Consider the following 64669-nt stretch of genomic DNA (forward strand, 5'->3'; position numbering starts at 1 on the left):
ACCAATGGCCTCCTTGCCTACACATCCTACTTCAAGGCAGCTCCATCGTCTACTATCTACTGCCAATGTTTAGTTCATTCTTTATCCATTCTTCAATAACTCATCAACGCTGAACGATCATCACTATGTATCATTATGCGGCAGACGTCGAACTTCTGACATTCGACTCTCATCGCCCGATCAGCCCTCCTCAGGCGCAATATGGACAACCACCTCCTTCGCCCCCGACTGGAACCCACAAACACTCCACGACTGGGGCCCACAAGCATTCCCAATCACCAAGGAATCCTCCAACCCCTCCTGAGTCTATGATTCAATGGAAAGCCTACCGGGTCCCCAAACCCAAGCTGTCAGGGTCCGAAGAGAGTGTCTTGTCCCAAGACCAAGTCTGTTCCCTAACATTTTCGGGCACTGAGAGCAAGACTGATCTCAGCTCTTCGTCTCTCTCGCAAAGGGACTACGACTGCCAGCTGGGCGCAAGCCCATTAGTTACTCACTCCTGTCAACAAACTCAGTTGCCTAGACCATACCCGGTCTTCTCTAAGAATAGGCCTTCGAGCCATCCGATTGACGACACTCAGCTTCTCATGAGATTGGAAACCCTTGTGCTCGATCAGAAAGCTCAACCTAGTCAATCGCAGCCATGCGACGGAAGTGATGAGGCAGAAGATCTTGAAATGGTCTCACCCGATGGCTTTAGTTGGGAAGCCAGTGACTCTTTCAAAGATTTTCAAGAAGACCCCGCCCACAATTTCTGGAGGTGGGACGAGGCCATACAACAGTGGGCTCATCAGGATGAAGACACCAAATCAGTGATATATTGTCCAGTAGAGCTGGATTAGAATCGCCAGGGGCATGCTTACTTGGGAATATCAACTTAGAGATACGCATAAGAACTAGCGTTTGTTTCGCGACATTTGTACTTAAAACCGGGCGTTCTCTTGATTAGACACACCTCGGGGAATAACTGGGACCTAACCCGAACAGAGGCACAACGGGGGCGTAATGTTCATGGTGACTTCTTTCGGCTTACAATCTTTTTAATTAGATACATGCTTCTTCGCTCGAGACTCACTCCATGATAGAATGCTTGATTTTGCCTGCTCTTTCAACGCTCTCATTTTCTCTCGAGAGCCATTCATCTTATGCAATGATGTATTCCATCGTAATTTGCCTCCATTGACGTCGCTATTGCCTCGATGGCTGACCTTAACCACACCACGATTTCATGACATCGCGACGCGTTGGCAATGAGTTCTCATCCATCCAAATGCCCCTATGTTACAACGCATGAACGTCTTATGGCCGGGCTGTCTGACGAAGCCACAAAAGTGCTGAGGAGATCTTGTAGATCACCGGCTGTAGTATCTGACTACCTCGTGCACGATGCCCCAATAGACTCCCAATCATGATACAGGGGTAACATCGACAGTCACGTTTGCGAAAGCTCCTTAATCAGGAGACATTTGAGAGATGACTAGTCTTTCAATCTGTGGAGCTGAAATCTGTGGCAGTGGTTCCCCTGGTACTCCATGACTAGTCTCTGAAACCAAAAAGAGGAACAGGAACCGAGACACAGTATTGTCTTCATCGCTAGGACATGAGGACTCAAATCTCCATCAAAGAAACGACATGAAATGAGCCAACACTAGTCCAATTCGCGTGGTGCCCACAGCACCGATCCTGTGTGTTTGTCGACATGGTACCAATTCTCACTCTCGACAGACCAGCTCCAGAAGGCATGACCAGGGTCCATCTCGAAGTCTTCCTGGCTAGGACTGATCATGGTTTCGGCCTTGTCGGTTCCAGTTGCCGGTCTGCTTTGCTGTTCTACTGGATCCCCGGCGCCGAGTGTTGTTGGAGACGATGGCCATGTTGGCAATGATACCTTTTTGGAAGGCTGTGAACGTGCAGCTACAGGAACCAGGGATTCGACACTTCCCAAAATTGTCGGTTCTGTCCCAGGAAACGATACTGGAGAAGAGCACTCATTGCGTTGGGAAGATGTTCTGGACGTCCCAGACGTTCCAGACTGCCAAGTGCCATTCCGTGGTAGGTGGCTATCGGACTTAGACGCCCTTGACTGTGTGTCGTTGACTGACTGAGGTCCAAGCCTATGGTCCATTAGTCTGAGTGCCGATGGACTTGATGGCGAAAATTCGAGGTGATCCGTCTACATCACACGCTTACTTAACAAGCTGTTGACTGGATGTGATCGGATCTTGATACTTACAGTTTGGTGGCGGATGCGAAGTAAGACGTTCAGTGAGCAAGGGCTGTGGGTAGATATTCAATTGATCTCTAGATGGCTTGAATGATAGAAACAAGGAGCTTCTCCAGTTCTCACGGATATCTCGACGCTCTAGTAGTTGACTTTGGGGAGATAATGGGCCTCAGAGGTAAACAACACAAGCCGAGGATTGAGTTCATTATCAATATCATGCATCTTTTGCACATAACACCGTTCGCATTCACATCATGGCACAGAGATGGCCCCCAAGTTTTTTCAGGGCTGTAGCCATCATCCGACATGTACTCCGTAACCCATCAGGGTCATTACAGCCGAGCACCGGATATCATCCGGCCTCCGCGACAACTTATGACCCATTAAAGCCTTCTCGAGCCGAAGCATGTAGTGATTCGGAACGACGTCTGAGGCGTCACAAAGACGAGGGTAGGATATTCTTACCCCCGTAGGTGCGGTACTTCTATCAAACGGGGCACGCATTTCGGCGTGCATGTTGAGGGGTAAGGCTCAGAGCGCGCGAATCAAGGCACGGGATTTGGATGACATCAATTGCGCCCGTCAATCCGCCTTGTGTTGCTACGTGAATGGATCGATTCTGTAGTCCTCTTCAAGATGTGCGTTGTCGTGGGCAACACCAACCATGGCTCCGTGTGTCGTCACACCAAAATTGCACTTCATCCTGCGGGCTCCGGCTTGAATCGGTGTGAACCCTGTCTTTCACCGAGACCTTGCATAGAGCGGTGTCGAAATTACAATCGCTCATGCACAGCCCGAGGAAATTCCATTCCAGCCGGTGCATTGCATTCAGAGCTGCGGTTCATTCGTGTGAACGAACCGGTGTCTGGTCATTAAGATACCCTGACCCTTGAAGACATCACCCCTCATTTGCCTGTGTGTATTGGCAGCCATCTGTGACAGCCTCACATCACTAGCCATCGTGACGACTGCCTGGAACCTATCCTTGCGGTCGCCTTCCTAGCGGCTCGCCTTGCTGGTGGTTCGCCATCCTCATGGTTCGCATCATGTTCAACGGAATTGCTTCGAGCTTATAGCTCTCTCAATATCTATCGGAGGCTGCCGATATCAAGAGTGTACCACCTAAGTAGTTCGACTTTCCTAAGAGCTTGGTCTTATTGCTGGTCCATACCTGATAATCTTCGCTTCGATTCGCTCCTTTGAGACACCATTTGTGTACAACCTCATTTCAACAAGACAATTTTATTAATAATATCAAACACATACTTTTAGGTACGTAGGATATCACCAGCGTGAAAGCATCTTGATCTCTGACTTTCACCCAGCTTGGACTCCCAAATCTCGCGACTCCAAGACGCGCCTGACCGAAATCCCGGGCAAAGACACGAACCTCGAGCAACAACCGAACACTCATTGAATCGTGTGTGGAAACAAGACTTGGATAACAACATTGCCATTATGAGTTACAACGAGCAGCTGAACGAGGGTCATCATGGCCCGCCATCAACCCCGGCAGGCCAACCACCACCTAACCGAAATGGAAGCATCCCCGCAAGGTCTGGGTCTATTAGCATGCGAGGGTCGCACTTGCTCCAAATGCTGGACCTGGAGTCCTTGACTCCCCAGCAGACCATCAATATGGAAGCAAAGAATGAACAAGGCGTGTTTGAGACGGTCCTTGCGGCTAGTACTGGTCTCGACTACTCTTATGCTAGTACCAGCACCGTAGCTACCCTTGGACTCCGCAAGCTGCCTCTGTCCCCTACCCATAACAGGCGCCTCTTCCACACACCCTTCGGTATCATGATGCTCAAAGACTTCGCCTCCTTCACAGTTCGAGTATCCGAGGCTAACGTGCCGGAAGTCGACGTCAATGTTGCCGTGCTTGGCCCGGAATACGGCTGGCAGGAGGTTGAGATCTTCCTCGGCAAGAATCTTTCGAGGAAGATGGCTGAAGCTAGGGCGCATTCGGCCTCTAACGACATTGTTCCCGAGAGGGAGCAGCTCGAAACAAACGGAGACGTGCCTGCGCTTCCGCCTGAGATAGGTGAGGTGCCTCTGTCAGCATCGACACGAATCATTGGTATCGATACCATCGCCGCGGTCCACAGTGCAATCAGTGACGGACGTACCGGCCGTCGGGTGGGTCGACCAGTCGCCGATGCGGACCTTACTATCCGGACCACCGCCGGCCACTCCCGATCCACTAGCGGACTAGGAGCTACACCCGTTTTCACAACCGGCGGCACCACTGGGTCATCCCCCCCTTCAACGTATGCACTGGATCGGTCTAGGAACTCGTACCACTCCTCGCAATGTGAACACCCGGCCCCTATCGGCGACTCCCTTGGTGTCCTCGAGCCAGGTACCTCACCTGGCAGAGAGGATGACGAATGAACATGGTGAGTCATCAGAATGCCGCTTGCGGTCATTGTAATCACTAACAGCAAGGCAGCTTTTGATACCTGGAATGGCATCGTCTATGCGCGCAAATCAGATTGAAGAAGCGATCTCAAAAATGACACATTGCTGGAAAGGTTCCGGGCTTATGTAGTGCTACGACAAGCCATATATGTATCGATTGCAGACCATATACCGCGTAGGCTTTCGGATCATCTTCTCAGACGTAATGCTTTAGTTTGAGGAGTCGTATCCTATTAGTAGCATCGGGCAAATTGGACCACTGGGCGCTTGTTTAGTTACATGTTTAAGATAAGGTATCCGCAACTGTCAAAGCTAACGGACACTGTCAATATAAAGCGCGTCTTCCCGAGAACAGTACCCCTGGACGAGGACACAAGCAGGGCAGGATTGAAACCACTTGGTCAAGTGACCTTCGGAAGGTATGTTTCCTAGGCCAACAGATTTTACTAATGACCCAACGCGGCAGACTGTGCCTCAGTTATCACCAGGCTGCTACACACTTCAAGAGGAGATTGGGCACAATTCCGTCTACAGCCAATCCTATTATCGTCTTGAGGTGAAGTTGCACTCCTGGACGTTTCCTGACTCAGCAAAAACCAGCTCCAGAAACAACGTTTCAACCCGCATCGACAAGCTTTCCCCAGATCGTCCCAAGGACCACTGAAACAAGTTGCCCCTGCTTCGTACCCGTCGGCAAGCGGCAAGCGTCGATCTTTCCTGACATCATGGCTCTGATACCCACCTGTTGATCTGTGTTGTTTTGATACATTTGGAAAAGGGGGGGATCAGCCTCGGCTCATTTCACAGCACCATGACGGGGAAGGTTCTCCCAAGGGCACCGAATCTTGAGGCACAACCAAAGCCGGTCCGGGCCGCATGTGGCCTGTGCCATAGACCCCGTCTGTGCCACTGCTTCATCACCTAAACGATTTCTCACGCGGGGATACAAATGGTGCGATGAAGTATGTCATAAGACGAGATGTTCTTTTCGTTTTCCTGAAGCCTATGGCCTATGATGGACGTTTATGCTGTGAGGTAACTAAACAAGAAGAAATATCTTTCCGCGCCTCCTTGATCCAAACGCCAGGACTTGTTAAAACGAGGTTTGGTCGTTATCATTAAGGACGTCGTTGGAAAGCAGGATGGGGAAGGACCATCCGGAGTATCATGAATAAGCAGTAGGATCTTTGTGGTGACGTTTGTTCTCCTCCACTATCCCCTGTGTACCTGCATCAGGTATGCATTTTGGTTCGATCATGCTTTGAATGGAAAGCATTTGGGTATTCGGGTTTGCACAAGGTTCGCGTTCGAGCCGTCGATTCAGCTTACTCACGCATCTTCACGTAGTTGCTGGGGAAGATGCCGTGTCTCGTTCCAATCATGCCGGTCCTGTCGTGAATGTCAGCTTACACCCGTAAAACAAAGAATGCCCTTTCACATACCACCAGTCGGTCTCGCTCTCGGTCTTCTTCAGCACCGTGATAACGTCGCCCTTCTTAAATCCCAGATCACCAGGCTGGTCGGCATCGAATGTGAAAAGCGCAACAGCCTCGTTCTTCTTGAGCATGGCCGCCTTGCCAGTGAAGTTCGGCTTGGGAGCAGCCGGTCTACCAGGAGGACCCGTCTTCTGGTCGTTGAGGCCGTAGCTGGGCGATGGGTTGTCTCTGTAGACGTAGTCGTCATTGCCTCTTGAGGCAAATGTGTTGGAGCGTGAGACTCCAGTGTTCGAACGCGAAACTCCACCAAAACCACCTCCAGCAGGCCTATCATAGACGTCGTCCTGCCATGTGCTGGATCTCTTGGGTCCTCCAAACTCGCTGGCGCCACTATCTCCACCACCGAAAACGCTGCTGCGGTTGTTGTTTCCAAACTCTCGGCTGTTGTTGCCGTTCCAATCATCCTGACCCTGGCCCTGGTCGTAAACGGGAATGTCGTTGTACATGGAATCGTTGGCCTGACCAGTGCGGCCGGCATTGAAGGCGCGGGAGTTGAGGATGTTCATCAGGGGCGCGGCCTGGGGTGGGGAGCGAACGCTGCCGGTCAAGATCTGGGCGGCGGTGTAGCGGGTGCCGTACAGCTTCTCGTTGGCGTCGCGGCGCTCGATAATAACGGAACCCTCCAGCGAAACACCAGCGAAAAGACCCTTGGTCTTGGAGTAGGAGAAGATGCCGGCAACACTCTTCAGGGAAGCGGCGCCGGCGGCCTCGGCGTTGCGGCCCACAGGACCAGCGGCGATGGAAACGTTTCCACCAAGCGTAAGCGAACCAGCCTGCGCGAAGGTCTTGACGGCGCTCGCATCGTTGAGAATAAAGACGAAGTCGGTCAACTCAAAACCAATCTGTCCACCAAATCCCGCACCTGCCGTACCGATAGCGCTTGGCGCACTCCATGATCCGTCAGGAAGTCGCGAGACGACGAGACCGCTACCGAAGCGACCGGAACCGAGGAAACCGGCCTTGAGGACGGTGAGAATCGCAAGACCCTAATTACACGAATTGTCTGTTAATATCGTATCGGGTGTTGTCGTGGGCGGTGGGAGGCCTCTGGGCACCGAATGCGCCAAGGCAGGCGGGGGATGGCAGATCGCGGGGTGGGAAATATGGCTCACCTTCGCGTTGGCGAGGACGGAGGGAGGAATAATCTTGTCGGGGCTGAAGGCTTGACGAGGGTCGATAAACGACGTCAGGATCTTGCCGCACTTTTTGCATTCCGCTGTTATGGTCTGGTCAGCTCATCTGTTGCGACTGAACAGGATGACGGGTGCGATGGTGCAGCGGGATCACCGGCACCAGCCAGAAAATAATGGGTGGACTTACACGCCATAGACGACGGGAGCGGGTTGTGGAGGCCCATGCTGACGGTGTACCGAGGGGTCGAGAGAGAGGAATTACGATTGAGTCGGATGTTGTTCCCTCAAGATTCGGTCGAAGAGGAAGAAGGAGTGGAAAAGGTGTCGAGGAATGGAGGTGAAGAGAGGGAAAGAAAGAGAGACACGAAAAGGTGAAAGCGTGTGCCTGGGATTGCGATTAGGTATCCGTAGGTCAGGTAGGTATTACGGATACGGTTTCTTGGGGATCCTTCCTCGTCCACGGTAGCTGCGTGCACCCACACCTCCACGTAATTAACGATTTAGTGGGGTCGTGCCGCGATAGGTGAGGATGAGAGCCGCCGAGAGGCCTGCGCCTCTTCTAAAGTTCTTATCCTCGTCGGTTGCTATGTGCCGTGAGCTTTGCTTTGCTTTTCTCCTAGTCACACTAGGCACGTCTTGTTAATCTTATTAATCCCGTTGGGCTTGGCGGATGGAAAGTGTTCCGGGAGGAAGGAGAATGGGCATCAATTGTTGTTTTCTTTCCTGCTTCTTGCTTCTTTTTAAGCTTTCATGGCTTTTCAGCCGAACTCTCGTATCGGACGACGCAGGTTCATCAAACAAACGAAGCGCAATAACTCGTCAATATCCACTCGAGCGCGTCATCTCAGCTGGCGGGAGCTTTCAAATCATGAATACCTCTTCTCGAGTGCCAGGTGACATGCCCCTTCATTATCTCCGGGCTGGGATAGCCGGAGCAAAAATTCGAGAAATCACGGACCATGAACCGGGGGGGAGCTTGGTGTAAGCTGGGCTCTGGCTGCTCTGATGAGGCGGCGCAAAGGAGGCGTGACCTGGACGGAGTGAGGTAATTCGCGGGGTACTTCTGAAGTTCTGTTCGGGTTCGGTGCCAGTGTGGCGCAGGCCACCGACGCGCAACCCCCACCGGCAAGGATGGCGTTCCGAGCAGCGCGCGCCCACACCAGCGGGCAGCAGCAATGGGCGCCTCGGCCGCGCAGTGACCACCTGCTGCTGACGGGACTGGTAGGTAGTGGCCCACCCGGCTCCAGTTCCATCCGCGCAGTTCCAGCCTCGCCTTTGTGAGGAAAGACGCACCGGCCCCCGAAACCTCCGCCGTCATTGGTTTCGCCGCCAGAATCGACCATTTTTGCAACTTCATCATTAAACCTCACGAACCACGAACTACCAACCACAAACCACCGCGCACCACATCCAACTCCTCTCCTCCTCTAACGAAGAAGTCATCGCTTACGAGGACGCCCATCGCATCCACGAGAAAAGCGCGGCGTTCGATCGTGGCACTGTCGTCTTTGAACGACTGCAACCACACACCACCTACAGGGACCGACGATCTCGCACGCGCGGCAACTCGCCATAAGCCTCAGCGGCGAGAAACGACACCCAGAAAACAGCCCGCACTTTCTAGATCCTGAGATTTACTTCGCCACCGGCAGTTCTCTTCAGTCCTGATCGAGAAAACTCGTCACCCCTATTCCCCTGAAGAAACAGAAAACCCTGCCAAAATGTCAGAAGCCTACGAGCGCGAACGCCAAAATAACGCCCGTCTCGATGAGCTCTCAGCAAAGGTCTCCGCCCTCAGAGGCGTGACCGTCGACATCTACGACAACGCGCGCGCCCACGAGGTCATTGACAGCACGGTATGTTCCCTCGTCGCCTTCTCTTTTCGCTCCGCTTTCCTTTCCTGAACCCCCTTTTTCAACATTTCATTGGCAAGAAACCCCTGGTATTACATGATGAGGAACATTGGTCCGTGTTTCGGAGGCAGCCTCAAGACCTGCTGTTTGACGACAGAACCAGCACTTTGTGCAACTCTGACCCATACCATCCTGCCCATATTTTGCCCATCAAGTCATCGGTCTTTTCTTGAGATAGGTCACTGACATCATGGCTATATCTAGTCCGAGACCTTCTCATCCATGTCGACCCAGCTCAAGGGCTCCGCCGGTCGGTTAACCCGCATGGCCGCCTCTGGAAACAAGGTCGCCATCCTCAAGCTGTCAGGCATCATCATTGGCATCTTTATCGTCCTTTACTACATCGCCAAGCTGTTCTTCTAAGGAGGCAGGCGAAACAAACTATATTTTACGACAAGCAGGCAGAGAACTGCGTAGCATGGGGGAAAAGAGCAGAGCATATCGGCCGCCCAGGGAGAACTGGGTTTTTCTCGTATTTAAGCAACGGAGTAAAGGGGGAGGTCAACCCGACTCGGGGCCTCGGCATCAAACATGATGGGAAACAAACATAACGGGAGTATTCAGATATATGACGGGCGTGGATGTTCAAATACCCTGCGCATGGATTCGGAGTTTGGGGGGTAGCACGGCGGCGACTGATTGTATCAACACTAGCAGCAAACTGATTGAGCAAGGCGTGCACTTTGATTTTGCGTTTATGAAATTTGGAGGGTTTCCATCTTTTGCTTCAAAGTTTCTGGTAAATTCTTCATCTATGACGCTTTTGCAATCGAATTACAGATGCCATGAGACTCTCGTTCTCTCTCTTTCGCCCTGCCTCCTAAGCATGTCGTCACGTTTTTCATCGAGTGTCTATGTGCCAAAACGCAAATGATAGGCCCTGCGGTAGGTTGCAAAACCGCTCGTCCTATCTACCCCAGAGACCTATACCGCCCATCATGTGCTCGCAATATACTGCATTTACTGCCAAACGTTGGAGAAGAGGTCCTCACTGCCGCCTCCGATAGGCTTTGATGAACCGGAGCCAGCGGCGGGCTCGGTGCTGCTCGTCCACCCACCAAACTCCTCGTCCGCCGCGACCTTGGGTGCGGCGCTGAAGCCGCCAGAGGCTCCGGGGACAATGGGGGTGTTGGCGAATGAGTTGGAGGAGAGACCTCCAGAGGAGCCCCATCCGCCAAAGTCGCCTCCGAGGGAGGGCTTGGGCGCTTCCGCGGCCTTGGGGGCGGCGGGTGCAGCGGCAGCCGTGGTCGTGTCGGGGGTGCTCCAGGCGTTGGAGCCCCAGACGTCGGATCCAGACCAGTTTCCTGAGCTGATTGTGCTAGTTGCGGCCGGGGTGGGAGCGGGAGAAGGTGCCTTGGGTTGGGAGAGGTTGAATACGGAGCTGGATGCGGGAGCGGGGGAGGGTTTGCTCGGGGCGGCGGCGGGTTGGGAGGGAGCGGAGAGGTCGAACAGGTCTCCCATGGAAGACGTCGGCTGAGCGGGCTTAGGCTGGGCCGCAGCCGGGGCAGGGGAGCTGGACCAGCCAAATCCGCCGAAGCCGCTGTTGGACGGCTGCTTCTGGTGCGCAGCGGGCGCGGGTGCCGTCGCGGGCTTGGAGTCGAAGAAGCTTCCGCCGCTGAGACCTCCAAAGGCGCTTGATGACGATGCAGGCGGTGGTGATCTCGTGCTGCTCACCGGGCTTGACAGGCTCGCGAATGGGTCTGCCGCGGCAGGCTTGGGGCTGGTGGTGTTGTTGGAGAAGCTGAGGCTGCTGAAAGCGTCGTTCATGCCTCCAAAGGACTGCTGCTGCTGGTGACCAAAGGTGGGCGAGGGCATGCCGCCGAATGCGCCGCCTTGAGCCTGGGGCGCTTGTTGCTGCTGCTGAGGTTGCGGTCGCGGGGCAGAGGCGTACAGGGAGAGGATGGATTGCTTGAGATCTGGCCTGGAGGGTCCTCCCATTCCTCCGGTGTTGCTGGTGCTGGCTGGCCGAGGGGGGGCGGCGGGCTCGCCAAAGAAGTCCAAGCCCAAGAGAGAATCCTTGGTGCTCGTGGCCTTGGGAGGAGCGGGATCGGATTTCGGGGGTACCTTGCCGGGCTGCGGGCCGGCAGTGCTCGCTCTGGGGATGGGATCATCGCCGCCGATAAGGTCGATTTGCGGCTGCGGGGCAGCGACGTTTCTGGGGGGCGCGGCGGACTTGCCGACCGAACTCTTGCGAACCGATTCTCTGCGCTCGACATTCTGCTTCTCCTTCACCAGGCTCAAGGGCACATCGTCGTCGCCGTCTACGTCGAGGCTGGCGGGGTCGGGAATGGGGCCGTCCATTGTCCATCTCTTGAGCTCGTACTTGGTGCGGATAAAGTTCTCAATCTTGGATTCCGAGGGAACGTGGCCGGGCGCCAGCTTGGCCTCCCAATATTTGTTCGCGCGCGCATTACCCCAGCTGAGGATGCTTCGGAGCTGCTCGTCGGTCCAGGAATCGAGATCGACAGACTTGACTCTGCTAATGTGCGTACCCATGCCACGGTGAATGCCTGAACACCGGATGCAGATAAAGACACCGAGGTTCCAGCTGGCCCATCGCGGGTCTGCAATCGTGACACAGTCAGCGGGAGTCCAGGATGGAATTAGGAATCGAATTGCCTGGGACTTACGCTTGTTCTTTTTGCAATCGGAGCATACTTTGTTGCACTCCAATTTCAAGAGGCTCTTGATGGTCTGCTGGTTTTGGGCCGCTCTTTCGGCAGCGGGATTGGGCGGTCTTCTAGACATGGTGGCCTTTGATCGTTTTGTGAGAGGTGACGGTGGGAGGTACTGGAGGGAAATTGAAGCGATGGTTCGACGGGCGGCTCTTATTTCGTCGTGGCGGCAGGTGTAGTCGGAGAAAGGGGGATGCAGCGCAGGATCGCAAAGTTGACAACCTGGACCTTGAATGTCGTGGGCCTGTGATTAATATTATGAATTGCCTACAGACTCCACGCGGCGCTGATACCGGCCAGGTAAGGGGCAACTGGGGTCGAGACCGTAGAATTCGTCCCTGCCTAAGGCAGTGATGACGGTAGTGGAGGTGGGGTCCTCAGACTGTGGTGACATGCTTTGGCAGGTGCCTGCGGTTCAATGGCAGGTGCCCACACATTGCAAGTCGGTTGCGTCTAAGTCATGTATTCCTGGGTTCTCGTAGCTAACTAGGTAAGTCTTCATTCAATGCATCCTCTCATGAGATGTTCAATTTCTTCCAGTTATACAGAATCTCACTGCTGCATATCTTCACTGTAGTACAGGATCTAGCTACCTGAGTACGTCGCGAAGCCTTGGCCTGCAGCATTCTTGCGCTAGGTCCATGTGAAGAGAGTCTGGAAGAGAGAACGTGATGCGTGGAAGAAGTAAAAGATAAGATAAAGATTTGACGTTTGACTCGGTTCAATCATCCAGAACTGGCAAGTCCTTGATGCCACTCTGTTGCAATTCGATGGGTTAGCACTCTCATCACCTCCAATATGTCGGAATCATGTAGGTCTTAGGGTAGGCAGCCGAGGACTTGCTGCTTCCGCCGTCGAGCTCTAGTAGCTGCCTAAATGCAGGATGACGAAAAGTGCAATTGAAATGGTTGCTGAAGCCATCTGGCCATTGCTGGCTTACATGCAAACTACTATATGGACACATACTCCTCTACATACTCAAATGGTGTGGTCAATGGGAAGACGAGCACATGGGACTTGAGCGTGGTAGAGCCGACTGAAGACCGCTTCAACTAGCAGAAGCCTTGCCCACACACACTGTCTCTCCCACATACATGAATGATGGCGTGCGGAATATCATGTAAGTTTCTAGTCAGTCATCCGTCAATAATAGCAGTTTGACATGTAGTGAATGTCTGTAGGGTTAGAGGCCGCCCTTACGACCGGCATCGAAATCTGGCAGAATGAATAGATGTTCCGGAATGAACAGGTTTTTTCCAGACCATCCAGGTTTCCCTGGTTCTTTTGCGAGAATATGATGGCTTCACCACTACCTTGATGGACCATCCAACGGCAAGGGCGCCAGCAGATCTCGTCTCGGACCTGCAACAGCACCCACGATCACCGCCCTGTGCCACGTCGTGTGGGTTGCAGTCCGCCTAGAAGCTCAGCGCTCCTCCAATCGAGGATACGTCGGCAGCGCTTGCTCCAAGCAGCATGGATGGCTGCAAACATGTCGCAGAGCGAAAAAGGCCGGAGCATGTAAACCGCCCAGTAAAGTTGCGGGGGCGGGACGCCGGTGCATTAGCTGAACGTGGGGGAAGTGAGGGGTCGCTCGTCCGCGACTTGGACTCGCACCTTAATCCGTCGCATCTTGAGGCCTCTCGAACAGATCCTCTCTTTGCCATAGGCAGGATGTCTCTCGCGTCCGCGTCTGTTTGACCTGCGGCGTCACATCCCGCATCGGACATCCAGCTTAGCACATGCCATTAGCTGAGTCAATTTGTCTTGAGGGTGGAGGGGCGCGATATCGCTTTCCGTCTATCTCGGAGTGTCGTTCCTGGAGAGCCGGCCCAAACGTGCAACCTTCTACCCGTCGTGGCGACTTCGACATCGGACGTAGCTAACAATGCAATGCGGGGGATACTTGGTTGGTATATAACCTTTGTCGGCCGTCGCGTTTGTGTACTTGTTCGTTATGTCCAGATCCTCTCGCTCCGACCTCAGGCTTTCTGAAATAGTCGGCTGCTTCCCATCCTTTTCCAAAACGTTCGCGCCGTATTGAACCATCCTTTGCTCAATATTGTCCCTCCGCCATGGCTCCTTCTGCAATCGAGAAGATCACGTCGACGGTGTCCTCCTTCGCGTCTGATAGACTCCGCATCCTTGTTCCTGAGAAGGTTTCTTCAGATGGCCTTGCCCTGCTGAAAGACAAATACGATGTTGACAACCGCGCGGGGTTGTCTCCCGAAGAGCTCATCGAAGCGATCCCCAACTACCACGCACTGATTGTACGGTCTGAGACGAAAGTGAATGCGGATGTGCTTGCTGCCGGCAGAAAGCTCCGCGTTGTCGCACGAGCCGGCGTGGGCGTGGACAACATTGACGTCGACGCAGCGACAAATCAGGGTATCATTGTCGTCAACTCGCCTTCTGGCAACATCGTTGCTGCTGCTGAGCACACGATTGCCCTCCTCCTCGCCACGGCTCGCAATGTCGGCCGCGCAGATACCACAATGAAGGATGGGAAGTGGGAGAGAGGCAAGCTTGTTGGTGTCGAAGTTGGCAATAAGACCCTCGGTATCATCGGCCTCGGAAAGGTGGGAATGAAGGTTGCCCGAATGGCCATAGGCCTCGGCATGAAAGTGAAGGCGGTCGATCCGTATGCCAGTGCAGAGATTGCCGGTCAAGCCAACGTCGAGCTGGTAGCTGACCTCAAGAGTCTGTTGCCGATTGTAGACTTCTTGACCATTCACACTCCGCTGATGGCGAGTACACTCGACTTGCTGAGAGAAGAAGAATTCCAGCAGATGAAGAAGACTGCCAGAGTCCTCAATGTTGCGAGAGGCGGCGTATACAACGAGGCAGCGCTTCTTCGTGCGTTGGATGAGGGATGGATCGCCGGAGCTGGTCTCGATGTCTTCACGGCAGAGCCACCAGTCGCTGAGTCGACAGCCTCGCAGCTGACCCGGCACCCCAAGGTGGTCGCCACCCCTCACCTGGGAGCCTCTACTGTCGAGGCTCAGGAGAACGTTTCGATGGACGTCTGTACGCAGGTGGCCGAGATCCTCCGCGGTGGATTGCCAACAGCAGCCGTCAATGCACCATTGATCATGCCGGAGGAGTATCGCAAGTTGCAACCGTTTGTGCGTCTTATCGAAAAGATGGGCGGGCTATATACGCAGCACTTTGTCGGTAGTCGAGGTGGTATGATTGGTGGCCGGAAATTCGAGCTCATCTATCAGGGCGACCTGGCGGGCATCTCCAACACACGACCATTGTACGCCGCGCTGGTAAAGGGACTCGTCTCATCCATCAGCGACTCAGGCGGCCGAGATGTCAACATCGTGAATGCCAGCCTGACGGCTAAGGAGAAAGGCATCATCATCAGCGAGACGCACAGCGGAGAAGCGAAGAACGCAGTGTATGCCAGCTTGGTGACGCTCCGATCACACGGCGCAGATGGCGAGCAGGTCATCGAGGGATACGTGTCGGGGCAGAGCATCTACATCTCGAAGCTAGACCGATTCAGCGCAACTTTCCAGCCGCACGGAACGATGTTGGTGCTGCACAACTATGACGAGCCGGGCAAGATTGGCGGTGTCGGTATGGTGCTGGGCCAGCATGGGATCAACATCACCTTTATGCAGGTGGCCAGCTTGGACGGCGAGGAGAGGAGGGCAGAAGGAGGCAATGAGGCATTGATGATACTGGGCGTTAGGGGAGAGATAAGCGGGAAAGTGGTGGACGACTTGCAGCGAGAAGAGGGTATCTTGAACGTGAGCTTGGTGAGGTTGTGAGGACAAGGTATCGCAATAGGTTTCCCGGGGAGTTCATACATGACGAATTCAAGCCAAGTGGATTCCACTTCACGTGCTTCATTAATGGTCGTTTCTCTACGAGACGTGGGCAAGAGCGAAGGTGGCCACTGGCCCCCCACGAGTTCGTGGAGCTTGGCAACATTTGTGATCTTATTGGCGAGTAGCAGAGCTCAAGGGGAAGGTGACATGAGGCAAATAACTGGGTACTCATAATTGTTATCGCATCACTAGTGGGCGGACATTTAGTGCCTAACGAGATCAATGACAATCTGGAGTTTTTAAGGTTTGGCAATTATATCACCGGATGCACGAGAGGCACGAGATCTCTTGCCATATTTTGACACTGGCAGCTGAATAAACACCTTTACGTTTGGTTGTAAGAGTTCGGGTATCGGCAGAGAAGAAGGACCGTTCACTCGTGCTGTTGCAACTCCTGTGGCAAGTTACCTGCACATCTGAAGTTTTATGCAAGCCTTCCCAGTAAATGCACAAAACAACCCAAATGGCGTGGGGATTTTCTTGAAAGCGGGTCAATGTCACGTCAAGGTCTGTCTGTGGGCACTGAGAGCAAAGGCACAACCTTGCCAACTTGAACTGACCAACCTTGAGGTCATGATCTCGGCACTAGCAAACCTGAGCGTACAGCTGCGCGTGAGCTGGTTGAGCAGAAGGATTGACTGACGTGTTTCGAGGTTGAGCTTTGCTAGGCCCTGACACGATACTATTCATGGTGTTTTTCGAGCTCTGGTTGGTATTGTGTGTACGGTACCTTGGGACAGCATTTAGCAGCTTGCTTGTATTGCTAGACCGAAAAACTGAGGTGATATACATGGCTCTTGGCTCTTAGTGGTTGGTGCCCAGACGCGAGGTAACGTCGACAGGAGGCAAGGAACAGGCTAGGAAAATAGTTCAATTGCACCGATCAGAGTTTTTGAACATGTGCATACACTAGGTACGGATAGGGATAGGCCTGGATAGTTGGTCGACCCTGACTTTGAGCTTCAATCGGAAGAAGCTTCGAGATGTTGACTTGCGCTTCACTCAGGAACATCAGCGAACCGGCAGAGCATCAATTGCTCAGGAGACCGACTTACAGATATGCTCCCTCATCAGGTCTTACATAATTTACCCCAGATTTTGCACAATTCCTGGCGTCACTGATGGAATGACGAGACAAAAGTATCGCGGCAAGAAAGGCAAAAGGCGGGGCGAGTGAGACGAGGTTGCGAGGGAAAATGCGCAACACAGACTTTTGCCCATTCCGAATAGCCGAATTAAAGACCTTTCGAGAGAGGTACGTGCCGATGACAGCGCTGTCTCCCATGAAATACCCAGAGTCTACTTGAACAATTTGCGTGCCAGTGCGGAGGTTCTTGAGGTCTCTGCGGCAATGATGCATCATTCTCTCAGTCTTCGCATTGTAGACGACCCGCCCCCCGACCGTTGATGACGCCAAGCTTGTGCGCCACGAGAGCAAATGATTGGCTGGTCTGGGTAGCACACCAACGAGAAAGAAGCAAAGCTTCCGGCGACAGGTGCCCCTCGGCCCCCCAAAGCTAGGAACTCTGGGTACCTCTCACCTCTCTCGGCGCCCTTGTGCTTTCTCCGTCTCCATGAGCTATTGATCACCATCTGTGTGTTTTTCTCCTTCATTTTATTTTTTGACTTTCTCAACTCTCGTCCCTAAAAACTCCTACGACATAGCTCTATCGCAGCCCTCCTCACATCTCCAACAAAGTGCCATTGCAAGACCCATCTGCAAGGCACCGTCACTCGAACCATCGCTACCCACAGCAGAACCCACTCGTCTTCCGATCTTGGCTCGTTTGGTGGAGCTTGCCGCTCGCCTTGTGCACTTGCGTACGCACAGCAGCTGCAGGTAAACAGAGGTGGAGTGCAGCACCTTTACCACCCTGACTCTGCCCCGTTTCTCGCCCGTCTCCCGCGTCCGCCGCATAAAATGTGCGCTTGACCTCGCTGCTTTCCCACCTACTACTCCACGACACTCTCACGACATCCGATTCCTCAATTGACGAGCCGAGTATTATGGCCACAAGGGGAGTCGTCCCGACACGACGGGGCAACAATGCCGGCGGCTTCGGCGTCTTCCGTACTGCCGTTCTCGGCCTTACCAAAGCCTTGACGCTGGGCGTTTCTTCCGTCGCCGCCGCGCCCATTCACGCGCGAGGCCATCACGATGAAGAGCCAGAGGCTGGTGATGCTTTCTGGCCCCTCATGGGTGCCTCCATTGCTCTCGTTTTGCTGGGAGGTGCCTTTGCAGGTCTGACCATTGCGTAAGTTCTTGTGTTATTCGCATTTCCTACCAACTCCTATACCTGTTTGCTGACCTTGGCACTTAGCCTGATGGGACAGGACAGCATCTACCTCCAGGTTGTCGCCGGCGACCCCGATGAATCGCAATCCAAGAACGCCAAGCGTGTCTACGACCTTTTGAAGAAGGGCAAGCATTGGGTTCTGGTTACCTTACTTCTCTCCAACGTCATTGTCAACGAATCGCTACCCGTTGTTTTGGATCGCTGTCTTGGCGGCGGCGTTGAGGCCGTCGTCGGCAGTACTGTTCTCATTGGTACGGTGGAGTATATCCCTGGCGATGAACGACCTTTACTAACATATTGGCAGTCATCTTTGGCGAAGTCGTACCTCAATCCATCTGCGTTCGATACGGTCTCCAAATCGGTGGCTACATGTCCAAGCCTGTGCTTTTGCTCATGTGGCTTATGGCGCCTGTGGCTTGGCCTACTGCGAAGCTCCTCGACTGGGCGTTGGGCGAGGACCATGGCACCGTTTACAAGAAGAGTGGCCTCAAGACGTTGGTCACCCTGCACAAGTCCCTTGGCGAGGTGGGCGAACGCTTGAACCAGGACGAGGTTACCATCATCAGTGCTGTCTTGGACCTCAAGGACAAGCCCGTCGAGAACGTCATGACCCCAATGGACGATGTCTTTGTCATGGCCGAAGATACTGTATTGGACGAGAAGACCATGGACCAGATTCTTTCGGAGGGCTACTCCCGTATTCCCATCCATGCCACCGGAAAGCCAACCGATTTCGTTGGAATGCTTCTTGTCAAGATTCTCATCACGTACGACCCTGAAGACTGTCTGCAGGTCAAGGATTTCCCACTGGCGACGCTTCCCGAGACCCGCCCTGAGACGAGCTGTTTGGACATTGTCAACTTCTTCCAGGAGGGCAAGTCGCATATGGTCCTGGTGTCCGAGTACCCCGGTGCCGACTACGGCGCTATTGGTGTCGTCACCCTCGAGGATGTCATTGAGGAACTTATTGGAGAGTAAGTTTACCATGACTGTACTGCAGAATAATTACTGACTCGTAACAGGGAAATCATTGATGAATCCGACGTCTACATTGATGTTCACAAGGCCATCCGCCGCATGACCCCTGCCCCGAAGGCCCGAATCACCAAGAGGACAGGCCAGCCGTCCCCTCGACCGATCCCTGAGAACGGTGATCTCATCGAATTCGGAGACGAGGCGCAACCTCCCCGTGAACGAAATGGTTCCATCAGTGCGCTCAGCGATGCCCCAGAGAACCTCTCCAGCAGCGCACCTAGAACCACATTCCTTATGAGGAGAAGCTCGGCCGGACCTGATGGGCGCATGACGTCGTCCGCTGTTCCCGTGAAGGCCACCTTTGACGAGGCTAAGCAACACCTCAAGCATCTCGGTCCCTCCAACCGCGCGTCGAACCCGAAGAACACCAAGTCTACAACCGTCAAAATCAAGCCCGTTCAGACCGGAGCGCCCTTGTCGCAGATCCATAGCCCGTCCCCAAATCTTCGCCCTGCCTCTATAGCTGGAGAGATCAGCGAGGAGAGACTGGAGCATGACACGGACGAGCATACCCCCCTTATGCGCCCTAAGCTGACCGGAAAGGGTGGCGTCCATGCTATTCGCAAGAGTTATGGCGGAGCGGGCATGAGTGAGACTCAGGTTAGGCTCTCGAGTGCCGCTCACGATCACGACGCGGAGGGCGCCAAGGCCCCTGAAGGAGTCGACTTGCCCCCAACTGTCCCTGAGCATGGCAGCCCAAAGGCCACACGGAGCGCAAGCCCCGAAGCAGCCCGGACGGACTTGACCATCATCGTCTCGCCCGGTCGGGCAAGCAGTGCGACGAGCGTCACTGATGTCATTGATGACGGGTCTGCCACCCCCAAGCGCCGACCCCTTGTTCGAAGTGGTAGCATCAGCGAGAACGTGGTCGAGACTAGCAGTGGAGTGCGGAAGATTATCATCCAGGCCGCCAGCTCCGATTCCGATGAAGCCGGGTCTAGAGGTTCCAAGGGCTCTTCCGGACACCGCTCGCGGGCTACCAGCCAGAGTAACAAGCAGTCTTCTAGCCACGATTCAGAAGGGGAGGAGCAGGAGAATGGCGATGGTGCGTCCAGCACGGCGCAGAGCACCAGCAACAACAGCCAGGCAGCAAGTAAGAAGAAGAATAGGAGGAAGAAGAGGAAAAACAAGTCGTAGATTGGGCGTAGTAAGATTGTGTAGGTGTTGGTGCTGTCCCCTGTATGATATCGCATAGTAATCTGAGCGGTTGCGGCGCTCATCCACCGTTGTTGCTCTTCAAGTCAATTTTTGAACCACTAAAATGCGTAACATGATAAAGGTGATATGTGGTTTGAATTGTTTGTTTTCTATATTTTTGTTTATATGTGTTTGTCCCATTATCCCCGCTACCTTGACTCCTCCGACCTCACCTCAATCGTACCAAATAGCATTCATTCCGAATCCGGGCTCGGGGATACGCAACCGCGCAACGCGACCCAGGAACTCGTCCTGCCACCGGTAGATCTCGATCCAGCCCTCCTGGTCGTCCGTGATGGCGATCCACTCGTCGCTCCAGTCGCAGGGGCTGACGGCGTTGCTGTGACCGCCGCTCGTGGGCGTGGGGTTCAGGCAGATCTGCCTCTCAATGTGGCCGCTGTCGTCGAGCTTGAAGGCGGCGATGTAGCCCGTCACGTCGAAGCTGTTTGAGCGGGCCGTCGCGAAGAGGTACTTGCCGCTGTGGGAGAGGGTGCAGACGTCGGAGCGGTACATCTTTGTAGTCGCGCCTGGGATGCCTGGGGGGATGAGCGGGAAGGAGCGGTGGGTGTAGACGGGGAGGCGGGTGGCCGGGTCGACGACGTATTCGCAGAGGCGGTTGCCTGCCTCCATGAGGGCGTAGAGGTAGCGTCCCGTCGGGTGGATGGCGACCCAGCGGGGGTGGTCGCCCGGGTCCGGGGCGTCGACGGAGCCGACAAGCTCGAGTTCGGGGCTGTCGGGAGAGGTCTTCTTGTGGACCCAGAGTTTGTTGGCGGTGAGGTCGGCGGAGTAGAGGTAGGTTTCTGTGGGGTCGAAGACCATGCCGTGGATGCCCGTGTTGGGGTCGTAGGGGTAGTTTTGGACGTTTGTCTCCAGGGCGCCCGAGGAGGAGACGGAGAAGATGTTGCCGTGGGAGGCGTGCTTGTAGAAGGGATTGCAGTAGACTGCGTAAGGGGGCTTTTGGGCCGCGAGGAGGAAGATTGCACGGGTGTTTGTTGTTGAGAGGGCGGCGTTGGCTGGGAGGGATGGTGTTAGTCGAGAAGATGTTCATGGGAGCGACCAGGTAGTCGTGATATGCCATGGGAAAGCGACATGGGCATGCTGCTCTAAGGGAATCAACTTACGGTCGTGGGTCATGTCGTGAGAGGCCTCGTGGACGATTTCTGAAGGGCTCTTGACTGCGAAGCTTGCCCACTTCTTCATGGCGGCTCCGTAGAGATTCTTCTTGTCATGCTGTGATGTACATATGTGTGTAAGCCAGGTTTCTTGGTCACGATGGGATAGAATGCCACTAAGCTCATCCGAACTCAAGCTGATCTGAACTTACGCTGAAGGTCATCCATGATATCGGCTGGTCCTCGGGGATCTCGGTGCGCTTTACGAGCTCGAGGGTCAGCTTCTCGTCGTCGAAAGCGACAGTGAAGATGGCGCCTGGCGGGGTCCAGGTCCCGATCATGAGGTGGTGGACGGGCATCTTTGCGGTTGTTGAGAAGAGCCTGGTAGGTGAGCTCTTGGCTTGGAAGGCTGAGAGGAGACGGGACGATCGCGAGAGCATGGACTGGAGAGGCGGATGAAAGATGAAGCTTTCACGAGAAGAGGTTTCGCGATGTTCGGAGAATTTAGGAGCGAGGGAAGTATGGCACGTCGGGTGAGTTTCGCCGAGGTTAAGAGGAAGCTCCAGGGATGTCGAGCTCCAATTGGCAAAAGCGTCACGATGACTGGGTAAGGGGAGTACTCTTTACGAGAAACGACAAGACAGAATCATGTGAAAGGGGAGGGGGAGGTGTGGGAAAGATGGGAGGAAATTGAGGTGACGAAAGATTTAAGAAAAAGAGTAGGCAAGTTTGGTGTACCTTACAGCTCCTGCCCCTCGTCTCCGAACCCCGGACAACACGACGAGGGGCATGCAGCAGCAGCACCCGGTGCGTGGAGAGAAGGGCCCGCTTTTTGACAGTTCGAGTGTGGGGTCGCCGCAATTTGGAGGGGCTGCTCGGGAGATGTGGCGGTAATTGGGCGGAACGATTGCTCCCGGCAGAGTGTTCTTCCCCCACCTTTGGGCAGTCAACTCAGCCAGCGCTCCGGAGTTGTGATTTCACGGAACATCGAATGATAAGATATCTTCATCTGCTGGTGTGCGTTTGAGGCTCTGGGAAGAAGTGGATTAGGGTCACTGTGGCCTCGTATGATTAAAAAAGGGATCGTGATGCTCAGTTGTTGTCAAGCGACACTCGATGAGCGATCGTATGCCAAGCATTCGGGTGCTCCGTGCTCCGCGACGACTGCCGGGCCACGATGCCGAAAGGTCGGGAGAGGAGTGCAGAACTGTCAGCCGGGCACCGGCCGGGGGAACACAAGAACCTCGGGATTGACAAGGTCCGCGCGGCAAATGAAAGCCAGAAATGCGATTAACCAATCACTTCATCCGGAATACCCGGACAGAGGGGCGTTCCTCATTTGTGTTAGTCAGGCAAATCAAGTTTCCGGGGGGCTGGCAGGTATGGCACAAGCGACAGGTCTATTTCCACCTCTTACTTCACCCATCAAGATATACGTAGTAACCATGAGGGACGTTGAATACTGGTGCGAGTAGCTCTCTCTTTACACTGCTCAGACCGTCGACCCAGGAGAAGTCTCAGTTCCCTTCTTTCTCGAAAACACTGACCGCACGGTATCCTCGATGAACTGCTCGAGCTACGAATATGTCAGCATCCTTGTGGATGATTGAGGGAATGCATCGGAAAGTGCCCCTTACATTACTGTATTTGAAGATGATCCAGACTGTCGACGTAAGAACAACAGTTCCCGTCGCAAAAGGAAGGTAGATCCACCAGATGGGATTCGACGCGAGAATGTCGATATTCATACCAAAACACGTCTTGTATTAGTGAGTGAAGTTAGTTTCTCAATGTGCCGGAACCCAAAGGGTGTGAGAGGTTTCACCTACCGCCACGAACGTGAGTGGAAGAAATATGAACTGGTTTGCCCGTCAGTTAGTGAGATCCTACATAACTCGTAGAGAACGGAGCAGATGGCTCACAGTAATCCAAGTCAGCCGCTTCATACTTGCTGACATGGTGACCGACTGTCTGGCCTCCTTGATTGAGACCAAATTGAACTCCTATACAGTTGACATTAACTCCCCGCGCCGCCTTTTCAACTCATGGCCTTCTCAGAGCGCATGAACTTACAAGTTGAATGAGATCTCTCGAAATACCATCGAGCTGATCAAGGATGTTGCAGGCCTCTGCAGAAAGCTGTTCGATGGCTTTCAATACTTCTTCGAGGTATTCGCCCTCATCATGTCGTTCACAGTAAGATATAGCAAAAGATTGAGCCTTTGAGATAGCCTGCCTCAACGCCATTCTTTGTGAAGTCCATCGCTGTCCATCGTTCAGGAGCGTGTCAAGAAGCTCCGGTTCACCCCCTTTTGACCTTAGTACCCTGGCACGTCGCTATCATGGACAGTCAGTCGGCTTGTGTTGATCATTAGGTGACTAGAGTAACTTGCCTGTACATTTAAGCTCCTAATTGCCTCGGAGCATGATGACATCCATCGCTCTCTAATGTAGTGAACAAAGTGCTTGAAGAATTCTGACCCATTTTGAGGAAGCCAGAGGTGTGGGAGATTGCAAAGATGTGCCGTTGTCTTCCAACCATGTACTCCCTTTCGGTCAGGGGCATATATCACTTTCCAGCATACATCTATCTTCTGATAGTTCTGGTTACTATCGAATGTGCAAGGTATTGTTATTTGTGAAAAGTAATTCCAACTGCCACCGTCTCTATTCGAAGTAGAGTTTTCGGCACTTTTTAGCGTCAGATAGAAATCGGGTGTGAATGGCTCTCTTATCCAGTCCTTAGTGATTGAAAAATGGAGCCTTGTCGATCCAGTGTCTTGTGTTCGACTACGCATTTGGTCAGCACCACACAGAGTATTGATTATTGAGACCTACATCACACATCTGCCCAAACGAGACCGAACGGCTTCCAGAGTCTCCTGATTTGAGGTACGGCGAAGGCAGTAATCGCTTCCTTCTCGGTCCTGGAATATTCCAATGGTTTCATTCGGTTCTGCAAGAAGCATCAGGCGAAATGCGTTGAAATCTAAAGCCCTCGCGTCAGCCTTATTGGTGAGCAGAAGATCAACTGTTGAACGATCTCTGAGCTGCAGTGCCAACATCAAAGGACTGACACCATTGATATCTCGGATATTGACATCGGCTTTCGCTCTGATTAGTGTAGCTATCACGCCAGGAAGTTGTGTCATAATTGCGAGGTGTAGCGGGGTTCTTCTGAGAGCATTGGTCGTGTTAATCCTATAGCCCAAATTAACCAGTAATGTTATGAGTACAGTTTGCTCTTGATCAATGAGGAGCGGGAGGGTTATCGTATCATGTTTGCAAAGGACTTGTATGGTACCCTCTGAGTTGGATAATGCCGCCCAGAACAAGGGCGTTCGTCTGTGGCTGTCCATTTTATTGACTGGAAAGCCTCGGGATACCAGGTGAGATACCAAGTCCGCAAGTCCAAGATAGGCTGCCATATGTAGTTGACTGAAAGTGCCAATCAGTTCCTCCATCTCTTCTGTAACATCAGGCGCATGTTTATCCATAAAAAGAATCGTCTGACTCAACACTTTGGCTGCTAGACGATCATCCAGGATACGGCTGATGCTAGGACACTCCACAGGGCACTCCTTTGCGTGAAGGCTCCATTTGCGAGCTGCATACTTCAGAAAGGGCCTTTGGCGCGCCAATTCTTCAAAGGCGTGAGCGTCTAGACAGATTTCATTCCTCTGGGCCACCTGTGCCAGGTATGTAGCACAAGCGGAGGCAATCATGTCATGGAAGTACCAGGCAACGTTCGGCATTGGCGATGGCAGTCGTCGGACGTACTTCTCGACAATTGGATGAAAAAAGCTGACCAGTCCAGTCTCCTTATCCACTTCAACAAGACCATCCGCAAGGGCCAAAACCTGTTCTGGCGATAGTAGCAGGAGTATTTCTCTGTCAGTTTCACATGACAGAGCATGCTGAAGCTCTAGCATCGTAAGCTGCTGGGTTGTGTAGGTAATCCAGTGGATCACCTTGAAGAAATTCTCATCTCCCTTGCCGATTGTCGAATCAAGCAAACGATCAACGGATTCTAGATCGCGACCATCCTCCCAAGACGCAAGGACCTGCCATGACTCTTCTTGGCTTGAAATAGTTGATAATTTGAAGACGAGGCCGACGGTAAAGGAGAATCTGCGAGTATCAGGCCATGCCATGAGGACGCTACACAAGCAATCTTCAAGATGTTGACTCACATGCCCTGAGAAGCTGCAACAATTCGCTCGCACAAGAGCTCACGATTTTGGTTTCTGGATCGTTTTAACGCGAAGAGATAAGTAGTAGCGTACTTCATCAGGTCGTCGAAGGTTGCGCGTATGAGGATAGAGGCGGCCGGTTGAATGATCCTTAGTGAATCGCCGACGTACCTCGAAGTGATGAGGATGTTCACTTCAAATTCCACTAATAGCATCCTCGAGGCTGTCAAAAGTCTCTGCAAGCGTTTTCTATCGACAACATCAAGAGCGTCGATGATTATTCCAATCCTGCGGCCGTCGAGATGAGGGGAAATTTGTCGCACAATGGCGTTGAGATCAGCATGATTTCGGAATCCTCCCGGTTCATCTGGGTATTCCCGCCGAAGGGGTTCAAGCTCAGATAAGACCGCCTGGTGGTCTTGGGGATTGACTTGCTCCGCGACGCGTTGAAGTATTTGAGCGGCTAGGACCTCGGGCGCGTGAGTGTCTTCTTTCTCGCAAAACAGCGAAGCGACGATCCAGCCCTCGTTCATTAACCTGTCGGTCACGACAGATGCTAAAATGGACTTCCCTACGCCAGGAGGTCCGATGAAGCATAGCGCTCTACCGCTTTCGTTTTCCCATTCGCGATAGGAATCATGATCGAAAACCCACAAGCATGTACCAGGCAGATGTCGGCCGAGGTACTCCTTGTAGTGATTGCTCACCAAGTCGACTGATTCGAAGTTGTCGAAAATGTTCTCAGAAAGTTTCATGCGGAGTATGTAGAAAAGAGATCAATGGTCGAATGGAAAGATGGAAAAGATATTTGGTACGGAGGAGAGATCATAAGGAAAGAGGAGGCTAGATAAGCACAGTGATCAAAATTACTTGAGAAGAGCGAGCATCATCCGACTGCCCCTCCCTGATCCAATGCCGACAGCTTACTACATCATTACTGCTGGTTTTAATGAGTAAGTAGCTTATGGTCATGATTGGTTGCGAAGCAGGAAAGGGTGTGTAGGCGCGGATCGGGAAGCTGCAATAAATGCAGGCCAAGACTTGAATCAGGCTGTGATACTAGGATCACGACTTTCGATGAAGGATAACGACTCCTGTGAACAGCATTGGGCATTGAAATCATCCATACACTACAGTTCTCGCGCGCAGTAACAAGAAGCGAATCTTTCTTCAAGACAATTGAATATGACTTAAGTTTTGGTCATATCAGACCTGCTGTTGTCTGCTCGTAGAAACCCCGTTCATCACTCCCTGGCCATTCTCCAAGATCGGTAACGCTACATGTGAAGAATCATTGGCGCTCCTAGATCTAGATGAAAATTGGGATTTGCTCTTCACAGCTTGCTGCTCTCTTCTGGCAGTAGCGTCTTTGATTTGAGATAACCATTCCCTCGCTTGAGTTTCAATCGTTGTCTCGAGCTATAGTTTCTTATGGTTAGCTTCTTCACACGCGGGAGATCTTCAAGCTACTGACCTCGGTAAATTTGAATACGAGCCATACAACAGAGGTCAGAAGCCAGGTAACAATTGCAAAAGGAATGTAAGTCCACCAAGCAGGCTTTGGTGTTCCGTCTAAAATGTCTATGTTCATACCAAATAAGGTCTAAAAGTCTGCCGTCAGTGGCTGATGAACGACGTTTAGCTTTTGAGTCTTACCCCTATGAATGTGAGTGGTAAGAAGATGAACTAGTCAAGGTTCCAGTTAGTACGTAGAGCTATACGTGAAGATGGTGGTGTTACCGTAATCCAGCTCAGTCGCTTCATGCTCGTCGACGAGTGCACAGATTGCCGCGCTTCTTTGATAGAGACGAGATTACACTCCTATGACGCGGTAAGTGACATGTTCAACACCGTGGCAACATGCTCTGTACTTACCAGCTGAATGAGATCTCTCGAGTTCTCGTCCAACTCACCGAGCTTCTTTCCAACCGCGGCAGCCAGCTGGTCTATCGCCTCTGTGAGTTCTTCGAGATCGCCGGTCTCGTTGTGCTGTAGGCAGTACTTCCTCGCAAAATTCCGAATGCTGGACGCGACCTTGGAGAGGTTATGACGATGGCTAAGCCATCTTTGTCCATTCTCAAGCAGATGGTCCAGCAGCGCCGGGTCAGATCCTTTGGATTCAATGATTCTCTTGCGAAGCTGCCATGTTTCAATGCGTCAGTGAACCTCTCGGAAGTCAATTATGCTGGGGTAAAGGAGATACGCACATGGAGATCCACGAGATTCGCATCGCAGTAAGCAAGCCATGTATGCTTGACATGGACGAGAAAGTGCCTCAGGAATACCGCGCCATTATCCGGAAGCCAAATGTGTGGCATGGTGGTGAAGTGAGCTTTCGTGTGCCATTGATGGGTTTGCTCATCACGGAAGACATCCCAGCACAGCACTAATTGTTCGCAAGGCAGAGCTTCGTCATTATCAGGAGAGTTCCACATGAATGCCTCAATGTAGTAGGTGATGTGACTCTTGTTGTCTTCTTGTGAGATGATCTTGAGGTTCAGTTCCTCGATCTGAAGATTGTCTGTCAAACGACGAAGCTGAGGCGAAAACGGGACGTCGCCGAGAATCTGTTGTTGCCTATGGAAGTGGTAAGCGTTACAGTCAGCGGCTACAGTAAAGGAAGACACTTACAATGAGAATCTCTCCGTTAGCCCCCAATCCTCGAACGAGCGCCTGTCTTCTGGCTTCAGCCGTAGAACTGTGGTCTTGTCATCTCGAAAGATCTCAAGAGTCTGGTCGTCCTGCCACCCGTGCGCCTTGCGGAACTTGGCCGTATTCACGAAATCAGTATACCCTCCCTTTCCAATGAGGAGATTGATTATGTTGCTATTGCGATTATTCAGTGCTATAGCAAGCGGTGTTTCGCCTCCCATGTTCTGCACGTTGACGTTGGCAGCGGCGGATAAGAGGTCCTCAACTATGCTTTCATAGCTCCGTCGTACGGCGTGGTGCAGCGGGGTGTCTAGCGAGGCATCGGCGATATTCACATTGTACTTGCCATCGAGCAAGATTTTGATCAGATCCCTCTCTTTGGCCACGACAAGCAGTGATAGTGTGGCTGTGTCACTCCGACAAAACAGTCTGACTACCTTGTCCTGTCTATAATGCGCGGCCCACCAAAGTGGCGTCCGGCCTCGCGTGTCGACAGAGCTCAGTGGTGCGCTTCCTTCGCTGAGGAGCTCTTCAGAAGCAGTTCGTATTCCGAAATAAGCTGCTAGGTGCAGTCCCGTGACGTTCTTAGGGACGCGCTGAGTATAACCGGGTGTCTTTGATGAGGATTGTTCAATGAGAATGGCCTGGCTTGACATTACAACATTGACACGGTTGTCTAGAAACCTCATCGCGGCTGCAACAGGCTCCGAACATGCCTGAGTGTGGAACCCCCAGTGGCAAGCAGCGTAGAGGAAGAAGGGGTTGTGGCTTAACCTCTCTTCAAAGTCCTCGTCCGACTTGCAGAACCCATCGTCGGAGGATATCCTCGATAGCTGCCTCAGACAATAGCTGACGATGTTGTCATGAATCTTGGGAGCCCTGTCGCTTCTCTCGTGCCAAAAGTAGTCCTTGACAGCACTGTGGAAAAAGGACATTGACTGTACTCCCTGCTCTCCCTTGATCGTGACAAGCCCGTGCAATGCAGACGCGATCTTCTCTGGCGTCGGAGGCACACGCAGGTACTCTGAGACGTCTGCCACCAGAGCATGCTGAAGCTCGAGCATTGTGAGTGCTCGTTGAGAGAACGTCAGCCAGTCAATGACGTGCGAAGCGAGACCAGACTGAATATGATCCGACCGCGCTTCGATCAGCTCGCCGAAGACGTGGCTCAGATGCCGACGCTCTTGAGTCCAATGCCTTAAGAATTGTTGGAACTCGAACTTCGTGTGCATCGGCGAAAGTTCCTCGACGATGCGACTCGCGACATGGAAGCTGGGATGACTTAGCGATGCAATCGTTTTCAGGGCTCGCGAATTGTGACTTACATCCCCTCAGTTGTTTTCAAGATAGTTTCGTAGAACTCGATGTGCTCTGGGATCGAGTACGACGCTGGTGGCTTCACGTGGGAAGTAATGTAGTCCTTCAGGTCTGTTGTGTCCGAAACTGGCATTGGTAGGGTTGTAATTGAAATATCTTCGTTTGCCAGAGACACCTCAAATGTTGAAGTGGCGAAAATCTTGATGTCGATCTGAGCACGAAGGCGACTGAAGAAGGATAGAAGGCTGCGAGACACTTCAATGTCAAGTCTATCGAGTCCATCCAAGACAAGTGAGATTCTTGCCCTCTCGGTGTCATTTTTGGTGCTACGGTGACACAGCAGCGACTCAAGAGCCGTTTGACCATTGTTATTCCCGACGTTGTCGTCTTTCCTTGGCCCCGAGAGCTTCGACAACAACTCCACATCTGTGCCGTAGTCGATACGCTCGAGTAGTTGTTGGATCAGACATCCCGTGAGATAATCCATTTGCTGAGAACCGTTCTCGCAAATTAGGAAGAGTACTAGACCATCTGAATTCTTCAACTCATCAATCACCGCGGCAGCTAGAATCGACTTGCCCACACCTGGCGGACCAATACAGAAGAGCGTATTATTGTTCTCATTCTCCCATCGACGGTATATTTCTCTGTCAAAAACCCAGCTACATGTTTTGGGATGGCGGAGTGCTAGGTTCTTTCTCTGGATTTCTTTCATGTGCTTGGCAGGAGGCAACGTCTCTTGAAAGGCATCCCATGATTGAAGCTCCATCTAAGTTGTGGCGGGTAATTTGTCGGAGATCAGTCGACTCAAACGGCAACAAGTATGATGTAAGTTACAGGTGGGTTCGATGTTGAAAATGAGGGTGGAATTGAGGATGAATAGCCGGAGGCTGAGACAAGAGTGAAGATGAGGAGAGGAGGATGAAGATGAGGGTGGATATGAATATGAGAGTGTTGATGAAAGTGACAATGAAAGTGATGGGAGTGAGCGCCTAGCCAGAATCATTAAAAGTACTTGCTTCAAACGAGGCGGCAGTGAGGCAAGGCGGTTCTGCATATTCAGCCTGCGCCTGGTCATGAGCCGTAACAAAAGTGCAACTTCAGCTTGGAGACGGATGCTGCGCCTGAGGGAAGATGGCGCAGAAAGTTCTATTGGGTAATGACAACCAACTTCAACGTGAACCAAAAAGCCTAGGGGAAAATATACAGTCACTTGAAGCCAATGAGGTAACAGCAGGGCAAATGCCGGTTCTTGCTGACCCTACTATTGATGCAGCCAAAAGAGGATGGCGGCATGATCCTACAGCCTGGTTCTTTTCATAGCTTGATGTTAACTCGCGCGGACAGTCTTACAAATACGGGGTGAAACGGTTTTATTCCCCGGAAATGTGATAAGTGAGATGACTGACTGAAGCATGTCCGGTTTTGTTTATCACTTGCGTAACTGCCTTCGCTGATATGATGTATCGGAAGCCATTGACGTCCATTCTATTGTCGTCAGCAGCAGCTCTAGCGCACCACTTGAGAAAGAATGGCACATACTCCGCACTCCATAATCGCTGCTGAGTTCTGAGAAGTGACTTCTGTGTATTGAAATTCCAATGCAAAGAGGGGTATCTTGCTACGTTACAAATACAAATGCCGAGTTGGGATATACGCTCATCTTACAATTCCTCAGTCCCCTCGTACCAGCCCTAGTGTGCCACACCCGATGACCGCTCATACAACGCCTTGAACGAAGACTCGCTTCCCAGTAGCTGACGAGGCTCCCCGTACTCGACAACTACTCCTGAGTCGACAACCGCAACTCGATCAAAGTCTAGTACCGACTCAAGCTTATGTGCAATCGCGATAATGGTCCAACCTCTGAACCACGAGCGCAGCACCTCGTCGATGATTCTACTAGACTCGTCGTCCAAGCTATTCGCATAGAAAGTCAGTTTTCTTTGTCCACTCTAGGTAGTATAGGCGCCAACTTGAAGAAACACTTGCGAAAGGAAATTAGAAAAGAGTAAACTCACCTGCTCGTAATCTCATCCAAAACAAGCACCCTCCCCTTCCTCAACATAGCCCTCGCAAAGACCAACAACTGCGCCTCGCCCTGTGAAAAGAACTTATCGTCAATAACGGCACCAAGACCGCCCCGCTCCTTGACTTTATCCCAGAGCTGGACCCTTTTCAGGACCACCGTGATCTCCTCGTCCGACGCTGTCTGGCCCGGGTCGAGATTCAACCGCACGGTGCCGTCGAAGATATAGGACTCCTGTGGGACCGCGACGATCTTGGAGCGGACGTATTCGTGGGGCAGCGTGGCGATGTCGACGTCGTCGATGGTTATTGTGCCCGAGTCTAGGTCCATCATGCGGAGGAGGCAGAGGATTAGGGAGCTTTTGCCGCTGGAGGGAGTGTTAGATGTCTTTGACTGGTAAGGATAGGGGGTGGTTGGTCACTTGCCTGCCTGTCCGGCCGCAGATTGCAACCTTTTGACCTGGTTCGATCGAGATGTCGACGTCTTTGAGTACAGTACCAGATGAACTGTTGCAAATCAGCTTCACACTCTTAAGTTCCGGTTTAATGATTCTCTCAACTCACGCGTAGGACGCCGTCACTTTACGGAGCTCAACGGCTCCTTGACTCGGCCACTCTCCTTCCGGCTCCGCAAGATTCGACCGAGAGTCGTCCTCAGACGCCGTAGTCAAAGAAAAGTTCCTCACCCTCGCAACCGCACCAAGCGAAACCTCCAACATGACCCACGACGTGATAATCGCCTTGACACACCCACTAAACGCCAACACATTCGTCAACGCAACACCAATGAACCCGGGCCCAATTTGTTCGCGCAGCGTCGTGACCAAGATAATGAGGACGACGGCGATGATGGCAATCACCATGTCCACCGAAAACGTTAGCCAGCTCTGCAGACACGCGAGTAGGTACTTGGGTCGCTGCGAGTCGTCGAGCCGGCGGAGGTTGACATTCTCAAACTTGTCTTCCCAGCGGAAGGCTCTGATGGTGGCCAAGCCTTCGAGGGTTTCGATGAGCTGGGAGTATAGAGGTGCCTTGTGCTCGATGTCGAGGAGGCGCATTTGTCGCGAGGTGCGGAGGTAGAAGTGCTGGATGGCGTAGAAGGTTGGGATGAGGAAGGGGAGGATGGCGGCCATGTAGCGTGAGGAGACGGACATTACTATGAAGCGGGCTGCGCCGAATGCGACGCCTAGGGTTGGGAGGTTAGTTGATCTTCGGTTCTCCTAATGGAGCGATTCTTTCATACCTACGGCCAGGCCGAGTGCTGCGGCTGGCAGCTCCATGTCGATGAGTTGGAGATCTTGACTGAACCTGTTGACTGTGATGCCGCTGTCCACTGAACTGTGAAATGACATGGGAGCACTGACTCTGTCAGTATAAGACCAAGAGCAAAGTCGGGCGAGTGCCTTACCGAGATGTAGTGTCCAGTAGAACACCGTGGAAGTAGACTCCAGACTTGTTGATGATGACAATGAAAAGTTGCCTAGAATGCTTCGTTATCAACGGCTCTGCAGAGTATTGCGAGAGAGAGTGTACTCACCACATTCCAAAGAGCACCGAAGCCACAGATCCAACTCCAAGGGCCGCGTAGACACCAAGCCACTTGCCCAGATCTTCGTTCGGTCTCTGCTCATTGGACTCTGCCCACCACTTGAGCCAGATATCTGACGATGAATTTGTCAGTATGATGATTTCCACGTGAATAGACCCTGGGGGGAGATTACCAGGAAACGAGTCGCAAAAGGCAAAGACAATCATGGCGCCAGCAAAAGTCGCCAGGCTGAACCACCCAGCTGCCCTGGCATAGAAGCTATACATCCCCCAGTCGCCGAGTTGACGGGCGGAATCTGCTTGGTCTTCGAGTAGGCCGAGGACCGTAGCTTGTGGTTTATCGTTTGTTGTAATCATCGGCAGCAGTGCGGCGCTGTCGCTGGCGACTGTACTGGCGAGTTTTCTCGAGGAGTCGGTCAATCGATCAACTTTCACGGCCGCCTCGTTATCTATGTTCCGACCCTCATCGTTGAGAAGTACGACATCGTCGGCAAACGGAACGCGGCGCGCTGTCAGAGGATCGTTAGTACCAAGTCATGCAAGGAGATCACTATGTAAGGAGGAAAAGAGGACGTACAATCGGATGAGGCCAAAATGACAGTCGTATCCGTGTGGCAGAGCAACCCATCATTGCCGAAGAGGTTGTTGAATACGATATCTTCGGTACTAGAGTCTAGACCGCTGAAAACATCGTCAAGCACCAACAACTCTTGTCTTGCGTACAGAGCGCGGGCAATGGCCTGCCATAGTGTTAGCTTCTACTCATCTCCTGACTCCGAAACAAGGTCAATGACAGACCAGACGATGTTTCTGACCACCACTCATGGAAATCCCCTTCGTACCCGCCACGGTACTGTCTCCATTCGGCCAGCTAGCGATATCTTGCTCCAAAGCACACGCCTTAATGACTGTGTGGTACCAGGCCGGATCGAATGCGGCGTGACCGGTGATGATGTTCCGCACACTGTCGTTCGGTATCCACGCGGTTTGGCCGCAATACGTGACGCCGGAGAAGTTGGTGGAAATGGTACCCTTGAAGGACGACAGTTCGCCTAGTATACACTTCAGGAGCGTCGACTTGCCGCAGCCCACGGGACCTAGTACCAAGGTGAAAGCCCGCCGTCGGATGTTCCAGTGGTCGATGTCGATGACTGGCTTGGAGTCGTCTGACCAAGAAAATGTTCCCTTCACGGAGGCGATGATGTTTGGAGCTAGGTCAGCGACTGGTAGCTCGCTTCCTCGCATGTCGGATAGCTCGACTTCTGGGCCTAGACCAGCAGCTTTAGGGAACTCTGTCACGAGTTTACCAACCCCAGCGATTTGGACACCCTCGCTAGCGAGTCTGGCGTCAACTCTCTCCTTGCCGTTCAAGAAGTCTTGGATTCTCTGGAAAGAAGCCATTGCAGAAGCCAGGAGCGGAAGCCCCATGACGATGCCGACTAATGGCTGGTTCACCAGTATCAATAAAGAGTACGCTGTGAACGCCTTTTGGATCGTCAAAGTATCGCTGGTTCGAGCCGCCGTTGTAACAAATGTGCTAAAGGTGAGGATCGGAGACCAGATTGGCGTGCAAATCACTTGAAAGAAGCAGTCTCAGCGTTCATGTCACGAAGAGGCAACGCGGAAAAAAGCTTACGAAACATCATGGAGATGCATAAAAGCACCCTGAATCTCTTGGAAACCTCGAGCTCTACGGTTCGAAGTTTTTGAATCACTGAAAAGGCAACATCATTGAGGCCAGAGATCTTGAGCCATTTAATGTTCCCCAGCGTCTTGGAGGTCGTTGAGACGCGGTCTTGCGAGGCTTTGATCCATTCCGCGGATGCTTTGCCTGTAGGAACGGCGAGGAAAGCTGTGGCAAGTAGGATAACTACCGATATGCATCAGTTTCCGAGGTTCTCTCAGCCGGCAAAGCTGATATGGCATCCTACCGAAAACGAGGGCAACGGGCATGGCACAGGCAGCCCCAAGCTGCCTGTAAATCAGGTAAATCCCGATACCAATCTCGAGAAGTCCGCTCCAGACCTCGTGAAGCTGCGTGATGCCTTGACTGATGGTCTCGCTATCGGTTCCGACTAAAGTCAGAGCCCCCGAAGGGCTGACGTTGGGCGACGTCAAATCCAGCCTCAACGCTTTCCGATAGACAAGTGCCGTCGTACTGCCCCTCGTCATGGAGGCCGCACGTTGATTGCGCCAGTCATACTGGCCCGTTGAAACCTACAACGAGAAATCTCAGTGTCCCGCACGTTGAGTAGTTCTAGAACGCTCTCTTGACCGAGAGCGACGGCGGTGGAAACATAAAACCCACCGCAATACCGGTATACACGATCACGTACGCCCCTATCAAACCAAAACCGTGGTTATTGTAGGGCTGCTGTTGCGGCTGACTGGCAAGGCGAATTGCCTCGTCAATCAGAAACGGCTGGGCGTAGTTGAAGGCGATCTGGAAGAGTTTCGGGACGATGGCCGCGGAAAGAGGGCCGGCAAAGGCGCGGAGCCAGGTGCTGAACAAAGCGCCGGGAACCGTCTTGTCGGGGACTTTTTTTGCGTAGAAATCAGATATATTAGTCCGCGGAACATCTAGTGTTTTAGTTTGGGGGCCGAAAATAGATTACCTTGGTCCCACGCGTCGGCGAGTTTTCTATAGAGCGGCTCTGAGGCTAGCTTCGGGTCCAGTGGATAGAGGTCATCTAGTTGAAGGATGTTTCTGTATCCGTTGATGAAGAGTGACGTCAACCAGAAGAAGACTGATCTGCTGAAAGTGCCGCTGGTGACCTCCTTGGAGTATCCTTTGTGTTCTGGAACTAGGATCCTGCGCTTCTCTGTTGATTCTAAAAGGATCATGACAGCTCTGACAGCTAGAGTACAGGTGAAGATGGCGGGTATGGTCTGATGGGAACCCAGCATCCACAAAGTTCGGGTACGAGCAGTGTCAAACAGAATTGACAGAAACAAGTAGACTGACAGGACAAATGACGGCCTTACGGACCGTTGATGAGCGAGCCATGATAACAGACCCAATCCTATCGAGGCAATTAGACTGAGGATGGCCGTGGGAATGGTCGCGCGCGTATGGGTGATGGTTGTTGATGGTGTAGTGATCCAGAGGACCAGAAGAGCGAAGTTTAGAGCGGCCAGAGAAATGGATGCAGACTTTCGAGATTAGCCATTGTGGTAGGCGGCAGTTTTGCCAGGACTAACAGCTTTGAACCATCGCAGGGTGCTGGGCACGACTTTGACATCGGACCTTGCCAGGCGTAAGGCACAGGTGGGGAGCAACAGCAGGAGGAGAGATTGCAGGGGAACTGCTAGTATGGCCTCCTCGAAGAAAAGTGTAAAGTCGAATCCGCCCCGGCACAATTCTCCGGCCCACGGACCGAGAGAGTTGTCAAGGCCGGGAGAACAAGCCGGCTGCGGGACCCACATGGTGCTAGCGGGCACCGGGGACTCTCGTGTTGCTGATGGTGTTTCAAGACCAAGGGAGTGAGGCAATTTTAATCAAAGAGGGATTTCAAACAAAACATGAGCCGAATGTAACGCTTTGTGACTTCGTTTACTAGCAATAGCGTCAAAACGAGGTGCCAAACTGAAGAGAACAATTCCAAAACAGAGTTGCAGTACGCCCAAACTTATTGCACGTCAAGAGAAAAGGAAATGAATGGAAATAGTATGAGATTGACTGGGAAAGGGACAGAACAGAATGGAAGCGACGGGCCTGCAGTCATCGCATCACACGCCGCAATCCTCCGTAAATTCCCAGACTTGAGATAAGACGGTAAGAGCCTTAGGCAGAGGGGCCAATTGTGGTGGTGTTGACGTGGAGTTGCCAATCAAGTCAAGGTGTGCCTGTCTCGGGGTGCGGCACAACGGCAGCTAGACACAGCCACCCCGTGAATTGCCCAAAGCGGAACCGGTCTCATCTTGGACTGATGGACCAGATGACAGTCGACGTCAACCACGATGGAGGATTGCATGTCCGATGTAAGAAAGGGACGAAAACCGATCGGCTCGAAGCAGCATCGCCGAGCAGTCAGGCAGGATTTTGGTGCTAGTCAAGGAAGTTGCATCGGACGACTCGGGCCCCGTGCATCGACACAATACGGCGTATTGGTCTGACCAGGCACTCCGTAGCCTGCAGGTCAGGTGTGACCGTCTGAGATGAATGAATGCATCAGCACTGACAGAAAAAGACTGGAAACCTGGAGTCGGGGGCCGATGGATGCATCCAGTCTGACCGTGGAACCGTCCAAGTTAGAGGTTCATGTTGATGAGATGACTTTCTCCAGACTTGAGATGATTGATGTATGTGGCGGGTGTCATGTAAGGCAAGGCGTGCAAAAAGTTGAAAAGCTGCCTACTGTGCCATTGGGGCCTTTGGGCAGCCTCAGTGGAAGACGGCTGTAGGTAATTGACTCATCCGGGAGCGATAACGACATCTGACCACCACCATCACGTCGTCTGAAGTCGGTTGTGTTCATCTTTGCTAAATACAGAACTGTACGATTCGAAGCAAAAGAGGCGTGTGCAGAGGATAGAGTCATTTGAAATTCCAAGTTTGGGATAGCAAAGAACCTTATGGTACCAGCCATGCGGTGTCCCACGTGCTGAAGAGCCGCAGTGGAAGGGAAAACCCAACCACATCTGAAATGGGGATTCGTCACCTCCCACGTGATTTGGACTGTGCTTCAGCCTCTGTTGATGCACAAGGAAGGCACGTCTACCTACGATGTACCTTACCACCTAAGTAAGGTACGTAGAGAGGTAGCACAATGATGGAAGGAAGTAAGAGACAGAAGAAGAGAAAGAGCAAGTGCGAGGAGGACAGCCACGTGATTGCGATGGGTCTTGCCAAGACGGGAGTCCAATGGGGCCTTCCTTCTGCTCGGGTCGAGTCTGTGTCGACCACATCGCATGACAGGGCAGTCACGACGGGACTCACAGACTACTGCTGCCATGTTGGGAACTTGGGGCGAATAATTACTGGGAACCTGGAGGGCTGGAAGACAACCTGGGACCCAATGGAAAAGACGGGTCATGGAAGAGAAATTGGGAAGGAGGGACCCCCCTTCAGTCAAAGTGATGCGAACCGTCCGTCTCCTCTTCAATTCTCGTGGGGAAAGCAATGCACCAGCATCATTGACCAAGCTCCTCTCTCCTGTGTCTGATTTTCCTCGCTCGCCGATCACTGCTCTGCTCTCCCGCCTCCTTTCTCCATGATTTCCCAAACAGGATCGCAGCACATCCGTTCATCCCCTGATTCCCCTCGCCAAAATGCTTGGCCTCTACTGTAATTCTGGAATACTGGAGCCGCCCCGGTGATCTCCAGACTCCAAAAGTCGCCTGAGGTCTGACTCTGACTCTGACCCAAGCCAAGAGTCCCAAGGCTTCAAGACTACTAACTCTAAGCCAGGCCTGGAAAAACTAAAAGAAACCAAGAGATTTCTGATACTCGCAACCAAGGCCGGAAGCATCGCCAACACCGAGCGTCTCTCTTGGTATTTCTTACTACTGGTCTGTTATTCCCGCCTCAACAAGAACGCCATGCTGCTGTGGTCTTGGCCAGTGTTGCGCGACGATCATCGCCCGACTTTGTCAATCTCCTCGAGACAGAAGTCCTTGGCAATTCGATGCACCAGTTGAAACACCGTCCCTTCTCTCGACTTCGATCCCTCAACCCTCGAGCCATGTCAACCAGGGTGCGGAGACTCCCAACGTTGCCTTGTGTTCTAGCCCTCGGCATTTATTGTGTGAACTATGAAGGGATGGGAACGGACGGCATGGAATGGGACGGAATGGCGCAGCAACCGCAACCCGCGGCACCGCTTCCAAACAAGCATCTCTCCAGTCGAGATCCCCCAATTTCTAAAGGCCTAAGCAGACACTGCAAATCAGACAGCCTTCAGGAACAGTAGTGCGGCGAATGACGGAAGAAGAAGAGCGATGTAACGGTATCGACCAGGGCCAAGCTTCAACCCTTCAACGCTTGATTGCGGCTCACAAATCAAGCTCGTGGGGACTCGGAGCGTGTCTTAGTTGCTATACGCTACTTCGTACTGGCAGTGTACTATTACGGCCATCGTAACCGGTGCCCTAGCAGAGATCCAACAATTCTGTGCAAACCCTGCCATTCAGGCCACTTTTTGCTTCTGCAACGCCTAGGGGGCCGGTTCTGATTCACGAGAGACTCCCCTGCTTGTCAAGAAACGACCCAGGGTGCATCGTTGCACTTCTGAAATTTAGACTTCATCGCTTCGCGCATGCTCATCCTTCAAACGCCATCCCGGCACCTCACTCTTCAAATGGGCGGCATCCCACTCGTCACCAGTGTATTGGGATGGAGACAGTCGCGCAGAGGGGGAAGGAAGACTGTTGTTGGGAAGCGAGAGGCGTTCGCGATTTTGGCCAAGCGCCCTTTTGGGCGGTGTTTCATCCCAGGTTTGACAACCTGTCCTCCGATCAAACCCTTCAACCCCCATGGCTGTTCCACTAACCGCAAGGTACGCGACCTTGGGAATGCCACCACCGCACAAGCATTAACAACACATGCCAACCAGGACAGGACGGACACTAGTTCCCACGTTCTGTGTGTGCACAGTACGGGATGATGGCTGGATGCAGCCTATTACCAGGTCTGGCCACCGTCAAGCAGCCACCACCGTTGGAAACCCGTTCCACCTCCGCAAGCCTCAGTTCTGGAGAAGTACATACAAGAATCCGCCGCGGCGGGGCCGTTCTGAATCACCAACCGTCTGATCAACAGTCGCCCTCCATGGCCACCACTGGCACCCTCAACCGCAAACGCATGGTAGCGATGCCCATCATCAATCGGCTACAGACACCTTTTCTGCTCTCTTTTTATTTTGGGACCTCGTCTCCGCTTTCCCCGGCTCACGGCTGCTCCGGGGTTTGGCGCGACATGGCACCGTCGTGATGCTTGGCACACACCTCTTCCCATTCGCCATAACGTCTCTTTCTCAAACTGAGGACCCGACTCCCCTGCTCCACCAGACTGCACTGCCCTCGCGATGGATCACAGTCTGTGACATGGCTGACATGGTGACATTGGGCAAAGATAGCGTTCACCTCATTTGTTTGACAAGACGTCTCAATTCCTTGGCACTGTGACCTCATGGGTGCAATCTGTGCCTGCTCTACCTGCGGCATGATATTCCGAGGGATCTGGATCCGAGTGAGATTCCCAGGAAGCTTATACTCTATATCAACCCAGCCCGATCTGGCCTTGATTTCGGTTTCTCTTCTCTCGACACTTTCAAGTCTTCAACACAACAACATTTCTGGTTCAGTTCCTTCTCTTTGGCTGGTCCAGTCTTTCCTTGAGTGCCTTTCTCATTTCTTCCATTCTCACATTCCATTCTCTCCAGGTTCTGTGAACCCTTTTCAGTTGTAAATTATACCATCAACTTTTTTCTTCATCTCTTTGACTAGAGACATTTAGCACTCCTTCAAAATGAAGAGCTCTATCCTCCTTTCCATTGCGGCCATCGCCGCCCAGGTCATCGCCCTCCCTACCCAGGAGGACCGATCCGTGGCTCTGCCCGTCCGAGACCTGAACTTCCCGGCTCAAGTTGATGTCAGGCCCGTTCTGCGCCGCGCCAAGGGCGAGCAAGGTATGTCAAGGAGACTCACACATCAACGTCCGAAATTCAACTAACTTTCAACGCCAGCCGGTGACAACGCCGACGTCCAGCAGGAGGGCGAGAACGCAGGCGAGAACGGAGTCGCCACCAAGAAGGCCGCCAAGGACGCCGCTGCAGCCGGAGGAGCCGGTGCCGCTGCCGGTGGTGCCACTGCCGGAGGAGCCACAGCCGGCGGTGCCGCCAACAACGGAACTGCCAACGCCGGAGGCAAGAAGAAGGGCAAGAAGGGCAAGAAGAATGCACAGGCCAAGGCCGCGGGCAAGAAGAACAACGCTGCCGCCGGTGCTGCCGGCGCCAAGAAGAACAAGGCTAAGAAGAACAACGGTGGCGCTGCCAACAACGGAACTGCCAACGCCGCCGACGGCGCTGCGGCTGGCGGAAAGAAGGCCAAGGCTGCAAAGGGTAACGCCGCTGCTAAGAAGAACAACGGAGCCGACAACGCAGCTGGCGGCGCGGCTGCTGGTGGTGCCGCCGGTGGTGCCGCTGCTGGTGGTGCTGCGAACAACGGAACCGCGAACGCTGGTGGCAAGAAGAAGAACGGCAAGAACGGCAAGAAGAACAACGCTGCTGGAGGCGCCGCTGCGAAGAACAACCAGGCAGCTGACGGCAACAACATCCTCTCTTCCATCCTCGAGAGCGTAAGTGGCCCCAGAGACAGACGCATGCCATTGAACATCAGCTAACATTCATTTGCAGATTGGAGGAGGCGCTGCAGGTGGAAACGCTGCCGCTGGTGGTGCCAACAAGGCCCAGGCCGACCCTCTTGCTCTTCTCAGCGGTCTTCTTGGACGTGACGAGGAGTCAGCCGACCTGGAACAGCGCGAAGAGCATGACCTGGCTGAGCGTGACGACCACGAGCTTGTCCAGCGCGACGAGGAGGAGGCCGATCTGGAGTAAGCGGGAGTGGACGCGCGAGTGTTGAGCGGCTCCAGATGCCGGGGCCCCAGGGCAACAAGCCGAGTCGGAGCCTGGGACGGTTCCGGGAGTTCCCAGCGATCACCGGAGCGGTCTTTGATGGGCTCGACCGGTGGCAAGTCTGAAGCAAGGCAGCTACGCTGGTAGAGCTGTTTCCGAGTGTGTATGTCTCGAGGACGGAAAAGAAATGAATTTTTTGTTGGTGCATACATTTTGCTAGCCTGATCTCGCTCGAGATATCAGTAGGCAGCTGTTCCTGTCGTCGCCAAGGGTTTTCTGAGGCATCTACGGGAAACTTCACTCAATGGACAAGAGGTCCTTGGGATTTGTACAACTCTTTGTAATGTTCTGGGACAGTTTTCATTTGTAGGAAATTGAGTGAAGGTGTGCACCGCAGTTTTAGGCCAGATGTCATCTTTGAAAAAGATTAGTTGTGATACCACGATAGTGAGAATTGACCAAAGATTCTTCAAATGTGTATTATGATAGTGTGGTGCATCATAGACTGTTGACTGTATGTTCATGAGTGCGAGTTCATGATGCTACGCAAAGAATGTGTGACTGTGAGGACAGGTGAGGGAGGGAGCTGAAGGGGCCCAGCGGAGTCGAGTCAAGCTTAGAATCTTGGTAGCGGTGATAGACAGGGGCACATCCAGGGACGACCGGGGTTGGAGCTCCGGGGCCGGCGGTCGGTCATCGACACGTGAGGCAGATGATTGGCAGGCGATAAGGCGCAGATTAGCGGCCCCTCAACGACGCCCCTGTCCATCTTTTTAGAGTAGGTAATTGACTTTTGCTCCCTCCTCTTAGGCTCCTCCTCCACCTTGCCAGCAACGGCTCTCGACCAACAACAGCAAGACACCACGCGTCCACCCAGGCCTTGGCCTTGAGAGCAGACTTATCCTAGGAAGGGAGTTGGCCCGGCTTGTCTTGCGGTTCATTCGGCTCTTCGGATCACCTTGGTTTGCTACTCCTATCACGGTTGTAGTGTTGGAAATGACACGCTGATTGTGAATCCAGTCTCTCTCACACTCACTATCTCTGCACTCATATGGATATACCGTACAGATATGACCCAGGGTCAGAAGCAAAGTTGCTTTCCAACGTTCCCGCCGCTCGCCTTTCCCCCACACACCCGTTGCTCAAATCAACCTTTTTCGATATGCTTAGGCCGGGTTGTTCCCCACTGAACTAGACACCAGCTAGGCCACTCTCCCGCCCTCGCAGGAAGCCTTCACCTTCCCGATTGAGCCATGGCCAACCAATACAGCGCCGCGATGGGGGGGTTGAACTCAATCAAGGCTAATGCGGGGCTCATCTAATGTCTCTGCCGGTGCCGTTAGCCCAGGTTTCTTATGACAACCTGACAAGAACGTGCCAGGCACGCATCGCTCTAAGAGGTCAATTGATACGACAGGACCCCTGCTCTCCGCTCTCCGCTCGACGGGAGAGAATCATTGTCTTGCCGTTTCCCTCCAGTGAGGACGTCCAGCTGGCCTTACAGGCGACAAGTCGAGAGATATCGAGTGCGTAATATCGGAGCTGGCCGCGCCCTCCTCTCTCTCATTGCCCAATCTTATCGCGTACATGGACTCTTGGAGCGCATCCGACGCGGGTTGCTCACATGCAAAGCAGGCAGCTCCCGCGATGCAAGGGCGGAATGGATCGCTGGATCCCGGGGGACCCAGCGAAGCGATATGGTGCAGCTTTCTTGGCACTTTGCAACTCTCTCGGCTCGATACGACCCTGACCAGGGGAAACGGGACCGCAATCATGGGCTGAAGAGGTTCAGCTCCATCCTACATATAGTGGTGACTTGCCCCGCGACGGGAGTAAACATGGACGATCCCTCTCTTGCTCTCGTGTGCTCAGGACGCTGTGATCCCAGATAGAGAAAAGAGCTTCGTGACATCTATTCTCGCTTTGACGCGGTGTACACTGTCAAGATGAAGGTCACCTCCCTCTTCCTCTCCGCCGCCGGCGCCGCTTCGGCCTTGACCATTGCCGAGATCAACGGCAACAAGTTCCTCTCTCCGTACAAGGACCAGTCCGTGACCAACGTCACTGGTCTCGTTCTCGCAAAGGGACCCGCCGGAATCTGGATCCGCTCGACGACGCCCGACGACGATGCTGCCACCTCCGAGGCTCTGTACGTCTACGGCAGCACCGTTGGCGCGAACTTGACCGTGGGCGACCTCATCACTTTGGATGGAAAGATCCAGGAGTACAGGTAAGACAGTCTTGTACTCCCAAGTTACACGCAGAGTTCCTCTAATACAAAGGGAACAGGTCCGCCACGAACTACATCTACCTCACAGAGCTCAGCTCCCCCAAGAACGTCGTCGTCGTTTCAAAGGGTAACGCGGTCACCCCGCTCGTCATCGGCGTCGACACCCTGCCCCCGCCGACGGAGCAGTACAGCGGCCTCGATGGCGGTGACGTCTATGCCGTCCCCAACGCCGTCGCCAACATCTCCACCGAGAACCCGGTCCTCAACCCGGCCCTCTACGGCCTCGACTTTTGGGAGTCGCTGAGCGGCGAGCTCGTCACCATCAAGAGCCCCGTCGGCATCTCTCGCCCCAACCAGTACGGCGACACCTGGGTCATTGGCGACTGGCCCGTCACCGGCCGCAATGCGCACGGCGGCCTCACCATGTCTGACAAGGGTATAGTCCATCTCTCTTCTCTGAATCATGCAAGCCACTAACACGGCAAAAAGACTCCAACCCCGAGGCCATCATCATCGGCTCTCCCCTCGACGGCACAAAGAACCCCGAGTCCAAGATGGGCGACGAGCTCACCGAGATCACCGGCATCGTCACAAACGCCTTTGGCTTCTACCGCATCCTCCCCCTGACCGGCATCACAATCGCAAAAAACGCCACCAACAACGCGCCCGCCACCACCCTCGTCAGCCGCGGCGACTGCAGAGGCATCACCGTCGGCGACTACAACGTCGAGAACCTCTCCCCGACCGTCGCTCACCTCCCCTCCGTCGCCGCCCACATCGTGGACTACCTCAAGACCCCCGACCTCGTCTTTGTCCAAGAGATCCAAGACGACAACGGCGCCACCAACAACGGCGTCGTCTCCTCCAACCTCACCCTCTCCACCTTGACGGCCGCCATCGAGACCAAGTCCGGCGTCGCGTACGACTGGGTCGTCATCGACCCCGTCGACGGCAAGGACGGCGGCCAGCCGGGCGGCAACATCCGCGTCGCGTACCTCTACAAGCCCGACGTCGTCGAGCTCTACAAGCCTAACCCGGGCGGCGCCCTCGACTCCAACGAGGTCCTCGAGGGCCCCGCGCTCAAGTACAACCCGGGCCGCATCGACCCCACCAACACGGCGTGGGACGCCAGCCGCAAGCCCCTCGTCGCGCAGTGGCGCGCCGTCAACGGGCCCGTCAACAAGACCTTCTTCACTGTCAACGTGCACTTTGCGTCCAAGGGCGGTTCCTCGTCTCTGCACGGCGACCCCCGTCCTCCCGTCAACGGTGTTGTGAACCCGCGTATCGAGCAGGCCAAGATCACCGGCGTACGTTCCCCCATCTAATCTGCAAAGAGAAACCTAAGCTAACTAAGAAATAGTCCTTCATCGCCGAGATCCTCGCCCTCGACGCAAACGCCCGCATCATCACCGCCGGCGACTTCAACGAATTCGCCTTCGTCGAGCCCCTGAAAGTCTTCGCCTCCACCTCGGGCCTCGTTGACCTCGACGAGGCCGTCGGCGTCCCCGTCGAGGAGCGCTACACCTACGTCTACGACATGAACGCGCAGGAGCTGGACCACATGTTTGTCAGCCCCGCGCTGGCGAACAAGAACGGCACCGCGTACGAGCACATCCACGTCAACTCGTGGGAGCTGTATGATGATCTTGTTAGCGATCATGATCCTTCTGTTGCGCTGTTTAATGTTTGTGGATGCTAGGTGTAGTTTTTGTCGGGGAGAGGAGTATATGTTCTTGTATATATGATTATTGTGCTGGGTTGAGATGTATATGAGATATGAGAGTAATACCTAATGGACCTTGGTTATGTTCCCATGTTACTAGTCTCAACGGAATCGAAACGGAAGCTACATCATTGAAGGGCCTTCGAACCTGACGAAATCTTGCAAACAGTCAGAGGAATCTCGGGGTTTCTTCTGTCCTGTATATGTCTATCCCCTCTACCAATCGTCGCACGAAGCTTTTACCCAGTCAAACTATTCGAATATCCTCCCAGGGAACACCTGCCATTTCTTCGTTAACAGTGGTACGCACGCCGACAAATCCCCTCTCCAAAGGAAGCATATGTGTCTCTGTCTCCCGCACGAGGTCAAGCAGTGGTGCCCAAGCTGATTTCGCAGCAGCCAGATAGCCCACTTGCTCCTCCTGACATCCCTCGGTCTCGCTTCGGAAAAGGTCTACATCTTCGCTAGCACGAGAGCGGCCAGGCCAGTCGTCCGCCTCAAGGGACCACGCATGGCACGTTTGGATGAATTTGGCTGTCCAGGCTTTTACGAGGACGTTGGGTTCTTGGAGAAAGCCATGGTCTTCAAGGAAGTCGTTATCTTTAAGTGGGTCGTTGTCTTCAAGTAGGTCGGTTTCTTGAAAGAAGTCGGTCTCTTGGGGGTAATCAGGTTCTTCAAGGAAGTCGGTGCCTGGAATTTGAGGAGACTTAGTTTCAAGAACAAAGGCATCGCGGCCTGATAAATCCATGGATGTTGTTCTCATATGTCTTTCCGAGTCTTGCAGCCATGGCACTCTATTGGCACGGCGCAAATGCCTGAACTTTCTGCCGATGGCTGATTCCGAGTCGCTAGTCGAACCGATTATCTCATCGAAATTTTGGCTTAATATAATTTCGGTAAACTTTGCTGGGACGATCGTAGCGTCCCGTTCTTTTATGTTGACGGAGATCGTATCGGCCTTTTCCGTCATGTCGTCACTCAGGCTGTCGAACACCGAACGGCGCTTTTTCTTCATGCTGCCGAAGATCACACCAAACTCCTCACTCAAGTTGTCGGAGTCTTTGTTGTCGGAGCCTTTAGAGCGCTCAAGGTCCTCCCAGAACAATTTCATGGCGCTTGCGAATGCAACTTTGGAAAGCTGTTGCCACGGAGCCCTCTCTCTCCATTGCGCTCTTTCCCAAGCAAATCGCGCAATTGTTCTCAAGCCTGGCACTTCTCTTTTCTTTAAAAACTGCTCCAATGTCTTCCGAACCTTTGGGTGTTCCATATAGGTCTTTGTCGTGGTCCGGAGACATTGCCCGAGAAAGTGCAGTGGGCCAGAGTCTCCGATGTCCACCTCGCCTATATCCTTCGTTTTTGAGAGGCTCCTCATCAGTTCCTCAAGCTCCTCCAGATGGTCAGAAAACGCTACTGAAGCTTCCCATTCCGGAACATAGCACTGCTTGGATTCCTCTCTGAGCTTACGCACGGCTGCTTGAATCTCTTGGTCGTGAGTTGGCTGCTCTTTATGTTCCGACATCGTGAAGGACTCTAAAAATCGCCCTTTGAACTCTTCCAATTTCCAATGATTCTTTATATTATGGCAAACAGCCTTAACCGTGCCCCAAGTCATGTCAAGAGACCAGAGCCTTCCATCGCTTTCTGTTCCAAGCAGGTGTAGCCATGTTGAGAAAAGCAGGATGGCTTTGCGATCGATCAAATCGAGATACGCGGTTGAGCTATGGAACTTGGGCTCTCTTACAATGGCAACGTGACGATAAGCTTTGGTAGCTTTCAATGTTGGTCGAAGTACCAGCAAAAACGAATCAAGTCCTTTGATTTGAACAAGTTTGTCTTTTGACTTGGCCCAGACTGGCAAGGCTTCCTGTGTCGTTCCGGGTCTATGGTATACTTCGCCAAGGATTCCTGGAGGACCATCGTTGCATCGATGGTCGAGGAAACAGCTTGAGAGATGGGATACCGGGCGACCCTTGACGACCAAAGCACCATCGCGGTAGATTTGAGGCATGATCGAATAGTTCCCTGATCCCCATTCAAGACGGGCTGTCAGATTTGTCTTAGGTAGAAGTGGCCTCATGAGATTTAAGGCGGTTCCCGAAGACCAGTCAACAGCCCACGAGGGGTAGGAATCTGATAATTCTGGCTGCAGTGCTGCAAAGATCGGCAACATGAAAGCAGGACTTTGAAAAAATAGATAAGCAGTGAAACCACTAAACACTTGCTCCTTGCTGAGCGAGTAGTCTGCATCCAGTTGAGCTTGTTTCGCGTCTTGTAAGAGGCCAAACAAGGCAAAAAGCTTGTCCCGGGGGTCTGTAGCCTCACATAAGGCTGTGGCGTGCAGTAGACTTGGGAGTTCTTCCGAATCCATCAAGTTCCCCTTCGGGAGCATTTGAAGCCAGTTAATATTTCGATCGCAGTATTTGACGTCCCTTCGCTGGAGAAAGTCTTGCCATCGGTCGCCGCGTGTCCCAAATAGAACCCAACAATCTTGCGCTGCAGCTATCTCTTGGATCACCCATACTCTCTTAAAGTATTGCTGTTGCGTGAGATCTTTGTGCGCAGGCAACGATCTCTTGTAATATGTGTTCCATTTATCGAAATTCCACGGGGATGAGCTGGTGGAGTTCAGGTCTTCTTCGTCTTCCCCTAAGTAGATCAAAACCCTAGAAGCAGTTGCGTAAATGTTTTGCATAATGCCAACTTGATGGGACCTTTCGCCCACATCGTTCTGGTTTATGCAAATGGCGTCGACCCAAAGTCGTCTACTGCGGTAGGAATATCGTAAACGGCGAAGAGCATTGAGGCAGTTTTTGGTAACCAGCAGGATATCCCATCGCTCCCCAACGTAAACCTTCTCGCACCTTGAAGAGTCATTCTTTTCATCTGCCCATGTATATGATAGAGCTTCGTACTCCGGTTTGATGGTCAAATCTGCGACTTGAAGCTCGACTCTGACTGGGTCGTTGTAATTGCCTTTGAGTAACTTCAGAAGTCGGATTTTCCGTGCAAATAAAGGCTCATATGGCGCCTCAACCAAGATAGAAGAGTTCGTCGCAGGCTCGTGGTTACTTGTGGTGGGCTGACCAACAAGTGGCGTGACATTTCCGCGTACATCTTTCGATTCCGCTATCGTTTTTTCCGGTAGATTAGAGACTACTGAGGGATCGTCTACAAAAGGTAATGAAAGTGGCCACCTTAGCTCAAATCTTGTTGTCGGAGCCGGTACCAATGGCGCTTGGTGGTGTTGAGCCTCCGCAAGGCCTTCCGATGTAGCGATGCATCCACAGCTGCTACATGTCGGCACACCCAGGCCTGCACTGAACTCGACGTCGGGTTTCCGGCATGTCTCGTGCCAATTGAATGTGGACATCGCTTGCTCTCGTTCGAAGTACTGACGATACCGCGTGGTGATTCTAGAACGTAAAGAGGTAGCAAAAGATGTGAGCGTTCCCAAAAGGCCGAGCAAGAGCAAGTAAGGCATCGAATCAAGTAGTACATCAACAGCGGGGTATGGAGTATTTAGCAGCCTGACTGACAGTCCAAATTTGCTATGAATTTTGGAACCCGACATCTGCAAGTCTCATTGGCTTGAGAGACTATGCATATCTAGACGGTGGCGCAGGGACTGCGCCAACAATAGATTTCAGGTCGGTGTGCGCAAGGCTTCACCCACGGATTAGGTTGAAGACAAGGCAGATTCGAAGTCTCGGTGCAAGAAAACCATCGGATGTGTGCTGCGCTCCAGACGGGTTGGGGATTCAGCCACCAAATCTGTTTTCAATCAGCAAAGCAGAGTTGGGTCAGCTGTATACGACGGTATACATGAGGGCCGTGGTCAGAAAGCTTCACCAATTGCCATGCCTATGTTATCTATCACTGGGCATATTCAGCCGCAAGAGATGTGGCAGCCTTTGATTCCCTGCTCTCGGCTAGTTGTCTCAGCCGTTGTCAGCCATTGCGCCGGGCGCAGGCAACTTGACCGACCTACCGACAGAATGAGACACATTCAGTAAACCAGGCGCCTCGAATGACACTTCTTGCATTAATCTATGCAGCTTCGGCGGAGACAAGCAGGCTAGCATGTTTGTTAGGCTTCCTGCATGAGGTGTGATACCAGACATGACTACATCGTTTCGCAGATGATCATCAGAGCATCTCTACACTCGTCAGCAGAAGTAGATGCGAGTGCCTCGCGCATCTCATTCGGTCGATGAGTGGTTATGAGCCATCATGCATGTCTCTGGACAACACCAGTCTGCTGCTAAAAGTCCTGTCCATAATGTTGCACACGATATTTGGGCTTTGTTGACGTGAACTGCCGACAAGGTAATTGCGACATTTCTTTCGATACGCTCGGTCTCACATACAAGATCAAGCAAGGGCCTCTACAATATCTCCACACTGTTGAAGCAGCCTGTACCCAATCCCTGGAGACTTGTAGCTTTCAGTCTGATGTGCCACGTTAGGCAAAGAGGTCTCCTTTGCCTTGATGTCATCTATACGATCTCTCCTCCATCCTTCCATGAACGAAGGGTTCTCATCTTACCCGTTGTGAGAGGACGAAAGAAAGGCCGTCTCGTCAAACTATCACAATATCCTCCCATACAGCTTCACTTATCAACTCTTCCATCGGTGGATTCGCCTCCAGGAACGATTCCTCCAAAGGATACAGGTGCGCCTCGGTCTCCCGCACCAGGTCAAGTAAGGGCGCCCACTTTGCCTTTGCGTCGGCCAAGTAGCCCTTCTCCGATGCTTCTTGCCTCTCAGGTGGCTCAGCGTCATCGGTAGAACCTGAGAGATGTCTCCCCATTAGATCACCCCATGCTCTAAGGAAGTTGGCCGCCCATGTGTCTTCAACAGAGTGGACGCGGGACCCTGGATCTTCCTTGCTAGGGTTTGGTTCCAGATTCAGGGAGTCCATCAGCCATTGCACCATTCGCTTGTCCTCAGGTGGTCGAGGCTTCTTGTCCCTGTCTTCATCCTTCGACCAGTACATCAAAAATAAGCTCACAACCTTTTCGCTGAGACTCTCGCACAGCAGCTTGGTTGCAAATGCTTGTGGTGACGGCATGTAGCAGGGTGCCGGAAAGTATTCTTGAGAAGCAGTTGGACCGAGTAAATGTGCCTGAAAGCTCTCTGCTACTTCCTCAAAATAGCTTGAACTCCAGGATACATAGCGTTGGCGACCCAATAGTTGTCTAGCCCCCGGATAGGTTTCCAGTGAATCTTTGTGTGCTCCCCAATCCCATTGGGCCTGCAGAAAGCTTTGTTGAGTCATGGGTATGCGATAGAGTCTAAAGTAGAGAATCTCGTAGTTGAAACGCATGCTGATTTTAAAGGAGGCGCTCCAGATTTGTGACGCGACGTTGTTGAGTTCTAGGTATTTTGGCACATCGCGTTCAGCCGACCTTGCAATGTGTTCCAGTTGGTCGAAGGTGTTCCAATCGAGAGACTCCTCACCTGACCGGCCTGATGCATGCCAAGACAGAAAATCTCTCTCCCGCAGATCGAATCGTCCGTTGTGAGTCTTCTCATCTATTGTAGATTTCCTTTGCAAATAATCTTTTTTCGGGAGGATTTGCCCAAGCAGGCTGTAGGCGTCGGCGATTCTTGCGTTTGCCTCTTGCACTTTTTCGATCGAACAGACTCTATCGGCAAGAGTCTGCAGTTCGGCCACATAAGGTGGGCAAATTTCTGAACTATTGCAATCTTCTGAGAGCTTCATAGAATGATTGAAAACTTGCTTTTGCTGGTGGTGTATTGACTCTGGAGCAGAACCCCCCAGTCTTCGCAATGCTTCTTGAGTTTGGAAAATTGCATGTGGTGGTTGGCCGACTTGCACGGAAGCCTGCCTCTGGACCGAGGAGTCTAAGAAACGACTGGTGGTCTCTTCTAACGCCCAGAACTCCTTTACAGTTTGGCATAGGTCTCTAACCATGTCCCACGACTTGGAGGAATTCCAAATTCCTCTGACACCGAACTCATTCTTGAGTATGTAACGCCACGTCGAGAAGAGCAAAATCGCTCTGCGGTCTAAGAGGTTGACAGTAGATGCCATTGGTGCCCATTTGGGGCGCTCGCAGATAGCAACAAACCGAAATGTTTTTGGGTTCATCGTGATCGGTCGAAGTATCAGACAGTACCCAGAGAGACTCTGGGTAGCAAAGATCTCGTCCGTAGGCTGGCACCACCCCGATGGAACCATGGGCCGACAGTCACTTTGTAGATGCAAGACTTTGGATCGCTGAAATACTATATCTGTCACAACTCCAGGTGGGCCGGCTCGTGCTGCCTGGTTGAAGGCACAGCTCGCAGCCTGTGTGACCAGGTGTCCTCTCAGTACCAAAGATCCATCGCGGCAGATGCGCGGGATGTTGATATGCTGCGATTGTTTGCCCTCGGCTTTAATCATAGGCTTCGTCTCGAGCATGTATGGCCTTAGGCGTTCCACCTTTTTCTCTGATGACCAGTCCATGACCCACGAAGGTATGCGTTGAGAGTCTTTGGGGTCTATCGCCGCGAAGATGCGCCACATCTGTTCGGTATGGTGAACAAATATATATGCCGTGACACCGATGACAACTTCCTGGTGAGTCAGGGTGTAGTCCGCAACCAGTGCGGCGTTGTTGGCACCATGAAAGAGACCCAGTAGGGCAAACACCTTGTCTCGCGGATCAGATGCTTTGCACTGAGCCGTAGCGTATAGACCGTTTAAAAGCGTGTCGAGTTCCATGCACCTGGGCTTAGTCCAAATGTATAGCCATTGAGGTAATCTGTCTGTCGTCGCAGGCTGATTATCAGAAAGAGCCAGGTCCCTGTTGTGGTTCGTGTCTGCTTCGGAACTCGGCACTTCAAGAAAGTCATTCCAGTGTGTTCCTCTTGATCCATAGAGCACCCAAGCATCTCTGGCAGCTGCTATTTCTTGTATCACCCATACTCTTCGGAAGTATGAGTTCTCAGCGAGAGCGGAAGGCGAGGCCAGAGTCCGCTGGACGTATTTGCCGTCAGTCCACGGGACTGGATTCATGCCATCGTCGTCATCAGGATCTTCGCCAAGATAAACGAGAACCCTAACAGCAGTTGCATAGATGGACTGCATAAGGCCAACCTGATGTGATCTCTCTTTCTCGTTATCTTGGTCGATACAAATTGCATCAACCCATAAGTCTCGCCAACGGTTTGGGAACCTTAAACGTCGGAGGGCATTAGCACAATTCCTCGTGACAGGGAGGACATCCCAATGCTTTCCGACATAGACTCTATCGCATTTAGAGATGTCCCCATCTGTATCAGCCCATGTGTATGACACAGCCTCAAAAGGCGGCTTCAAAGTCAAGTTTGTGACGAAGGTGTCAATCCAAATAGCAGCATTGTGGAGCTTCGCGGCGTGTAGGCGAAGGAGACGGAATTTGCGGGCGACTAGAGGCGCCTGGGGTCCTAGGCGGTGGTATAATGCGCCCGATGTAAGACTTGGATTAGATAGAGCTGGTTGCTCCAAATTGGTTGGGTCAGCTTCGCCCTTGACCTCCTCTTGGGGGGATTTCGGCTTGATAGATGCATCTCGTTCTCGGATCGAATCCGGTACGTGATCTTTGAAGTTGACTGAAGATGGCCATCTCAGATTGAGCGTAAGAGCCGCAGCCGCGATGGGCAGCGCGTCGTTTGGTTGCACGTTCAAGGTATCTTGAGGCGGCGCGACCGTTCCACAGCGTGAACAGGTCGGTACTGAGTCCAGACCACCGTGCAAGCCCTCACACATGAACAGGTCGAGCTTTGGGCAACTCTCTTCGTGCCATCTGATCATTTGGTTGGCTTGAAATGTTTGATATTGGTCGGCTTTGTACGTATAGCGTGCGACTTGCGCTTTGAGGTGCTAGCCAGGACATTGGGTGAAAATTGTCGATGAATTACAAGTGTTACACATGTTAGTCGTGAGAGATAACAGGCTTACATGTTTGACTATATTTGACCCACTTGGATGCCTCAATGATGCCCGACTCTCGCCCGACTTTCCGAAACATCAAGAGCGCCGGCGGGCTTGTCTCGAGAAGTACTCAATGCAACGACAAACCGGTGGCTGTGTATTTCCCCGGTTCGGAGGTAGTAGATGCGGACACGCGCTTCACCAGTCTTTTTTCAAGCCTTTACTCGAGACCTTGAAGAAAGAAACCATTCGAGCTTTCGCTATGCCTTACGAGGCTGACTGCCCCATCGTGCTCCTTTACACTCACTGCGATCACTGCATGCATGACTTGGCGGGGCACCCCGCCAATAATGATGGATATACTGCCGCTACGATCAGCCACATAAAATGTGGCAGTCCTCCATTCATCCCCTTGTTGACCAGTGTTTCCATTCCCTGCAGTACAACCCACATTTTGATCGTGGCATAGCTAGTCCTCGATGTGGTGAAAAACACTAAACTCATGCGTGGGGTGAAACAAATCTGGGGCCAGCAGAATAGAAGCTTTCAATATTACACTTCCAACATGGGCGTATGCGGGCCGGCCTCGTGTGCTCGATTGCCAAGACTCAGCCTCAACTCGTAAGACTGAAGATGAAGACACACAGCTCGTAGGCCTTGAGTAATAGCTTCTACTCAATATGCAAGCAGTCGAAATACTTATGAGGTTGAGGTGGTACAAGCTAGGATCGTGGATGTAAGCCAACGGCGAGACCTTGTGAAAAGCCTTACCTCGCTTCCAACGCTTGATAATCCCCTGTGTCTCTACGTCTACTGTCCCAACAAGAATATCACGTTTCGAGATCATAGTCAACCGTACTCTAGTAACGTCCATGCGAAATTCGTGACATTCCACTTGAACACGTAGATTCTTCAATACCGCCCTATCGACACACCAAGCTTGTCATCCACCCGATGAACAACGCCTTTCTTACTCCTTACTCCCCTTTATAAGTCTCGGTATATCGACGCTCCACACACCTCTCCAGAACTCCAAAGGCTCACAGCCCCCTTAAACCTTGCTCTCCCCCTTCTGCCCCTCAGCACTCCCCTCCCCGCCCTTCTTCTCCTCCGGCGCAAACGTCAAACTCACACTATTAACACAGTGCCTCTCGTCCGTCGGCGTATCGAACCCCTCCCCCTTAAAGACGTGACCCAGGTGCCCGCCGCAGTTGGCGCACACGATCTCGGTGCGCGTCATGCCGAACATGCGGTCCTCGTGGCGGACGACGGCGCCCGGCAGCGAGTCAAAGTAGGCCGGCCAGCCGCAGCCTGACTTGAACTTGTGCGTGGCCTTGTAGAGGGGCGCTTCGCAGCCGGCGCAGGCGTAGACGCCCTCGGAGGGGTAGTGCTTGTCGAATTTGCCGGAGCCGGGGGGTTCGGTGCCCTTTTCGCGGAGGATGCGGAATTGCTCTTATGAGATGTCAGCTTCGTTTATTTCATGTTTCCCGCAATCTACGAACACCGCTCGTCTCATACAAATTCATGTTTTCATATGAGAGACGCCGCGTGTGAGATGAAGTGAGAATGGGGCATACACACCCTTGTTCAGAACAGCCCGCCATTCATCGTCAGACCTCTTATCGGGATACGACATCTTATCCTGCTGCGAAGCGGAAGACCCAAATAAAGCGCCCAGGAACGGGATCGAGGGCATGGAAGCGCGGAGCTGGCGGTTCGCTGCGAGAGGCGCCTGGGTGCCCAGGGACTGCGCGGCGCGGACGCGGGAAAAGTTGGAAAAGGTGTAGACGAGGGTTGAGAGGAAAGGTGAGAATCGCATTGGGCAATTCTTTCTAGATCGCGAGGTGTTGTATCTCACCAGTCTTATGAGTTGGTGAGCTTGAGATTGTTGTGGAACTTGATAGATGAGGTTGAGGTTGAAGGGAGGTTTATATAAGAATATCGTCTGAAGATGTTACAGGACGAGGGGTGAAGAGAGGCAGTGGAGGGCGAAGAGTGACAAATCGGAGCCCTGTCCAATGATTTGTACTTGCAGCGCAGCTCTGGCCAGTGAGAAGCTGAGGGCGACCTGTTGCGTCAACGACTTTTGGCGGGGTGGTTCTGCAGTGCGGTCTCCCGGGGGTCCGGGCTTGGACAGAGCTCCCGCCACAGCGGGCGGCACTGCAAGCGCCACAGCGTGGAATCATGATGGAATCACGGCAGAGGATTCCACGACGTGCCCGTTATCCGAGGATCCACCGTGTCAACTTTTGGAATCCTCACATCAGCATCAGCCACTCATGCAGTTTGGAATCACTATAAGCTTTTGACACTTGAAATACCGTGATTATTTGAATTGATTTTGTTCTTTGACGAAGCCTCACATGCCATACTTGAGGCTACTATCGACACCTCACCAAACACCCGCCCGAGATGAACTCGAAGACTTCGGAGGCAACTCCACCAACTTTTTAGACGCCTCATACTCATTTCACTCAACCCGCCCAACTGCCGCCTCTCACCAAACGCCGTTCCCCAATTACTCCCTCTCATCTCATCTCATGCCGCTCATAATGTTCCTTTTCCTTGAAAGGTGGTCTTCCAAAATGAGCGCTTAGAAGTTGGCCTTGCCAGCAAACTTCTCATTCTGGACAACCTCAACCCAGTAGTTATCAGGGTCCAACAAGAACGCAACGTTCTTCATGCGGCCGTCAGTGAGGCGCTTCTTCCAGTTACACTTCAACTCCTCGAAACGCGCGCACGCTGCATCAATGTTGTCGACCGTGACGCCTATCCTCTCATTAGCCCTCTTCATGCAGCATCACTCGGTTGCTTCAACCGCGTAGACTGCAAAACTCACAAATGTGTCCAAAGCCCTGGGGCTGATCATTGCCGTTGTGGTAGCTGAAGCTCTCGTCCTTCTCGGTGCCGTGGTTCCAGGTCAGCTCGAGGATACCCTCGCGCTGCGCCTGGCTCTCGCCCTCCTTGAGGTCGCCGTAGGCCAGGAAGAAGAGGGTGAAGTCGCTGGCCTCGTTCTTGCGGATCAGCGTCATGCCCAGGACGTCCTGGTAGAACTTGAGCGACTTTTCGTAGTCCTTGACGCGGAGCATCGTGTGGTTCTACATCCCAATTTGTCAGCGTTCCTTGCATCAAATCTATCGGAGCCCAATAGAACAGTAAGTCTTACCATTCTGTAGGTGGTCACATCCGTAGTCGTAATGCTCTCCGTCTGCTCAATCGGCTTCTGGCCGATAATCTCAACCCAGTACTGATCGGGATCCAACACGAACGCAATGTGCCGCATCTTGCCGTCCGTCAGCTTCTTCTTGAACGCGTACCCGGCGTCCTCGAGGCGCTGGCACGCCGCCTGGATGTTGTCGACGCTGATGCACGTGTGCCCGAACCCGCGGTGCGGCTCCGTGTTGCCGTTGTTGATCTTGTACTCCGGGTCGTTCTCGGTGCCGTAGTTGTGCGTCAGCTCGATGATGCCCTCGCGGTCGAACGTGCCGCTGCCGGCGGACCGCGCGTTGGGCGAGTCGTAGGCCAAGAAGTAGAGGTCGAACTTGGCCTCGGGCTGCTGGATCTGCTTGATGACTTTCATGCCGAGGGTCTCGTAGAACTTGACTGTGAGGCTGGGGTGTCAATAGGGGTGCTGGAGGATGAGTGGTCATGTTTGATGCGTACCCGAAGCCTTGGGGTCCTTCACTCGGATCACTGAGATTCGTTAGCAAATATCCCTGAATCGCTTATGAACCAACTTACTCGAGTGGTTGAACTTGTAGTTCTTGACATCCGTCGTGGCAGCCATGGTCGCGAATTGACTGATTCGTCCTAAAGCACAAGCCGCAATCAGCTACATTGTATTCTGGCAACAAGGCAAGGAATGTGGAAGCTTGGAAGCGCCAAGCCATGACAGAAAACTCACCGATAGGTTTCGTTGTAAGTGTATTCTGGATAAGCTTAATTCTCTGCAAGGCTCGGAGGGCGTTCATAGAAGCAGCAAGGTTGGTTCATGCAATGGTTGCTTTCAGGAAGTTTTGGAGCGGGGGGAATCTTGACAATTATTTCGGGGATCGAAGCTGCATCAGATGGAGCCTTTTCGGATATAACAGTTGGAAAAAAAGTGCATGACGATTTGTCACTGTCGAGCTGGGCTCCGTCTGTCTTGTCGCAGCTCCTTGTCCGAGCAAATAGCTTACCCCGCCACGAGAGAGCTGCCCCTCACCAGATCCCCACTGACGTCAACATGAAGCCAATAGCACAACAGGCCGATTCCCCGTCTTACTCAAGGCCGCTCCGGACCCGAACACCACCGGGCGACTAGTCGGAACAAGACAGCAACTCGGCTCAACTGAGCCGGAAAGCACTGGTCACGCAAGAAGGACCTGTTTCCACGAGGATGATATCTTCTACGCGAATACCCGCTGTAATTATCTCTCAAGTCTATTCTAAACACGCCTGCTGCAGAGCGTCTGTTTCCCAATCCTGTCAACAAGCCCTGCTCTCCATGTTGCCCGCTGTCTGATGCAATCGCTTCCAGTACGCCGAGACTCATATGTAGTACATGGTGTCCTTCAAGTTCTCGTGCACGCTGACACTCGAAGTCGACGGAGCGCCAACGGTACTGCCAGTCTCCGACGCTTCCGACGCGTCAAAGTGCTCAGGCCGGTGGACACGAGCTCTCTCGCACACAATGTCTGCGTAGTAGGCCGGGGGGCAGATGCTGACGGCCTTGGTCGCTCGGCCGAACGAGTAGCAGAGGTCGTGGGTGAGCTTCTCCAGATTATCCGCCGCTCTGTCGCCGACACCATACTTATCGCGGAAAATCTCGTCCAAGAGCACCGTGTAGTGAGCCGGACGGGCTGTGCCCTTCAAGGCAGTGTGAGCTGTAAGGAAGAAATCCCAGTAACGCGCTTGAGTGATTCCACGATCGACAACCGTGCCGTTCTTGATGTTGCGCGACTTGGGATCCATGTCAGCTTCCGAGGTCGGATAGAATCGAGTCTGGTGGCGCTTGACAGACACGATGATCGAGATTTTGGGCCTGCGGTTACCGTACATCGCGGTACACGCTTGACGGATCATGGGCAGCTCAATATCGAGAACTTGCGTGAACTGACCCTCAGACACGCCATCACGGTAGATGACGATGAATTCCGGGAGGTTGCCCTTGTTGTGCGCTCTCCAGAGCTCGAGGCGACGCTTGAAATGGGTGACCAGCTCGTTACCAAGCATTTCCTGGCGACTGTCCTGTTCCCAAGCGACGCCCGGCCATTGACCCATGTCCTTGTCAACGCTGGCGACCAAGCCGACCAGACTGGGTGCGAAATTCTTGTCATTTGGCATGTTGGTCGGGTGAGTGACGTCGTAGCCAACGATCATTGTCTTCCCCTGGTTGACAATGTCAATAGGATCCTTGACGATGTGGTTGACACCACCATTCTTCAGATTCCATTTGAGGCCGACATTGGCGTAGGTCTGCTTGTTGTCCTTCATGAAGGTTTTCTCCACAACGCACACTGAGTGGAAGCCGAATTTTGTGTCTGCAAGCTTCTTGACTTTGCCGTACAATGCGGTATCCTGCCTAGGAAGGACGACGAGGACGAAGACACCCTTGGTCTGTTGCTGAAGGCGCTGGTCTATATACGCGAAGTAACTTTCGATTGTGCCCAGATTGTCGTCAATCTCGCGCTGACGGTCTTCAAGCGGAAGAGGTTCCGCCGAGATGCTCATGCCGCTTATCTTGAGGAACTCAACGAAGTTGCCGACGATGCGACGCACGTCACTGAACTGGTTCCTCGAGTAGCGGTCTTTGATGCGCACCCACGTCCACTTACCAATGTTGGGTCCCGGCTTGGCAAACTTGACTTCAACCATGTTCCACGAGCCCTTTGAAGTGGTGACGTTCCTGTTCGCATACGCGATGTTAGGCGCAATCAGCTCGCGGCCGTGGACGGTCAAGAGATTCTTGTCCACCTTGAGGCCAAAGTCCTTGACAACCTCGCTGTCGAGGCCCAAAGCTTTGCAGCTGTCGAAAGTGAGGGAGACGGCGTTGCTGAAGGGGGATCGACAAGCAAAGTTGAGCATCTCTGTCGTCTCCTGGCCGTTGAGCTTTGCGCGAACAGCTTGGCCGGCAATGATGGTGCACTGCTCAGCGGGGAAGAATGTCGGCTTTTCGCGGGTTCCAAGGTTGACGAGGGGTAGGGAGAGATCGGGAGCTGTGCCGTACTTCCAAGTCCAATATTGCTCGACTGTGTACATGCCTGGCGGTCTGTTGTTCATCACAGTCTTTTGACCGTCTGCTGGTTCCATCCTGAAGGACACCTGGCGAGGGCCACCGTAGTGCCATGGATCCGCAATTTTAGCATCGTTGCTTCTGAGGTCTCCCCTGTATGCAAGGCCGAGGATCGTCTTCTTACGGGTGATCTCTTGGCCCTTTGCATCCTTGAACTTGATCTCGACGCGAGTGCGAGCCAGAAACTTGGACAAGGTGCGAAGTCTGATGATGTTCCGTGTAGCATCAGCAGGGCTCCTTTGGAAGACATCGACCTGAGACCAAAGACAAAGGTCGCGAATACTGACGGGCATCTTGAAGACACCATGGGTGACGTTGACGTTCAAGAGCATTGATCCTGTTCCCAGTTTCACGCTCTGGAAGTACCCTCTAATAGCTGTGAGAGGATCCTGATAACCAAGCTGGTGACTGGTAGATCCTTGACCCCAAGGAAAGAACCGGCCCTTGCCAATAGCAGTGACCTGGTCGTTCTTACGGGCAGTGTAGCCGAGAATGACACCGAGAGCGTCAACAGAGGCTGCAAACCTAGGAAAGTTGGCTTCTTGCGGGTCGCTCTTGTCGACCATGGTCTGAAGATACTCCTTCATTTCCTTCAACGGAGCTGCTGTTTCGCCAACGACCTTCACTAGGTAGCTCTCCGACCTGTCGGAATTCTCCTGCCTGAAGATGACCTTGATGGGGTTGACGGCCAGCTTGAGCTTCTTCAGAGAGATGAGCTGGCTTTTGAACTCGGTGGCGAGAATGGCGTTTGGCTCAAGGTTCTTCAACTCTTCGAGAGCAGCTTGCAGAATGATCTTCAACTTGCGAGCCGGGATGGAAGATGGAGGGCCATCGCTGCCGCCACCGCCGCTACTGCTGCCACCACCTCCAGGCTGGGCCTTCTCCTTTCCCTTGCCCTTGCCCTTGGGCGTAGACTCCTTCTCCTGAGCTTCGCCCTTGCGGACTTCAAGGTTGTACCGCCAAACGGCGTCAGGGTTGACGGTGAGGTGGAAGTAGTTGGCCCACAGGATGACCTTTTTGCCTTTGGTGCCGTAGGCAGGGCGACGGGGCATGAGTGCGCCCGCGTTCGCTTCAGTGAGCGTCATCGAGCTCATCTTCTTGAAGAGGTCGGCGTCCTTAGACTGGTGATCCTTGACGATGCGATTCTCGAGCTCGGTTGTGCCGCGATCGGGTTGGGGAATTGGCTTGTTCTGACTGCTGAGAGTTAGCCGAACTGTAGCGATGGCTGTGATCTTGAACGTACCCGAAGAATTGAGACTCATTCTCGAATGGATCTCTGAAGCCGCCGTAACCACCTCGTCCACCGCGGTCCGAGCCGCCTCGTCCTCCCCGATCACCCCGGAAGCCACCACCACCCCGATCACCTCGAAAGCCACCACCACCACGGTCACCTCGGAAGCCACCACCACGGCCACCACGATCACCTCCAGGACCGCCACCACGGCCGCCGCGGTCTCCTCTAAAGCCGCCACGTCCGCCGCCTCGGTCACCACGGAAGCCGCCGCCATCGCCGCCACCTCGGGGTTGGAAGTCACCGCCTCCACGTCCTCCTCCACCGCGACCACCACGATCTCCACCACGGCCCCCACGATCTCCTCCCCGGCCGCCACGGCCACCGCCCCGGCCACCACGTCCAGAGTCAGCCATTGAATAGGTGAAGGGATGTTCAGTAAAGCTGAAGCTAGATGACAGATCAGTTACAAGTTCAATTGAGGTGGCACGAACTGTGGGAGCGTTACTTACTGAACGAGACTGTATTCGGATATTCCTTGGGTTACTTATGTGCCCTGCGTCGTCAATGTGTACAGGCGGAAGGGCCCAGGTCAAGTATGCTTTCAGGGAAAAAAGCACATTTGGCATCGGCCAGCGAGTGGCATGCCAAACGAGAATGTGCAATGATTTGGCCAAAGGCGAATTAATGCAAAGCGGAAGATGTGTGACAAACGATGAAAGTACTGAAGGCAACCGACGCGGGAGGCCGTCAAAGGTAAAACAAAAAATCAAGGTATCAAAAGCTACTCAGCTGATGATATTGGGTCGAAGGTGTCGCATTAGTCCTGAGTGAAAGATGGGATGGGATGGGTGAGGGTAGGTAGGTAGTGGATCTCGGTCCTGGTTAGAAGGCGGCGGGTATCCTTGTGTGTCTGAAGTGGGGCACAGCACCAGAGAAAGTCAAAAAAGGGTCCTTCCTGCTCCTTCACAACGGTACTTGGGATTCTGGGGTAGCTTCGAAAGAGCTACTGCCTAAGGTGAAGGTCACTGTGGTGCAAGAAGAGGCACAATCAGGGTGGCAGGCAGTTTCGTAGCTTCCCACTGTTGTGAGAGCTACTGCAGATTAATATGGATGATTTGTCTGAGGCAAACCCAACTGACAATGCCCAAGCTGGAGTTTGCACAGGGACGTAATGCAATCGTTGGAAACCGTCATTGGGACCTATTATTGGTGTCTATCAACCTATCAAAGAACTTGAACTACTACCTAGGTATGATAAAAGTACTATGTGCGACGCAGCATCAAAGTGTAAAAATGGCGGGGGAGGATGGCCTCCTTTGCCCAAGCACCAACGTCTGCTTGAAGCCCGCAACCAGCTGTCTTCCTCTCATTGCTTCCCATGTGGCTCAGCCAACGCCCTGGCATACTACCGGTGTATGCACAAACCCAGGATAACCAGGGGCACTCCCGATTGGTTGAATGCGTTTCATCAGCTTCAAGTACACACGAGATGGTTGCAAAAGCACACCCGCACCAGTCGATAGACTGCCTGCCAGGTGTACGTAGTATGGCTCATGACTAAGCGGACCAGTACAGACCAACCTCGTCTCAACCCACGGCCATGACTATCTCAGGATGTAAAGACACAATGCCTGGCGGAATGGACGCAACTCTTTTCTTACTTTGCCGATGCTTGCCTACCAATAGATGCGTGTGTTTTGCTGTTCTGAACGTCGTTGAGGATGCAGTCAAGCCCAAGACTGCGGGCGAGGTCAAGCCAACGTAAAAAGCAAACAGGAGCGGTGTGTATCTGCACAGCAGGGAAGCAAAAGCAAATGGAGTGCCTACCAGAGTGAGGGGTGCAACCATTTGGTTCGCAATCGACGACTGGCCGGACCAGAAACACCGGGAAGGCGGAGATGTGGCTGCTGATTGTCCATGTCATCAAGCCTTTCGCTCTGCTATGGCCCTTGCCATGCTTCCGGCGGAAGCCTTGTGCTATCAACCCAAGAAAGCGTGTTATTGCAGGCGTTGTCCTAACACAAAGCCCATGGTTTTCCAGCTAGGATAACATACTATCGCTATCGAAGGAGGGCATCATTGCAGGCCAGTGTTTGGGATGGGAGCGGCTGAGAAAGGACCTTGCAGCGGTTACCGGGCCCGATTAACTACGTTGGAGATCCACCGCAGGTTAAGTGCATACATCAAGATGTTTGAAGCTACCTGGTGTGCCTAGGTAGATGGGTAGGTAGGTGCCCAATGACCACAACTACCAACGCCTCAAGTAATTGAGCTCAGTCAGCGAAAGCGTAGAGCGTTACACGACCTCAACATGAGGAGGCACAAGAGTAAAGTATGCAGCTTGGAGGATCACTGCAAAGCGTTTGGATTTTGCAATGATGCCCTCTCCCTATTTTCCTCTCAACACCGCAAACGCCCTCGTTGTAAACGCAGTTAGAAACAACTTGTGAAAGGCAGTTTGTCGTCACCCCACGTTGCGCACCCTTGCATGACAGCGGACCACCGCATACGCCAGCATTGGCGGCAGCCCACCGGCGATATGGAAGCATCAAGCAAACACGCAACCAAATCATCATTGATCTCAGCCCGTCGCTATTGGGCAGGCTTGACGTGGCCCGCCGTAGCCACCTTGAGAATTTCGCCTTCGAGCCCCTTAATGTGCACGAAATCGACACCCGCCCTTTCGAGCGCGCTCCGTCCGGTATTATCCTTGACGAACTTTTCCGGCTCCTGAACACCAACGTAGACGGTCTTGATGAAAGACCGCAGTTGCAGGATCCTCTTGGTACAGGGCAGGTTGCCGCTGAGCCTCGTCGAACACGGTTCCATGGTTGTGTAGAGTACCAGAGGCGTCTTGATGACGGAGCCCAGCTCCTCTTCGGTAACGTCGTGCTGTTGGGCCAGCTTCATAAAGCAGCATTGCTCGGCGTGCGTGTTACCTGGCAGCTCCAACGTGTAACCCGTCGAGACGACTGTATTGGTGGCGGGGTTGACGAGGGCCGCTCCCACTCTGTAATTTGTTGGCTTCGGTGGTGACTGCTTTGCCAGCGAGAGCGCATATTGGAGGTACCCCGCGTGATCACCTGGCGCTATCGGTGCTGGCTGAATGTCCTCAATCTCTGATGCCATTTTCAATATCTTCGCCGCAAGTTGTCCCGCTTATTTTGGATGCGATGTGAGAAGTGAGAAAATCTGGAATTACCGAATGATTTGGGACGAGTTTCCAATGCAAGACGAATTGAGCTGGAATGGACTCTAACATGAGATTGAATAGTTACAAAAAGTAGCTTTCATCCGTGAGCCAGTCATCGTGGGAGGGGCAGAGGGGCAGGGAATGAAGCTCTTGCCTCAGCTCAGCGCATCGGTGCCGCAAGCCCCGGTTCGCCGACTTGCTTGACGCACGGACCACTAGGTAATCGACCGGGTGCTTGAACGCATGCGCCCCACCACTTTAGCAGGCGCGTCTTCACGAGCTTGAGCGCGTCGCAGAGCTCTGAGAGCTTTCTGTCTATCATCAACCCAACATTTACGTCTCCACAGCCTTCACAATGTCATCCCCAGACGAACTCGTTGACGACAGTCCCCCTGAAATCGATCCCTATGAGATTTTGGGACTCGAACGCGAGGC

At 53.0% G+C, this 64669-nt stretch overlaps 16 protein-coding genes across 16 annotated transcripts in view; 7 read left to right on the forward strand and 9 right to left on the reverse strand.

Moving 5' to 3' along the window:
• Positions 1–3796: 3796 nt before the first annotated feature.
• On the forward strand, positions 3797–4913 carry HER10_EVM0009899 (uncharacterized protein; the record flags this gene model as incomplete). Its single annotated transcript, XM_035479371.1, has 1 exon — positions 3797–4913. One exon carries the CDS (start codon positions 3797–3799, stop codon positions 4619–4621), a length of 825 nt encoding a protein of 274 aa, XP_035329914.1. The 3' UTR covers positions 4622–4913.
• A 687-nt stretch (positions 4914–5600) lies between these two features.
• Positions 5601–8176, reverse strand: HER10_EVM0013193 (SH3 domain-containing protein). Its single transcript, XM_035482557.1, has 4 exons — positions 7465–8176; positions 7257–7360; positions 6091–7130; positions 5601–6037 (listed from the first exon to the last, which is right to left on the reverse strand). The coding sequence occupies exons 1-4, from the start codon at positions 7499–7501 to the stop codon at positions 5974–5976; spliced, it is 1245 nt and encodes a 414-aa protein (XP_035330301.1). The 5' UTR covers positions 7502–8176; the 3' UTR covers positions 5601–5973.
• An 822-nt stretch (positions 8177–8998) lies between these two features.
• On the forward strand, positions 8999–9553 carry HER10_EVM0003993 (uncharacterized protein; the record flags this gene model as incomplete). The annotated part of the gene is made up of 2 exons (XM_035473653.1): positions 8999–9133; positions 9395–9553. The coding sequence occupies 2 exons, from the start codon at positions 8999–9001 to the stop codon at positions 9551–9553; spliced, it is 294 nt and encodes a 97-aa protein (XP_035329160.1).
• Positions 9554–10150: 597 nt separating this feature from the next.
• HER10_EVM0010912 (uncharacterized protein) lies at positions 10151–11938 on the reverse strand (the record flags this gene model as incomplete). Its single annotated transcript, XM_035480356.1, has 2 exons — positions 10151–11754; positions 11821–11938. The coding sequence occupies 2 exons, from the start codon at positions 11936–11938 to the stop codon at positions 10151–10153; spliced, it is 1722 nt and encodes a 573-aa protein (XP_035330045.1).
• A 1239-nt stretch (positions 11939–13177) lies between these two features.
• On the forward strand, positions 13178–15644 carry HER10_EVM0010090 (phosphoglycerate dehydrogenase; the record flags this gene model as incomplete). Its single annotated transcript, XM_035479560.1, has 2 exons — positions 13178–14858; positions 14910–15644. The coding sequence occupies exons 1-2, from the start codon at positions 13941–13943 to the stop codon at positions 15642–15644; spliced, it is 1653 nt and encodes a 550-aa protein (XP_035329935.1). The 5' UTR covers positions 13178–13940.
• A 1233-nt stretch (positions 15645–16877) lies between these two features.
• HER10_EVM0010257 (uncharacterized protein) lies at positions 16878–20294 on the forward strand. Its single transcript, XM_035479723.1, has 4 exons — positions 16878–17959; positions 18026–18252; positions 18306–18975; positions 19024–20294. The coding sequence occupies exons 1-4, from the start codon at positions 17712–17714 to the stop codon at positions 20171–20173; spliced, it is 2295 nt and encodes a 764-aa protein (XP_035329959.1). The 5' UTR covers positions 16878–17711; the 3' UTR covers positions 20174–20294.
• A 113-nt stretch (positions 20295–20407) lies between these two features.
• Positions 20408–21990, reverse strand: HER10_EVM0013224 (carboxy-cis,cis-muconate cyclase; the record flags this gene model as incomplete). The annotated part of the gene is made up of 3 exons (XM_035482588.1): positions 21558–21990; positions 21355–21463; positions 20408–21246 (listed from the first exon to the last, which is right to left on the reverse strand). Exons 1-3 carry the CDS (start codon positions 21783–21785, stop codon positions 20408–20410), a joined length of 1176 nt encoding a protein of 391 aa, XP_035330303.1. The 5' UTR covers positions 21786–21990.
• Positions 21991–27224: 5234 nt separating this feature from the next.
• On the reverse strand, positions 27225–30276 carry HER10_EVM0011420 (ankyrin repeat protein; the record flags this gene model as incomplete). Its single annotated transcript, XM_035480853.1, has 5 exons — positions 27225–27359; positions 27414–27677; positions 27746–28115; positions 28170–29462; positions 29516–30276. The coding sequence occupies 5 exons, from the start codon at positions 30274–30276 to the stop codon at positions 27225–27227; spliced, it is 2823 nt and encodes a 940-aa protein (XP_035330093.1).
• An 842-nt stretch (positions 30277–31118) lies between these two features.
• HER10_EVM0001265 (ABC transporter) lies at positions 31119–36716 on the reverse strand. Its single transcript, XM_035471020.1, has 15 exons — positions 36285–36716; positions 35699–36236; positions 35392–35621; positions 35015–35300; positions 34720–34953; positions 33882–34660; positions 33661–33823; positions 33257–33592; positions 33073–33196; positions 32944–33015; positions 32779–32894; positions 32100–32721; positions 31962–32042; positions 31529–31903; positions 31119–31427 (listed from the first exon to the last, which is right to left on the reverse strand). Exons 1-15 carry the CDS (start codon positions 36507–36509, stop codon positions 31202–31204), a joined length of 4407 nt encoding a protein of 1468 aa, XP_035328853.1. The 5' UTR covers positions 36510–36716; the 3' UTR covers positions 31119–31201.
• Positions 36717–40173: 3457 nt separating this feature from the next.
• HER10_EVM0003772 (uncharacterized protein) lies at positions 40174–41638 on the forward strand (the record flags this gene model as incomplete). The annotated part of the gene is made up of 3 exons (XM_035473436.1): positions 40174–40711; positions 40769–41379; positions 41438–41638. The coding sequence occupies exons 1-3, from the start codon at positions 40552–40554 to the stop codon at positions 41636–41638; spliced, it is 972 nt and encodes a 323-aa protein (XP_035329133.1). The 5' UTR covers positions 40174–40551.
• A 1964-nt stretch (positions 41639–43602) lies between these two features.
• Positions 43603–49330, forward strand: HER10_EVM0008793 (endonuclease/Exonuclease/phosphatase; the record flags this gene model as incomplete). Its single annotated transcript, XM_035478302.1, has 5 exons — positions 43603–43886; positions 43946–44322; positions 44376–45193; positions 45247–45574; positions 45661–49330. 5 exons carry the CDS (start codon positions 43603–43605, stop codon positions 45759–45761), a joined length of 1908 nt encoding a protein of 635 aa, XP_035329773.1. The 3' UTR covers positions 45762–49330.
• A 5254-nt stretch (positions 49331–54584) lies between these two features.
• HER10_EVM0003118 (SelR domain-containing protein) lies at positions 54585–55537 on the reverse strand (the record flags this gene model as incomplete). Its single annotated transcript, XM_035472804.1, has 2 exons — positions 55115–55537; positions 54585–54985 (listed from the first exon to the last, which is right to left on the reverse strand). Exons 1-2 carry the CDS (start codon positions 55350–55352, stop codon positions 54585–54587), a joined length of 639 nt encoding a protein of 212 aa, XP_035329047.1. The 5' UTR covers positions 55353–55537.
• A 314-nt stretch (positions 55538–55851) lies between these two features.
• HER10_EVM0005753 (lactoylglutathione lyase) lies at positions 55852–57673 on the reverse strand. Its single transcript, XM_035475357.1, has 6 exons — positions 57438–57673; positions 57275–57343; positions 57197–57226; positions 56700–57136; positions 56373–56631; positions 55852–56302 (listed from the first exon to the last, which is right to left on the reverse strand). The coding sequence occupies exons 1-6, from the start codon at positions 57502–57504 to the stop codon at positions 56127–56129; spliced, it is 1038 nt and encodes a 345-aa protein (XP_035329382.1). The 5' UTR covers positions 57505–57673; the 3' UTR covers positions 55852–56126.
• Positions 57674–57946: 273 nt separating this feature from the next.
• On the reverse strand, positions 57947–61879 carry HER10_EVM0003116 (piwi domain-containing protein). The gene is made up of 2 exons (XM_035472802.1): positions 61051–61879; positions 57947–61001 (listed from the first exon to the last, which is right to left on the reverse strand). Exons 1-2 carry the CDS (start codon positions 61452–61454, stop codon positions 58064–58066), a joined length of 3342 nt encoding a protein of 1113 aa, XP_035329046.1. The 5' UTR covers positions 61455–61879; the 3' UTR covers positions 57947–58063.
• A 1754-nt stretch (positions 61880–63633) lies between these two features.
• Positions 63634–64354, reverse strand: HER10_EVM0000081 (cytidine and deoxycytidylate deaminase zinc-binding region; the record flags this gene model as incomplete). Its single annotated transcript, XM_035469876.1, has 1 exon — positions 63634–64354. Exon 1 carries the CDS (start codon positions 64168–64170, stop codon positions 63634–63636), a length of 537 nt encoding a protein of 178 aa, XP_035328716.1. The 5' UTR covers positions 64171–64354.
• A 178-nt stretch (positions 64355–64532) lies between these two features.
• The window catches only part of HER10_EVM0005332 (DnaJ domain-containing protein), a gene marked incomplete at its 3' end in the record, with an annotated part of 1040 nt that continues 903 nt past the window's right edge, over positions 64533–64669 (forward strand). Inside the window, exon 1 of the mRNA XM_035474953.1 lies at positions 64533–64669. This exon is cut by the window's right edge and continues 56 nt beyond it. Within this exon, the coding sequence (XP_035329334.1) occupies positions 64590–64669 (80 nt within the window). The 5' untranslated portion in view covers positions 64533–64589.

This window comes from Colletotrichum scovillei, assembly GCF_011075155.1.
Source record: "Colletotrichum scovillei strain TJNH1 chromosome Unknown Contig00009, whole genome shotgun sequence".
Taxonomy (NCBI): Eukaryota; Fungi; Ascomycota; class Sordariomycetes; order Glomerellales; family Glomerellaceae; genus Colletotrichum; species Colletotrichum scovillei.

What these genes read in the sequence shown, in the direction of transcription:
- HER10_EVM0005753 (XM_035475357.1), bottom strand. Translation starts at nt 57,504, where the DNA reads ATGAACGCCCTCCGAGCCTTGCAGAGAATTAAGCTTATCCAGAATACA. An exon ending in ACTTACAACGAAACCTATCG is followed by an intron (nt 57,344 to 57,437) that starts GTGAGTTTTCTG and finishes CTTGTGCTTTAG; the next exon opens with GACGAATCAGTCAATTCGCG. An exon ending in GAAGGACCCCAAGGCTTCGG is followed by an intron (nt 57,137 to 57,196) that starts GTACGCATCAAA and finishes CCAGCCTCACAG; the next exon opens with TCAAGTTCTACGAGACCCTC.
- HER10_EVM0010257 (XM_035479723.1), top strand. Translation starts at nt 17,712, where the DNA reads ATGGCCACAAGGGGAGTCGTCCCGACACGACGGGGCAACAATGCCGGC. An exon ending in TTTGCAGGTCTGACCATTGC is followed by an intron (nt 17,960 to 18,025) that starts GTAAGTTCTTGT and finishes CTTGGCACTTAG; the next exon opens with CCTGATGGGACAGGACAGCA. An exon ending in ATTGAGGAACTTATTGGAGA is followed by an intron (nt 18,976 to 19,023) that starts GTAAGTTTACCA and finishes GACTCGTAACAG; the next exon opens with GGAAATCATTGATGAATCCG.
- HER10_EVM0013193 (XM_035482557.1), bottom strand. Translation starts at nt 7,501, where the DNA reads ATGGGCCTCCACAACCCGCTCCCGTCGTCTATGGCGT. An exon ending in GCTCCCGTCGTCTATGGCGT is followed by an intron (nt 7,361 to 7,464) that starts GTAAGTCCACCC and finishes AGACCATAACAG; the next exon opens with CGGAATGCAAAAAGTGCGGC. An exon ending in CCGTCCTCGCCAACGCGAAG is followed by an intron (nt 7,131 to 7,256) that starts GTGAGCCATATT and finishes TCGTGTAATTAG; the next exon opens with GGTCTTGCGATTCTCACCGT.
- HER10_EVM0001265 (XM_035471020.1), bottom strand. Translation starts at nt 36,509, where the DNA reads ATGTGGGTCCCGCAGCCGGCTTGTTCTCCCGGCCTTGACAACTCTCTC. An exon ending in TCGGTGCTCTTTGGAATGTG is followed by an intron (nt 33,016 to 33,072) that starts GTGAGTACACTC and finishes GAAGCATTCTAG; the next exon opens with GCAACTTTTCATTGTCATCA. An exon ending in ATCTGCGGCCGGACAGGCAG is followed by an intron (nt 31,904 to 31,961) that starts GCAAGTGACCAA and finishes CACTCCCTCCAG; the next exon opens with CGGCAAAAGCTCCCTAATCC.
- HER10_EVM0003116 (XM_035472802.1), bottom strand. Translation starts at nt 61,454, where the DNA reads ATGGCTGACTCTGGACGTGGTGGCCGGGGCGGTGGCCGTGGCGGCCGG. An exon ending in AATGAGTCTCAATTCTTCGG is followed by an intron (nt 61,002 to 61,050) that starts GTACGTTCAAGA and finishes AACTCTCAGCAG; the next exon opens with TCAGAACAAGCCAATTCCCC.